Here is a 72,089-nt window from a genome sequence, read left to right on the forward strand (position 1 = left end):
AATTACTTGACATGTTGCCACCTTCTCTACGACCTTGGACAAAAAGGGTACATTGGCTACAGGACGGTAACTCTTAAGATCATTACTGTCAAGAGAACTCTTCTTAAGTACAGGAGTAATTACAGAGTGTTTAAGATTGGACGGGAATATACCAGATGAGAGGGAAGCATTAACAATCTTTGTGATAACCGGGAGAAGAGTGGATAGATTGTTTTTAACCAACCAGGATGGTAAGGTGTCCAATGAGCAAGATTTGTTTGAAAGACGCATGATAATTTGTTTAACGGCGTCACAAGTAAGCTGCTCAAATTCTGGCATACAAAAGACAGTGAAAGTCTGTTTAGGAACAATGACATTGGTATCAGGGTGTGAACTGACATTGGAGCGTATGGTATCAACCTTGTCCTTGAAAAAGGACAGAAAGTTGTCAGCAAGCTTTGTGTTAGAATCACATTCAGGTAAAACTTGAGCAGTCTTGTTAAGAAGAACATTAATTATGGCATACATATCTTTGATATTACAATTGGTACATTTATCGGAAAAGTACATAATCTTAGAATCAGTGATCAATTTGTTAACATGTTCCTTTTCAGAACGGAAGGCTTGTTCGTCAAACGCTGAGTTGCTCTTTTTCCATTTCCGTTCAAGCCGACGTCGAACACGCCTTTCAGTATGGATGGAGTTGTTGTACCATGGGAGTTTGGGTTTGACGGTACGTTCCCTGGTCACAAAGGGACAAACTTCGTCAAGGACGGTAGAAGTTATTGAACAGTAAGACTGTGAGAATGTTAGGGTTGGTACTATCCGGAAAGACTGTGAACCGGTCGTGAAGAAGCTCTGCAAAGGGCTCGTGGTCCATCTTGCCATACTCACGAAATGTAGTTGAGATCTTCAGTGGTGGAGGATTGGCACACAAGATGACACATTTCACTACGTGGTGATCAGAGTGAAGCAAGGGGTCAACTTGAACTTCGTGGATTAGATCTTCATCATCACGAGATATAACTAGGTCCAAGGTATGCCCATGCTTGTGTGTTGGGCCGTTGACGTGCTGAATAAAACCTGCATTGGAAACGATCTTGGTGAACTTATTGGAGTCCCGGTTATCAAGTGAGTCAACATGAACATTGAAATCACCTAGTATGGCAGTTTTGTAAGGAGTGACCAACTTCTCGTCGAGAAAGGTTTCAAGCTCGTCCAAAAATTCAGATGTTTTCAGCCCATTTGCACGTGACGGAGGTGGACGATATATGCCGATAAGTTGGATGGAGTTGTTGAGAGTAACGATGCAATGTTCAAAGTTAATGGATGAAAAATCGGATGGAGTAGAGCATAGTTGAAGAGATTTTTTGTACACAATGCCAATTCCTCCACCGTAGGTCTTACCGCCACGAGGAAAATTGATAAAGCTGTAACCAGGGGGTGTAAACTCACCAATTACCACCATGTCGTCATCGGATAACCAGGTTTCAGTCGGTAGCATTATATCAACATCAAACAATATAATGTGGTCCAATAAGGTGGTGGTTTTGTTGGGAACGGAGTTCGCATTCCAGAGATGTATGGATAGACTGGAAAATACCTAAGACAGTCTGATTTATCCATTCCGATTGGTCGAGAGGGCATCACGAGTTGTTGTTCTTGATAATTTATCTCAAGTTTGTCTTGGAAAAATTATAAGGTCCAGGCCTCGGCGCGGGTTTAAACCACTAGTTGAAAACCTCTTCACCACACGTAGTTTCCCTTATTAAAACCATGTCCTGTCTTTAGTACATTATCAAGACTTAAAGGATATTTCAAAATTACCCGTTTTAATTTGAAATTGTTTACGATGTATTTTGATGTTTGAAATTTTTTCTTTTAAGGCTTTGGGATAGGCATGACTTCACAGGGAAAATTAATCCCAACATCATTCGGAAGACAGTTGCTACTCTTGTAAGTATTTGCATGTATGCATGTTATGTTTTTCTTGTATGCATTGTCTGGTTTGAGTTACATTACATTTATTGTTCAGGTAGACTGCACATTTATTGCCAACGGAGGAGATCCAAAACCACTTAGTATGTTAATATGTATTCCATGTGGTGTATTGATTTTAAATGTACAAGACTATGTTGTCATCTAAGGTACTTTTTAAAAAGGGTCAAGTTTATTACCAATTGAAAATGTTGCAGAATGCAAACGGAGGATGCAGTTTAACTGTTCAAACATTAAGTAGAATTGTTTTGGTAACCTCATATACTTCTGTTGTTATCTTTTTGGATGTTTCAGCATTTATTGCTGATCAATGGAAGTTAAGATAGTTGCTATTTTGTGTTAATTTTCAGAATCAAGGTTCAAATTTACAACCATCAGAAAAGACCGGGGTCAGTCAACTTATGGGGCACTTAGAAACCACCCAAAAGAAGTACTAAACAGCCAATCAAGCCCGAGTGGAAGCAATCAAGTATAAGAGAACCATTCATCAGTTGTTGTATGAGGTAGGTGCTGCTAAAATACTGCCAAGATTTATTTTACTGTAAGTAAGGGCAGATCTTTAAAGAGGACTCTAACAAGCTTTTAAGGGGAGTCAAAGGTTTTAGGATGATTGTTGTGAAGGCGAGTTTCTGGCGTTGGTGGACCTCTTTAACCACTTTTTCACCACTGAATTGTGTTTTTATAGCAGTACAAAGAAGGCTGAGTTTCCCATGTGATATACATAATTATGATACAAGTCTAATTTCAACCTTTTTTTCACCAGAACACTCCAGGTGGATCGGCAAATGACTCAGACCCAGAGCAGGTAAGCTAATGTGGACTGGGTTTCTCGCAATAATGACCTCATAGAATACGAAGCTAGACAGGTTGTTTAAACAATTTCAATGCTTTATGTGGTTAATTTTAAATTTAAGAAAAAGCAGAGGGACTATGAAACAAGCTACTGGGCCTGCTGGTCACTGAAAAAGTTTCCTTAATACTGACGACGCACAGTGAGATCCTGGACACTATAAGACACATTCTTATACATTCTTATAGTTTTTTTCATTGTACTATGTGACACTAAAATTGTGGTTGTGTGCATGTTTGTTTGTTGTAGGAGGTACTGCTACCAGTTCCGCAAGCAGCTACTACATATCAGAGATCTTTCAGTAAACACCAGGTATGTATTCAAAAGACAATGTATTAAAAGGACGCAACATACCACAAATAAGCATGTAAGAACAATGACCAAACAGCCCCCACTCACAAGCATCATTAGAAAACGCAGATTGCAGTGGTTTGGTCGCCTCCAACGAATGGAAACAAATCGCATCACTAAACAACTCTACAAATGGTCACCAACCCATGGGAAACGCAGGCGAGGGTGCCCTAGGACATCATGGAAAAATGCAATCCAGAGGGACCTCTCCAGACTTGGCAGGGGGTGGTCTGTTGAGGACGCAGAAGTTGCAACTCAAGATCAGTCTATTTGGAAGCGTCTCACAAGTCATCATCGGTGCAGAAATGCATGATGCTAACCGATGATGATGATGATGATATGCTGAAAGACTAATAAGACGTTGACGCAGTATTGATGTTTGAAAATACCTTTTAATTTAGCTCTGTTGGTGGAGGCCCTCATACTGTACTCAACTTGAAAGTACAGGGGTTTAGATACACTCAAAAACAAAGTATAACCATAAAAGGATTTGTTTCTTACTTTATTAATGGGACATTTGAGTAATCATACACTACCGGGATATGTTTGGAGGGATTAAGAAAGGGGGCTGTCTTATACAATATGAGTGTGGGTGATTGACCCATATTTGGACTTGGCTGTACCCTGTCCACTATCGGTCTCTCACTGCTTAAGAATGTGCAAGGTGGTCATATGGCCTCACCAACACACAGCTCCATTGTTTTATTCAAAACAATGAACTGCTTATAATTGTATAATACAACACAGTATTTAAGATTAGTTTTTAATATTTTACTCGCTAATAGTACTGTGAAACTAAACATTTGTGTTGTTTTGTCATAGGAGATGTCGCAACCTGATCCTCAATCAGCTACTACATATCGGAGATCAGGCAGAAAACACCAGGTATGTTATCAAAAGACACAATCATGTTTTTCTGTTATCCCCAATTGAGTTCATAATCACAGATATAGCAAAACACATTTGTTTGGATTTCCCTATCTCAGACTTGTCTTGCATTAAACTTCTGAAACCCATCTGCTCTTCTGTTAGGTGTGCTTCATGAGGGTCTATTTCAGAGGCGGACCATTTTCAAAGCTTCATACTTAAATCTTACCTGGAAGAAGCTACTGATTTCACTAGATTCACATTCCCTGGTTGCACAAAATTATTTAGGACTCTGTGTCTGTGTACAGCACAGAAGAAAAGTCCTAATATTTAGGACTATCGTTTGCCCATTGTGAATTTTTTTTTTTTTTTTAAAGGAAATCCCAAGTGTATCAGATCGATGTGACGACTTGGCAGCTGACTCCGATGACCCAGACATACAACAGAGGGTAGGTTGAGAATAAGGTATGTTTATTTTTTAATTTTTTAAAGACATTGACCTACGCAGCCAACTTGTTTGTCTTGCCCACACCTGTACAAGTTAAGGGAGAATGCTGTGCAGTTACTTAGGATCACCCTCAGGGCAATACCAGCGTGACTGACATTACATTTTTTACTAATTTTTAATATCTAATCAGCTCTCATGTCTAAACAATGACAGCTATCTAAACCATGTTTGGCATGGGGGATACTAGGACCTGAATACACAATACAGAATTGAAACTTTTAAATTTCATGTTCAGCTTTTCCGATTAGGGGGGTCATTAACTGCCGTGACTGACATTACAAAAAGCGACGCAACCAAAAAGTGTCGATATGTTTTTAAAATTTCACTTCAAGTTAAAAGTGCTACAGATCTAAATCCATATTAACATTATAGCTCATAGGGTAACCAAAACTGCCCCTCACAGTTATCAAATGATGCTTCAAATTTCCCACAAATTGAACATGAATTCTAATTTAGTGTGGGGTAATGTTTTTTTTTCATCCCCAGAATGACCATCTGGAAAATCTCCCCTTCTGCGGATTGTTAGTGGTAAGTGTTTTGAATCATTAACCATTATTTAAATGATATCAACTGTGCTGTATGTGACTTTATCACAAAAAAAATTGTTCACAGTCTCAGTAAAGTCAACAAAGAACCAATTTAATAGCATTATGCCATCCTCACATTTACATACAACTGCACTGTAAACATTTGAAATTTACTACCAGATAATCAGAATCAGACAAAGACAAGGTGCACAGTTGGACAGTGATGTTGTATTTTATTTGGTTTTTGATGCCATTTGGAGAGTCATAATATTAAAATATATAGGATTAGAGGCATTGCATGGTGAGGTATCAATGTATATTTGGTTTGCGGTAACACCATGTGTGTATCTACTTGCCAGGTAGAGTTGTTCTTAGAGAACTGTCTTGCTTTATTCTACTGCCATGGAGTAGATAATCAGAGGTTCGGGAGACTTCTCAGTTCTGAAAAGAACTGACCTGTTTTTTTAACTTTTACCAGGGCAGATGGTATAGAAAATAGACTGGACTACTACTTTAGCTTATAGGATCGTAATTAAATGTACTGCCACAGAGTCAGTTCTGAATTGGTGTCAACGTTTTGACTAGCTTGCTCTAGTCATCGTCAGGAGACTATTTTGTACCTCAGTTTACTACTGTTAGTTAACGCTTCTGATGTCGAACTGAATCCTGGTCTACGGACCCCGAAATACCCATGCCAAATTTGCAGCCGTGCTGTAACATGGAAGCAACGGGGGGTTGCTTGTGACGACTGCCAACAATGGTACCATGCTGACTGCATGCATATGTCCACTCCAGTCTACATGTCGCTCAACAATGTCTCCTGGCACTGTGTAAACTGTGGCATGCCAAATTTTTCAACTAGCCTGTTCGAGTCATTCGTTGTTGATACTGAGAACTCATTTTCCCATCTAGATAGTGATAGTAATGTTTCAGCCACCACCGATACTTCTGTCTGTAGCGAAAGTTTAAGTCCTGGACCTCCATTGTCGTGTTCATCACCAGTAAATAAATCCCACACTCAAAGCAATAAGACTGGTAACAATATGAGAGTTTTAACTTCCAAAGTTCAAAGAACAAGCAGGAAGAAATAGCCAATTTGATTGATTCCGCTGATCCTACCATCATCATTGGTACTGAAACTTGGCTGAACAGCAGTATCCACAACACAGAAATATTCCCTTCAGCTTATGACGTCATTCGTAAGGACCGCAGTGACGGTTATGGTGGAGTTCTTCTTGCCATCAAAAAGGACTTTATCTACGACCGTGTGGAAAATGATTCTAGTGCTGAATGTGTCTTTGCGAAGTTCACCATGGCCAAAGACAAGACCCTCATTGTAGGCAGCATGTATCGACCAACCAACAATGATGTCCAGTATATGGAAACATTGTGCTCATGTGCTGAAAGAATAGCACGCAAGTTCAAGAATGCAGTGCTGTGGTTTGCTGGAGATCTGAACCTACCTGATATCAATTGGGAGAGCTTGACAATTGATGGCAGACAATATCCTGAACAGTTGAATGAGCGATTCCTTGAATTTCTTCAAAACTGTGGCTTACAACAGATGGTCACCTTTCCAACTAGAGGTGAAAACACATTGGACTTGTTTCTCACTAACCGTCCTTCCTTGGTGAATAAGTGTACTCCCCTACCAGCAATTGGAGATCATGAAATTGTTTTCACTGATTTGGGTGTCACACCCCAAAGGTGCAAGCCAGTGAAGCGAAAAATTCATTTATGGAAAAGAGCCAGTACGGAGAGCATGAAGGAGGAATGCTGCAAGTTCCAGAAAGAATTTGTTGATAAGTACGATGTTACCAGTCCAATTTCCCAGATGTGGTTTGACATCAAGTCAGCATTGCTTACCATCCTGGATAACGGTGTTCCTTCTAAAATGTCATCAACAAGGTTCAATCAACCCTGGATCACAACCTCACTGCGACGTTTAACGCGACGTAAAAAGCGGATTTTTACCAAAGCCAGGAAGACCAAAAAGCCAAAGGATTTCCAGCGCTACCAACACTTAAAGAAGGCTTCAAGGTCTGCCTGTAAACATGCGTACAGTGAGTACCTCAACAACATCATCAGCCCTGAGTCGACAACTAACCCAAAACGATTCTGGGGTTTCATCAAAAGCAAAAAATGTGACAATTCTGGCGTCTCTCCACTAAAGGCAAGAAATGGAGTTACGTACTCGGACAGTTTGACAAAAGCAAATATACTGAATGAACAGTTCTCAGTTTTCAACAAGGACGAAGACAAGGCAACCATCAAAAACAAAGGCCCAAGTCCATTTCCCTCCATGGGTTCTTTTACTGTGTCATCCGAAGGAGTTAAAAAGTTACTTGATGGTCTTAACATCCATAAAGCAGCTGGTCCAGATGGTATACCATCCAGGGTATTGAAGGAGCTGTCAAAGGAACTTGCTCCAGTGCTTGCTTTATTCTTCCAAGCTTCTATCAATCAAGGTGTCTTACCGGAGGAATGGAAGGAAGCCAACGTCACCCCCATCTTCAAAAAGGGAGAGAGGAATAAGCCAGAGAACTACAGACCTGTGTCACTGACTTCCATAACCTGTAAGATGCTGGAGCATGTGCTATGCAGCCAGATCCTGAACCACTGCGACAGAAACCACATTCTCACCAATGCTCAGTTTGGATTTAGGAAACGGCGCTCATGTGAAACACAACTACTGTTGACCATCCAAGATCTTGCTAGTTCCATTGATGCCAAAGGCCAAATAGATGTCATCCTATTAGATTTTTCAAAAGCCTTTGACAAGGTGCCGCATCAAAGGTTGCTACACAAGCTCAATTACTATGGAATTGATGGCAACATAAGTCAGTGGGTCAGCAATTTCCTAGAAAACCGCACTCAACAAGTCATCTTAGATGGAGCTACTTCAATCCCTGCACCAGTCCTATCTGGAGTGCCACAAGGAAGTGTTCTTGGACCATTGCTGTTCCTGCTGTTTATAAATGACCTTCCTGACTGTGTCTCACAGGGCACAACAGCCAGATTATTTGCAGATGACTGTATCCTGTATCGTAACATCACGACAGAGGAGGATGCATCTATATTGCAGCAGGACTAGACCACCTTCAGCAATGGGAGAGTGACTGGAAAATGGAGTTCCACCCAAAGAAGTGCCAAGGTATCCATGTCACCAACAGAAGGAAGTTCATCAAGCAAACATACACAATTCACAACCACACTCTGGAAGAAGTCGACTCTGCAAAATATCTTGGGGTGAACATTCACAAAACCCTAAGCTGGAATAATCACATCAACAGCATCACCAACAAAGCAAATTCCATAAGGGCTTTTCTCAGCGCAACATACACCAGTGTCCCAGGAAAACAAAGGAGCTGTGCTACAAGACCCTAGTGCGGCCTATTGTAGAGTACTCCAGCATCATATGGGACCCCCAAACAGCTAGCTACACCCACAAGTTAAAAATGGTGCAGCGGCGCTATGCACGCTTTGTGCTTGGAGACTACCGAACAACAAGTAGTGTAACTGCCATGATCAGCCAACTTCAGTGGACCACACTTCAAGAACGGCGTGCACAGGCCAAGGCAGTTATGATGTATAAGATTGTGAACAACCTGGTTGACGTCCCACACACATTTCTAGCTCCATGCACCGTTTCTCTGAGGGGTCATTCTTACAAATACATGATACCATTCACCAGGACAGGGGTCTACACACAGTCATTTTTTCCCCAATAGCATTAGGATATGGAACAATCTCCCGGTAGACCTGATCAACTGTACAACTCTTGCTAGTTTTAAGCAGGGTGTACAGTCAGTCCAGCTCCGCTAGGTCAGCCTGAGCTGTTTTTTAGCCGCACGTTCACTGTTCACCCACCTGCACTGTATATGTCTACACCCTCGCATGCACACAACTACCACAGTTTGCAATACATCAGATGGTGGACTGTACTTTCACGGAAGAAGAAGAAGAAGAGACTCATTAAAATAACCATAAATGTAACTGTCAATTTTAAATATTCCATGAAAACAAAAGTTTGTTTCTCCTTTCTGTTCCTAAGGACAAGGAACCACAAAGACATCGAGCAACCATCGAACCACAAAGACCTCGAACAACCAACGAACCACAAAGACCTCGAACAAAATCAACACTACAACCTCAAGTGGTAAGTGCTATCACATACCTAAAACTTAACAGCTTTTTTTCTCCCTTCGAAATGTTTGTCAGGATTAACTTGGTCAGTTTAACTGACTAGCATTGCCTAATACCCGGACATGTGTGTCTAATAATATCCACTGTTCTTCTTGCAACAACGAGACAACTAGACAATTGAATTCAGTTTCCTGGTATTCTTTTGAACAATTCTGTGCACATTATTATTTACAACTATTTATATTTACAAACATTCTTAGTATCAAATTCAGTTGAGTCTTCACAAGTGTAAGTACAATTTCAAGTCTACTTTTCAGTGAAGACTTTCATTCAATTCAGTTGATCAATACTTTCAAGTCGTCACAAATTTATGTACAATTATCACAATATAATTATTAGTTGCTACAGTAACCTTACATATATTACTTGTAAGCCATCAAAGTTATTATAACCAACTTGGTTCACCAAGTTGGGTGCTGGCTCTTCACACTGCATTTAAGTGTAGGTGAGGGTAGTCAAGGCTGCTCACTTTTCAGTGAAGACTTTCATTCACTTGCCATGCCCTTGGCTTCTTCAATCGGTTTGGTCTTTGGGAAATCGGCCTTCTCGTCTCTCTCTCTCCCTTACTCTCTCTCTCTCTCAAGTCTTTTTCAGAATGAACTTTCAGACCAGAACTCAGTTATAACTCTTAGCTCGGAACTCGGAACCATCTATAATAATTAAAACAATCAAGGACACCCGGAATAATATACAATCTTATGGCTAGAACAACTTTCATAGAACAAAATCAGGTTAGACGTAGTCTTCATTTTGATAATAAGACAAAATATCTGTGATCATCAGTAACATCATTCATAAATATTTACAAGCCAGATCTGTTAAACAACTCTTTCATTGAAAGAACTTCTCACAATATAGACAATTACAAGTCGGTAATACCTTCAACTTGAACCAAGTTTTTTTCTCCTGTCTGTTCCTAAGGACAAGGAACCCCAAAGACATCGAGCAACCATCGAACCACAAAGACATCGAGCAACCATCGAACCACAAAGACATCGAGCAACCATCGAACTACAAAGACATCGAGCAACCATCGAACCACAAAGACTTTGAGCAACCATCGAACCACAAAGACATCGAGCAACCATCGAACCACAAAGACCTCGAACAACCAACGGACCACAAAGACCTCAAACAAAATCAACACTACAACCTCAAGTGGTAAGTGCTATCACACACCTCAAACTGAATAGTTGTTTTTTGTCCCAATTTCATGCTTAAACTTTGAAAGAGTAGCAATAAGCTCTACTATACTGTAAAAGGGAAGGTATTTTGGGAACAAAGCCCCTGATGGCGTCATAGCAGCATGCTTCAGGGGGGTAATTTCAAATTTAAAAAGCTGACATACCAGTGAAATAACAAGCTACTGGTTCTTTGAGAGAGTAGCAAAGCTCTAATAAACCGTAAAAGGGAAGTAATGCATAATCACTTAACTTTGCACATTCTTATTTTCTTTTCAGACGAAGAAATTACGCAAGTTCTCAAGTAAATTGTTTAGCCATGAACAAGACATCACTTTGTTGGAAGAAGTCAACAGACTTCGTACCTTGGAGGAAGCAAAACCTGGGAAAAGTCGAAACCTAAAGGATTTGGTGCGTATTACAATAATTTTTTAGAATTTTTTAGAGCTGAAATAACTTTTCCTGGCTCATCAGCTCCACTACTCATCTTATCGCAATCATGGTGTGCATGCTGATTCCATCATCTTGCCATATTTGGAGTACCACCTCTAATAATTCCAATATCACTTCTTTTGTTCAAACTAATCCAAAACATACCCTAAGCTATAATGGTCTTTCAAAAAAAGTAGCTCAAAACCAGTTTTGCAAATATTTTTATAGTTAAATATGATACTACTAATAAGCCTCTTCTAAAATTGCAAAGTCAACGGCTGTTTTAGATCACAATGAATATTAATCTATGTGTAGACTCAAAACAGCCGTCGCATTTATCACCTGACACGCATGGCGGTCTGTCAACCAAATAGTTTAAATACATTGTTGTAGTTGTCAAACTTATGCTATATTTTCTCCTACATGAAGTCATTAAAAGGAATGTTTTGTTTTCCCTCTCAATGCAGGTAAAAAAGGAAGAAGAAAACAATAGCCCGGTACACGATGATACAAATATGTTTTTTGTTTGGGTACTAATTAATCCTCCTTCACATCATTTTGATAATATAGTTCTGTTTCAGGATGAATTCTGTACTGCATTCAACATGAACAAATGTGTCGGGTTGTTTTCATTGTTTTTCCCCATTTGCACCCACTTCTTCCTCACAGGTCAGACAAATGATGTCTGAAACGCCTGGTCTGAGTATCTACACACTTATTCAAGTATACGACCACATGCGGAGGTTGGTCAACTGTCAAGAATCATGAAGCTACTGAAGATTGGTTCACAGTAATTATGACATATCCAAGGTAAAAATTACAAGGTTAGGTTAAAAAAGGGCAGTCTACCCGCAGGTCACTAAATTTATTTTCATTTTATCTGCAAATTTTTCATCGATTTTGGTGCGTGACCTCTTTGTGAATATATAATTAGTCCAAAGGGCCTCTGGAATTCGGTCATTTTCGGCCGCTTCTGAAATGTATTGACAGAAATAATTTTGAAAAGAGAACACGACGTTATGAATTTCAGCAACAGTCCCCAATTAGTTTATATGGATAGATTATTTCATATTCTTCCCTAAAATGTTAAAAGCGAGACCGGATCGTAGCGAGTCTCATTCAGCTTAGATATAGTAGACAGGCTAGCTCTGTTGTGGATTTAAGCCATTGTTTTTTTAAGCCATTTTTTACGTACAAACTTTTCATATAAGGCTGAAAAAGACTGAATTTCAGAAGCCCTTTGGACATATATTCAAACCGAGTTCACGCATGAAAAACCACACCAAATACTGCAGATAAAATCGAGCAAAAGCTCATTAAAAACGCATGGGTTGCGGGTAGGCTGAGGTGTCTTCTTTATTTTAACTACATTTAACACTATGTTTGTTGGTTAAATTTGGTTAAAAACAAATCCTGTGTTTATGCTCGGTTAAAACATGGTACCTGAGGTGTAGAGCCAAGAGTTGCTTAAGACAACAAATTTGCTAAATAACAACAAAATTTTTTTTTATTTTATTCAGTTACTGCTCAAAATTCCATGCGATGTACATTACTTTTGACTCTAGTTTTTAGCGGCGGTTCACTTAGAAAAAAAAATCTTTTAGAGTCTTAACCGATAACAAGGGAATCAAAGTGTGTTGAATGGATTTTCAACTAGTAGTTTAATCCCAATGAGGCCTGGTTCTTGATAATTTTACCGAGACGAAGCCGAGATAATTATCAAGAACCAGGCCTCAGCGGGTTTAAACCATTAGTTGAAAACCGATTCAACACACTTTGATTCCCAGTCATAAACACCTTTTTGGTAAAAAACATCAACACTTTTTGGTCAAAAAGTAAAATAAATGCAAACATTCTAATTGTTCAATGATTTCTTTAAACACAACACCCCTCCAGCTATGAAATGGTAAAGCCCTCTGCTCCCTCGGGTAAACAACTCATTATAAGTGGGGTTTTTAAAATTACCCAAAATATTTACCCAGTGCCAACACTCTTATTTGTGACCCCAAAACACTGCACGATGGACTGAACAGGCATGGAGTCCAATTACATTATCATTGTTTGAAACCAAGACCAATACAAAGATGAACTCATGAGCCAGACTTCAGTAGATCCAATACAGGTGCCATTTTTAACCAAGCATAAAATTGGGATTTTTTACCACGATTTAGCCTTTACAACCATGAGGCTAAATTCAGTTTAAATGAAGCAAACCCCATTTTAATTTAGACCTCTTGTAATTTTAACCTAGAAGATATTCACAGTTGTGATTATAAGTTTGAAGTTGTATTGTTGAGTCTGTTCATGTTAAAACTCCAGTATTTCTTGTTGAAATAAGTACGGTTGACAATTTACCAAAATGTTACTGGTAATTTAGGACAAGCTTTTAACCTAGAAGATGTTCACAGTTGTGATTATGAGTTTGAAGTTGTATTGTTGAGTCTGTTTGTGTTAAAACTTCAGTATTTCTTGTTGCCAATTTACCGAAATTTTACTAGTAATTAAAGACAAGCCATTGCAGTTCCGTCCTAGGTTTTTAATGCGGGAACCTTTACAACACTTAAGAAAATGAGGCATAAAAATAATAACAGGTTCTTTTACAGTGCTTCACAGAGAAGCGACAAGTTCAGTGACTTGTTTAAGGCCTAGTCACCAGGGGTAATAGTATTGATGTGCTTTCAGTATGCTCATATCGGGCTGTGATTAAGTGCTATGTAATAACCCGTTGTTACTATTTGCAGTAATGAAAGGCATTGGTGGAGTCGACCTAGTGCAATGACGTCATGACGATGTCATCACCATAAACACCATCTTGTTGGTTAAAACTACAACCCAGCAGGCACAAGATGGTCATAGTAACGTTAAATCGACATCAAATCCCGACGTCGGATGACGGTCGGCTCATGGTTCTATGTGAAAGTTTGTAGGACGTCTGTTACTGACCATGATACAACGTAATTTTTCCGACCACAATTAATGACATCGTTTAGACGTCATTAGAATACCCCAAACTTGACATTACATTAACATTTTATGTTTATTATTTATTAGTTAGTTTATTTTTAATTATTTACATTATCAATTAATACAATGCACACATACAATCCGCTTGACCTCCCTTCGTCGACCTCTAGTCACCGCACCTATATACTATTCAATGGTACAGCATGTGTTTATATACCGATCGGTTTCAAGAATTTTGCATTCATGGGTGTTATAGATTGTAACTAAAACTTTGTAGTTTTAATTAATATTTTGGAGTTAAGCTGTCAAATTTAGTTCACAAAATTTGCATAATATGCAAATGATGTTGTGACGGTAAATTGCCGTCACAAGCGGACCATAATAAGACGAAATACTGATGAACATATTATGACGTCGTAACGACGTCACAGGTTGACCAAAATATAATGACGCTACTAACTGGTTATAATACAAACAATAACATGACGTTTGTTTATGGTCGGCTTGTGGTAATACAATTATGGTTACAAAGGGACATGCAAACGACGTCCATGCAACGTCTGCTCAGTGACGTTACTATCTGGTTAAAATACAAACATTAATGCGACGTCTCCTTATGGTCAGACTGTTGTAATAAAACGATGGTTAGACTATGACAATAAAATTACGTCTGAACAACGTCTGGTCAATGACGTTACTATTAGGTTATAAATCTACCTAAAATGTAACGTTCATTTTTTGTTACATTTTAGTTATCATAGTCATGACCATCTTACGACGTCCATACGACGTTATTAATTTACGTTTGATTCTTGTCACCAATCTGACGTTGTATTTTAGTCACTTTTTGGTAATCTGACGTCGCGACTGAAAATCAACCAGAATATGACGTCAGAAAGACGTCGTGTGCCTGCTGGGAAGAAATGTAATTTTAACCAAGCATTAAAACTTAATGACGATGTCATCGCCTGTCTTGTGATGTCATCTCATAAAGGTTTAGATTTTGAACAGCAATAAGAGACCTCAGAGTTTCTGATACGAAGAAACACGGTTGTTAAGACTAAAAGAAATGTAATTTTAACCATGTTGTAAAACTTAAAGGCAGTGGACACTATTGATAACTACTCAAAATAATTATTAGCATAAAACCTTACTTGGTAATAAGTAATGGGGAGAGGTTGATAGTATTAAAATAATGTGAGAAACGGCTCCCCCTGAATCAAGCATCTGAAAGCACACAACTTCCGGCTCCCCCGGAATCAAGCATCTGAAAGCACACAACTTCCGGCTCCACCCGAATCAAGCATCTGAAAGCACACAACTTTGTGTGACATAGGGTGTTTTTTCTTTCATTATAATCTTGCAACTTCAACAACCACTTGAGCTGAAATTTTCACAGGTTTGATATTTTTATGCACATGCTGAGATACACCAAGTGAGAAGACTGGTCTTTGACAATTACCAATAGTGTCCAGTGTCTTTAAAGACGATGTCATCCCCTGTCTTGTGATGTCATCCTCTGTCTTGTGATGTCATTGTATAGAATTAGATTTACTGATACTTTGGGGTTAAGTTTTTTGTCAAAATTTATAACTTTAGATGTCATCATAAAAAGGTGACACATAAGCAGAGAATAAGATCACTGAACAACTTTCCATTTAAGCAACATGGTCCAAGGGGTGGTTCTGGTATTTATTTATTTATTTATTTATTTATTTATGGTTTGATTGGGAAGAGGAACACATTCTAGAGTCATGACAGAAAACATGAATATTTAGTTAAGAAAACATTGGCAAATTTCACCAGTTGAAATTTATCGCAGACTTGTCCTTTTTGCATTTGGAGGGACATGGATATGTTTAAAGTTTGTGATACACAGCATGTATTTTAATCAACACTTCAAAGGCAGATGAAAATTAGATGTGATTTATGCTCTTTTTAGTAGCTTGGCCCATTTGTGTGGTAATTCAGCACATTGTTGTGCTAAATGCTGTTGTGCTAAATTTTAGTTTCATGGATGTTAATGACTTTAACATTTGTTTTGTTCTCCACAAGAACCTTTCACGGAAGACTTTATCCCGGAAGACTTTTTAACTCCAGTTGAACCTAGTTAACTGGGGTCAACTAGTTCAACTGGACAATGTCAAATTTCTATTTAAACCAGGTTTGAACTAGATTTTACTAGACTTAGTTGTATAAACCAACTGATTTGTGTCAAATTTCCATATTAAACCAACTGGTTTTAACTGTTCCACTAGTTTATCAACTGTTTTCAGTTAAGCCCGGTTTAACTAGGTTCATCTGGGATTTACCATTGGGATTGTTGATATCTTGATAATTGTAGTTATGAAATAAGTTGTACGTGGGGGAAAAACAATACATGTACTTGTATATGGAATGTTTTTAATTTATAGTAAATTACACATTATAATATTCATCCTTTTCACTTGATGAAATGGACATGGTGTAGAAGCTCATTCACGAAATTGGCTAAAATTATAAATAATTGATAAAGTATGCAATATCTGGCTTGAATATACACAACTAGAACATTTGTTATCCCACTAAATTTAGTGGCATAGCAATTTTGTCAGAAAACATTTTTGTTTTTTTAAATTCAACTGTTCCTTTAATTTCTTATTGTATTTTATTTATTTATTGAAAAAAATGAGCACTCCTGTCGATTAAAAGGTGTTCAGATGGCAGTTTTTAAACAGATTATCTACATATATATTATATTATCATAAATTATATTACATTATATATTTTATCATTGTTCAAATTATGCTATTGTGTTTGAATTTTTTATGTTTTGTTTATTTTATTTGAGGACCACTTTCAAATTATTACAAACATCAAAGTAGTATACTTTAAAGAAATAAATGAATTTGATGAATTGAAACTAAATGTGATTAAGAAATTTACTAAAAAGTGGACAAAATCATTAGAACAAAAATAAGGTTACCAGGCAACATAACATCTCGGTGTACCTTCTGTGACTTTGTGCTTAGCAAATGGTTTTTCTCCTTGTGTTGCATTTGGAAATTTGGACAAAATCTGTGAAATGAACTTCATTACTATTTGGAATATATAGATGAACTTATTGTGAAGCATGTAAATATTTGTTGCACCATTTTTAAAATTTTTAACATTTTAAACATTTTTAACCAAATTAAATTATTATTATTGAACATTTAATGGTTTAAACTTCATTACTATTTGGAATATATAGATGAACTTATTGTGCAGCATGTCAATATTTGTTGCACCATTTTTAACATTTTTACCCAAATTAAAATATTGTTATTGAAATTTTAATGGTTGAATGGTTGTTTTAACCATTATTTTTGGCTGTGTCTTTACTGAATATTGAATATAGAAATAAAAAAAGTTGTTATCGCTGAATATGAATCTTTGTCTCATCCCTAAAGCTTTCTATTCATTTGTTAGTGTACTGCATCTTCTAATGAATAGTTGTCAAAAGTAGAGAATTCTTAAATATATAGACAGATAAGAACTTTATTATCCCACACTGGGGAAATTAAAATTAAAAATACCTCGGCAGTTTATGCACTTTGACTGATGGAGAACCTATCATGTGGGGTGTTAAAAAGACACGACCAAGAGTGTTTATAGCCAGTTGGCCAAAGCGCATTCGACACTCATAGTCCAACGCAAAAGTGTCGGCGCGCAACGCAACCAATTCCCACAAGGATTAATGTAAACAGCGCCTGTGCGCAAAAATTGACAATAGGCCTACAAACAATTTTACACATTTGATTTTCAGTGATTTTCCTGTTTACCTACACCTATTTTGCTTTTTACCACAAAAGAGCATTTACGAATGGGAATAAAGGAGTGACTCAGAGGTCTTAATCTTAAATGGCCATTTAAAACCTTGCAGGGTCATGGCCATTTGTTAAAGGACTGAGCTAAAGGATTTAAATAGCCGTTTAAGACCTCGTTGCTACTCCTTCATTCCCTTAAAAATTATAAATTAAAATTTTTAGTCCTAGTCCTACCTGTCCTATGCAAACATAGGTTTGTGGGACCCGAATGCAGTTAAAGGTGGACGTTATAATGAATTAAGAGGACACGGCTTGTAGGTTTCAAATTTTGTTTATTCTGAAAACTAGAACTTATGCAATTAGGAACAAACAAAATAGAAGATTACGGGAAGGGGGGTATTCTTTGTACTAGTCACATCTATAGTAATAATAATAATAACTAGAGATTGAGAGTTTGTGAACAAACTCAAGGTGTTCGGTTTCCGGGAGTAAAAGCCTGGATTAAAAAAAAAATATTACACCTTGCTTTGTTCTCAAGATTTGTAATAAATGATTCAAATTGCAAAAACTGTCAAAACAACATGATTACTCTAGTAAAAGTGTATGTTTGGTGACGTCATCGGTAATATTTGTTTTAATCAGACCTTTGCCAGACTTGTATGCTGTGATGGTAAAGCATCAAAGGATGTATATTTCAACCTAAAAGGCAATAAACAACGCCCTTTCAAATCATTTCACAGTCACTTCCGGTTTAAACAGGTCAAAAGGTCAACGAAAGTTCACCAACATATCCATTTCTGTAAAGTACGTAAAGCCCTTTCATATGATGTATAGATTGTCAAAATAGCTTATGTAGTTTAGGAAATATGAACTTAGGAAATATTGACGACTATAAGGGGCATGTATGTTTTAACCGCCTTGAACGATTATGTTGTATGTCAATACAAAAACTATCAGATAATGTTACCAAAATATAGGCAGTTTTGCTTTAAAACTTTGTTGCATATAAATATAAAACATATAAAACACATAATTAGAGAGTTGTTTTTTTCTAAACTCTGTTGCACTTGTAAATAAATAAAAATAAGTGTACATGATTTTAGTATGAGCAAATGAGGCAGTTCTTTGTTCTGAGAAAATAAGTATGGTTAAGGGTAAACCTTCATTAAACAAGAGGTTTTTTCTCCACATGTTGTATGTCAATACAAAAAGTATCAGATAATGTTATCAAAGTATAGGCAGTTTTGCTTCAAAACTTTGTTGCTTAGAAATATAAAACATATAAAACATATAATTAGAGAATAATTTTTCTTCTAAACTCTGTTGCACTTGTAAATAAATAAAAATAAATGTACATGATTTTAGTATGAGCAAATGAGGCAGTTCTTTGTTTTGAGTTTAGTTAATTTTTTTTTTTTTAACTGTGTTGTATGTCAATAAAAAAAAACATTAAAAAGGAAACAGATATCATAAAAATGAAGGCAGTTTTGGTTCTGAACATAATTGTTGTTTTAAAACTCTGTTGCATATAAAATATAAAGCATAAAACCATATCAGTTGAGAGTTGTTCGTTCTTCACTCTGTTGTACATAAATAAAAACAAAACATGTATATTTGCATATATTATATTAGCAAACGAGGCAGTTTTTTGTTTTGAAAAAAACCAAAACAGTATGGATAAGGGTGGAGTTTGTTCTGTCCACAAATTATGTCCCATATCAATAAAGAAAAAGGCATACAGATGATTTTATCATTAAATCTTTCTTCAACAAGAGTTTGTTCTTTTTCCAAACTCTGTTGTATGTCAATAACAAAATGGTTTTAAAAAAGAAACAGTTATCATAATAATGAAGGCAGTTTTGGTTCTGAACAGAATTGCATATAAAATATAAACCATAAAAAAAATATCAGTTAAGAGTTGCTTGTTCTTCACTCTGTTGTACATAAATAATAGAAAAAACATGTATATTTGCATACATTATTAGCAAATGAGGCAGTTTTTTGTTTTGAAAAACAACAGCAGCAGTATGGATAAGGGTGGAGTTTGTTCTGTCCACAAATTCTGTCCCATATCAATAAAGAAAAAGGCATACAGATGATGTTATCATTAAATCTTTCTTCAACAAGTTTGTTCTTTTTCAAACTCTGTTGTATGTCAATAACAAAAATATTTAAAAAAAGGAAACAAATAATGTTATCATAATAATGAAGGCAGTTTTGGTTCTGAACAGAATTGTTGTTTTAAAACTTTGTTGCATATAAAATATAAACCATAAACAAAATATCAGTTGAGAGTTGCTTGTTCTTCACTCTGTTGTACATAAATAATAGAAAAACATGTATATTTGCATATATTATTAGCAAATGAGGCAGTTTTTTGTTTTGAAAAACAACAACAGCAGTATGGATAAGGGTGGAGTTTGTTCTGTCCACAAATTCTGTCCCATATCAATAAAGAAAAAGGCATACAGATGATGTTATCATTTAATCTTTCTTCAACAAGTTTGTTCTTTTTCAAACTCTGTTGTATGTCAATAACAAAAATATTTAAAAAAAGGAAACAGATAATGTTATCATAATAATGAAGGCAGTTTTGGTTCTGAACAGAATTGTTGTTTTAAAACTTTGTTGCATATAAAATATAAACCATAAACAAAATATCAGTTGAGAGTTGCTTGTTCTTCACTCTGTTGTACATAAATAATAGAAAAACATGTATATTTGCATATATTATTAGCAAATGAGGCAGTTTTTTGTTTTGAAAAACAACAACAGCAGTATGGATAAGGGTGGAGTTTTTTCTGTCCACAAATTCTGTCCCATATCAATAAAGAAAAAGGCATACAGATGATTTTATCATTAAATCTTTCTTCAATAAGTTTGTTCTTTTTCAAACTCTGTTGTATGTCAATAACAAAAATATTTGAAACTAGAATACAATTGTCTAATTAACTCAACCATACTTGTCATAACATGTTGAAAAATAGTAAAAGTACAAAAACTGAACATAAAAATATATGGGTGTACTTACTGAACACTTTAAAGAAAAGTTTCTATTTCATGGGCTTTGATACTATCTCTGTGCACCCCAACAACCACCGTTGCGTTTGTACTTTCCACTGCACCAGATAAAGTAATGCATAGAATTGTAGTGATTGTGATATATATGCATCCATATTTTGAGAGTCTAGGCTGGCAAGAATTGTGTTATGTTAGCCCTGTTTGTATGTTTATGTTGGTTTACTAGTATTACACAACCAGAGTAAAGGACAACACGCTTTCATCATTCTTCTTGAGGGTACATTTGAAAGGGGTCTTCAACCTCAATGTTTTCTCAACATCATTGCTAAGTACAAAATTGCTAATTGCTAAACCGTGTAATCCAACCACTCCAGGTGTATTTTTTCAACAATGGAAACATTATCATAAATAAAACAAAATAAGAAAATAAAGTTACACAAAATGGATATATATCATGACACAGTAGCTTTTTAATATGTGCTTGCTGCACAAAACAAATAATGCAACCTTCTATAATATTTGTAACTTTTTTAAAAACAATTTGACATATTGTTCTTTATTTTGTTCATGTATATGTGCATTTGTGTTGGCAAAAATGCATCCTAAAACATGGAGTGGAAGAGATAAAATTGTGACATTACAGGCATTATAAACAAATTATTTAAATCTAATAAATACATGTACATGTTCAAAACAGCATCATATCCATTGATTGATTTTTACTTACTTTCACTTGACTTGTTCGGGTAGTGCTGACATAGCTCTCCTCTTGGAATCTGGATGTCAAAGCATTAGTGACTTCAATTACATCTCCCACTCTCAGTGAAGTAGATGAAATGTCATTCCATAAAGCTACTCGGCATCTACAATCTTCTTCTTTTACAAAGATGTTCTTGACCTGTAATTCCCTTCCTTTATGTTGCACTGTCTTTGGAATGTCCTCCTGTAAAAATAATTGTATTTTATATAACCAACCATCAACTACATACAGTCTGTTCCACTATTAATCATTCCTAGTGTCACAAGAAATATTTAAAGATGGACAAATTTAACAATCACACTACATTAATTATAAATTATCACAGTATTTGATTTATGTGTTTGAGAGTGTATGTTGTTATTCACTGTTCAAACAAAATATTAACTAAATAATATAGCCTTTTCATATTCATGTACTTAAGATGCATGTGTACTGTGTTTATTGATCTATTATTACAGGCTCTCCAATTACGTTTGGTTATTGTGGATGAGACCTATATAGTTTAAACTGATATGCTATCTTATGTTTGGAATCAAAACAGGTAGTGATTATAATAATGCATTATTTTAACCAAAACACCAAATCAACTTCAACATTAAATTCAGCAACTTACACTGACAATTTTTTCTCTTACTGATACCAGTTTCTGCAGTGGTGAAGTTGGTATTGCAGACAATTTGACAAAATCAGCTGCATCTGGATTCAGCATAGCCTGTCCTTGCTTTAGTATTTCCTCAGGCACAGCAACCTCACTTCTAAGGATAACTTTTGTATTATTACGAATTTCCAAACATGCCTTCTTGTGACTGAATTTCCGTACATAACTATTAATTATCACCACGTTGCCATCTACTGTAAATTTGTGTAGCAGTTTATCATTATACACAATACACTCAACAACTTCATTGCCATCACTTAAAATGAATCTTCGGGCATCTTGTGCATCACTACAAATGACACGTACATCCAATGGTTGACTGTACGGCTTGTCATTCTTCAAAGCTTCGGCAAGATTCGGCATTCTATGAAAAAAACAGATTACAATACAAAATTTCAATACATGATATTTACTTTAATTTAAATAAGAACATTTCCCTTAAACAGCCAAAAAAGGATGATCTCAATATTTCAACTACCTTTTTATGGCCAAATAGACATCGTAGATACCGGTTTATAGTAGGCCTGGGCGAATTATTCGAATATCCGGTTAATGGCGAATAGGTTTTCCTATCCGTAACCGCGAATGCCTTTTTTTTCTTAACCGGATATCCGCATAGGGCGCGAATAGCTATTTATAAACCGGATAGTTCTGTAATTACAACCAAGTAACCGGATATTCTTTAATATCCGAATATCCGCGGACGTCGGGCGACAACTGACATGAATGTTTTGTCTGAATTCTAATGAAACTTCTATTAAGACAGTATAAAACAGCATAAATTAAGTATATAACTATGCTCACCTCCGTGAAGAGTTAAAACAATGACATTTCTGACGTAATTTGTTCAAAGATTACAAAAGTTTCCCTTCACGTAGAGTCATCCACGATCAAAAGAAAAAGCAAATCGCCATCTTTAAATTAGATCTGGTCTTTTTTATGAATGAACCGAGTGACACTGTCTAAAACTAATATCAATCCGCCCAGAAGATCTCATTCACAAACAAACAGCGCCCTCTAGCGACCAAAAAAAAAGATTTTTTTTTAATATTTTTATTTTTTATTTTTTTTAATAGCGCCCTCTAGCGGCGAAAAAATATTCGAATATCCGGTTAATTTCGGATAGTTGGCCAGCGGTATCCGAATAACAAAATTTCACTATTCGCCCAGCACTAGTTTATAGCCATTTCACTCTCAAAATTTGCATTTAGTAATAAATAACTCGAGTCAAAAATGCACCTGGCCGCGTGTTTTTTTCAGCTGAGATTCAAAAATGGCTTATCTATTACAATGACCCCTTGACGCCAGTGATGATTTTCCCCATAATTGGGTTTGAACACAGTTCTCCAGCTTTGGCAAACCGGGAAACTGAAGGTGCTATTTTCCACATCAAATAGCTGCCACTGATTACACGATTCCTTTGTCGCGCGAGTTTGTTTGACCCTGTGTTTTTTAGAATTTTGGCTTGGAGCGTCCTGGAGAAAAATCCATTTTTACCATGTTTTATTATGTGAGGAAGAGACTCGTTTTATTTGTTTTATGTTCCTATGGACTGCAGCTAATTAGAAAACTGTAATATCTATATATTTAAGATCATCCTTTATCATGTTTATTGGCTGTTTACTTTAAAAGGCTGAAGACTCTATTAATATTATAATCCCATTCATCATTTCATTTGATTCCACATTTGATAATTGCTACAACTACGCATGCAACAAACCATTCTATAACATGCTATAAAGTGGTAAAGTTTAAGCAACTGCACAACAGTGGATTTTTACGCAGTGTTCATTACATTACAAAATTCATATAGTGTTATTAAATCAACGTTCGCTGTATTCTGGCATTTAAATATTTCATCACAGGACACAAAGTTTTTCTACACAATTAATTAACTAGCCCTCTTTCAACGTTATTGGTGTCCTTTTCAACATCATCTTTACAATAATCTTCAAAAATTACTTACATGTACGATGTAGTAACCACACGAAAAAAGATGACTGCAATTGCAAACATAACATTAACAATCACAAGAGCAAGTTCTTGCATGTTCTGAACAAACCTTGTATTGTAGATGGCGCGCATAGACGTCAGAAAATATATTTTTAAAAAGATTGAGTTTGTTGGAAAAACTTTTGATAAAAACAACGAATGTAGAAAATGTTTCAAGTAGACAAAATGCACTTGACTACTTCTATGTTTGTTTTTAATAAAATTTACACTGTTTTAATTTTTTTTTTTTTGGGGGGTACACTTTTTTTTGACATTTAGTTTTGTTTTGATGGCTTGTCATACTTTTTCATACTTTTGTCAACTACGTAGTCCGAACGAACATAAAGAGGCAGATGCCTGTCTTTATCCTGTATAAAGACAAGGGACCAGTCTATCACTGACGTTGCAAAAAGTTGTGTGGTTTGAATAGACTGGCAAGAAATTGAACTTCCGGGACCATTGTGGTCCCAACGTTATGGAGTTTTACGTTGGGGAGATTTTGTTTTGTCAATAATTTTAGTTTAACATAAGTTATGACTGTAAAAAGTCAATATGTTCTTGGGAATGTTCAAAATCAGAAAACTAAAATCAATTAAAACAAAATTAACGAAGAAAAGTAAAGAAAAAGATTTGACCTCCAGTTTGCGGTTTACTCTAAACAATTAAGAATGTTACCCAATTGACGTTCCCGATATCGTTGAATCTATGTGATGATTGCACCAATTGGACGTGATTCACAAACGGGGTTTATTAGAAAAACCAATGTTGGGCATCTTGTATTGCATGTAGTCTAGAATCGTCGATGTCGAACAGTGATCCTCGTTCCGATAAATGTACATTTTTTTAAGTTAATTTAAACAAAACAATTATGATGTACACGAATTAAAATAATAGTTATACAAACAATTAGTTAAAAATAATAATCTTTAAGAATAAAAAAAAAAATATAATTTGGTTTTATAAATATATATATTTTTTCGAATTAGGTTCTTGTTTTCGATACGTGACTTGCACAGTCTAATCAGGTGGGTGTGGATGTGTGACTTGTTTCACTACAAATATTTTTAGGTATACAAACATATTTAAGCAATAGTAAACTAAATAATTGTTGAATAGATTATATTTGCAGTGTTGTAGATTTATGCAAGTTTATAATGAATCAATTGGCAAAAACAGGTAAAATTTGTAATAAACAAGAATGTACAGGCTGAGATCATGGAGCTATTCTTTTTATACTATATATATACTATAGCTTCATGGTGAAATTAAGGGATAACTTTCCGTATGGCGTCACCACTTTTTCACTAATTTTTACAAAAAGGGATATCTCATTGAGGTAAATTAGATACTATATTATTTCATATCGAATGAAAAAGTGGTGGCGCCATACGGAAACTTTTCCAATTGAAATAAAAAGTTGTCAAAGACACTATTACTTTTAGACAGCAGAGGTAGTCTTTTGTATTGACACAGAGTTGGGCTAAATTGTAACCTTCAAAGGCATTTAAGATGTTGCGATGTCATGATTTAGAAATAGAATAGATGTGCACTTTAAAAAAAATTGTGTTCAGCAGAAATTTGGAACTAGTTAGAAGTGTTAAGACGGTGGATGCTTTATAAACATGCATAGTGATGTACTTGGTGTCAATTGTTTTCAAGGATATGTAATAGTCACTGACACTTTATTAAGTCTGTTTCTAGTGTTGTGAATGCTGGACCATGTGAAATTGACATTTGAATTTTAGTTTAAAGAAAAAGTCTTTGAAAGCAGTGCTCAATTTAGACACTAGCCAATAAAAAATAAACCATATGACTGATGACTCCTATTATGACTACCCAGTTAGTTTTCCCTGTGTTGCAAATGGTCAGGCTATTGAACATTTCTGAGGGCTAGTCAAAATTACAGCTGACTAGTTGGGAATAAAAGTAAGCGCAAGTCCTGGGAAGTAGCAAATCAGAAGAATTTGTAGTGTGAAACATTTAGATTTTGGTATTAGTTTGTTTTTTTGTTGGTGGGGGGGGGGATGAAATGGAATTTTTATGTGAATTTGCAGTATGCTGTTTTGTTTGCCCAATAGCTGTGTTTGTAATCGAGTGGCAATGGTCAATAGGTAGAAATTGGCTTTGATGGAAAGTTGTTTTCTGCATGGTTTGGCTTATGTGTGTGTCACAGAGGGGGCTTTATAATCTGTTGGTGTGATTTTATTGTAAAAATGGTATAATAGTTGCTGGCAATACCTTTTCAAATTTTAAAGAAAGGCAGTTGTAATGAACCAATTGAAGAGAAGGTTTATGGTAAAATGTTAAAGGTAAGGGTAGTGGGGCACTACGTGTAAGTTATACCAACATTAAGTCAGTGCTATTTTTAGGGGGGTTAATTTAAAAAATGAACACTCTCAGTGGTGTGTAACCACTTTTGTTTAAAAAGTATGATAGAACTGTATATAGTGTGTTAATTATTTTATTACAACAGGGATCATGGTAGTCATAGACTGGCTTAAAAACACTTCATGTATTATAAAGCTGATTATGTATTGATACAGTAGTGTACACACGGGTTATGGGCAAATGAAGTGTTTGGTCTGTGTTGCCTAAAAACAAATTATAAAAAAAAAATGTTAAAGAAAATTATGTTGAGATTAATCAAGTACTGTATGTGTATACATGTTCAGTACATGAATATATTTATAAAAATGAGTAGATTTTGGTTTTCTTTCTTTATTTCAGCCAGTAGAAGATCAAGATAATGGAGTGTATTCAGAGTCGTACCTTACATGGGGAGAGCCACGTGCAGAACTTACATGGGGAGAGTCATGTGCAGAATTTACATGGGGAGAGCCATGTGCAGAATTTACATGGGGAGAGCCATGTGCAGAACCTACATGGGGAGAGCCATGTGCAGAACTTACATGGGGAGAGCCATGTGCAGAACTCACATGGGGAGAGCCATGTGCACAACTTACATGGGGAGAGCCATGTGCAGAATTTACATGGGGAGAGCCATGTGCAGAATTTACATGGGGAGAGCCATGTGCAGAATTTACATGGGGAGAGCCATGTGCAGAATTTACATGGGGAGAGCCATGTGCAGAATTTACATGGGGAGAGCCATGTGCAGAACCTACATGGGGAGAGCCATGTGCAGAACTTACATGGGGAGAGCCATGTGCAGAACTCACATGGGGAGAGCCATGTGCAGAATTTACATGGGGAGAGCCATGTGCAGAACTTACATGGGGAGAGCCATGTGCAGAATTTACATGGGGAGAGCCATGTGCAGAATTTACATGGGGAGAGCCATGTGCAGAACTCACATGGGGAGAGCCATGTGCACAACTTACATGGGGAGAGCCATGTGCACAATTTACATGGGGTGAGCCATGTGCAGAGCTTGCAGAACAAAGGTAACACAACTGAATATGAACAGAGCTATGTAAACAGATACAACTGTAGATGATGAGAATGTTGGAATTCTGTTGAGTGGAATGGATTCTCAGTGGATTGAGCTTCTAGAGAGTTTGAATGAAATGATTGGCTATAAAAAGGCCATGAGTGTTTCTTGGAATGTAATATCTAGAAATTGTAAGAGAATTTGTGCAATTATGAGTAAAAGCAATGTATTCAAGAAGAAGAGTGTGTGCACATGTAAGAGTAAGAGGACAACACTGAAACCCCAACAGAAAAATGTGGCAATGAATTTCAAAGCAAAGAGGCAAGATCAAAGCAAGTTTTATACAAAGTGTTTTGTGTCCAAAGTGATCAAAGTGAAGAACAATGTTGTGAGAACTATGAGTACACTGAGAAGAAAGATGATGTTGTGGCATTTAAGAGTTAGTAACGTCAAAAGGTTAAGATGGCTTAGTTAGTGTAAGTGGACACAGCATTGTGGACGTGGAAAGGTTTTGGACTGTACAGAAGAAGTCATTGAAAGAAGAGGGAGAAAGAAAGTATCGAGAAGTTGTAGAAGGAAACAAAGAAGAGAAGCATTCAGAAAGAGTCATAATATGAAGAAAGGTGGTAAGGTTGTAGAATGCTGTATGAGCAAAGAAGAAAGGAGACTGCATGAAAAGTCACAGAATTCATTTTCTCCCATACTAAGAGAATTCTTAATTTTCTTGTGAAGAAAATGAAAGACGTAGAGACGATGAATGATGTAAAGACAGTGAAAAATGGCAAAAAGGCCAATGAAAATCAGTGTGTGAAAATTGAAGAACCTGTGCTACACAATCAAGTACAAAAAGCTACTGTTTGCGAAAGGCCAAGGCAAAACAGAAAAAATTGTGCACAAAAACGGACTCTTGAATCGGATATTACAAGTGTTAATGTAAATCAGTGTTGGCTTTGTGATAAGATGATTGCAACATTAGATGCCAAGGTACAGTGTGAATGTAGTAAGTGGTATTGTGTTGAATGCATGGGAGTTACACAGGGAAATTACATTTTGAGAAATAAGTCATGTGTATGGATATGTTGTAAGTGCAGGGAAAGTAACTACTGTGATTCCCTTTTCTGTGATTATGGAATTCCAACTGATGTGAATATGTACGAAATTACAATGTGTACCCATAATGAAGACAATGTGAACCAGGCATGTGATCTTAGTATGTCTACTCACAAAGATAATGAACAGGTTTACAACAATGATAGTCATTCTTATGACAGCTGTGTACAATATAGATTAGAAGTTAACTGTTCCATGGAAACAAATAAATCCAATGTGACAAAGACTAAAGTACCAATAATGAAACAAAGTGGAGGATACTTTTTAAGAAGTAAAGCAACAAAACCAGCAAAGACTGAAAAAGACAGTACTAAGGAAACAGAGCGTACTTGGTATATGAGAAAAAAAATAGAATGTGTTAACAGTGTTCAACAACATTCCCCCCAACTGCACAGAACAGAAAAAAGGTCAGTGTCTCCACATGAAGACTTGAAAGAGAAGAAATTGAAGAAAGAAGTGATAATGAAAGAGATCAACACTTTTGCTCTACAAGGACATTTCCATCAAGGTAATTCAAAATTTGGTGGAAACAGTGGGAAACAGTGTGTTGCAAACAGCTTGTGTGCTATGATGTACAGTCATGTTAAAGATCTGAAACAATGAACTAGCAATGACATGGATTTAATTTTAAATACTGGCAATGAACTATATGGTCATTTATCAAACAGTTCCACAACGCACAATGATTATTTGTTAATTAATGAATTGCCCAATCAGTTAATTGTATTCAACAAAAGCTTTACTATGATTTATCATGAATCAGTGAGTGGTATGTTTAATGATGATGGACATTTGTCAGAATTCAACATGATGGAGCTGGATAGAGCTGTTGAGCAAACATTGCAGAAATATAACAGGTGTTTCGTATGCTTTAATGGAAACACATTTTGTGTTATTTCACACACTATGATGTATTATATCTTTGATTCTCATTCTAGAAACAGTAATGGCCATCTAACAAGTGAAGGAGCAAGTATCATAAAATGTGCACCGACATGGCAACATGTTCACAGGTATTGTACTGAATTGGCCAATTCAATGAATTTAAATAACCATGAACAAGTTGAAGTTACAGGAGTGACTGTTTGTCTTGATGATGGTACACATGATTTTGTTATTGGTGCTGCTGAAGACATTGAACAAGCACAAGAGATAACTGAGCTGAAAGATTCAGAAATAAGTTGTGTTGTTCATGACACCTCAAGTGAAGTTCCAATTCAAGAAAGTACATGTACTAATGTCAGTGATTCTGATGATCAATTTTCTGGAGTTACTGTAGACAGCTTGAAAAATGATACAGCGAACGTTGAAGATAGTGATGACATTGAACTAGTAGTAATATCTGAGGAAGTAGTATTTAGGTTTAATGCATTGTCATCTGATCATAAGCAGTCTTTGTGCAAGTCAGTTGGAATTAATAGAGTCTATTCACAAAGTGTAGTATCAGAAGAAGGTGACAGAATGGGACATCCAAATAAGTTAAGACATATCCAGGGTGATGGAAACTGTCCTTAACGTAATTCAAAAATAATTTACAAACCTTTACGTTACTCATCCTAGTAAATGAGAGGTAGACTTCCTGGTCCCACTCACTGGTAATACCTCTATTTAGTCCCCTACACTTACTGGGGAATGTGCAACATCACGCCAAAGAGCAACTCTACATCTGGATGATTTTTCTTTGATTGTGACATTCTTTACTGCTATGTCCACACCTCTTGATTTCACACTTTTAATCATTTCTTCCTATACAAAATAAACACAATTTTAACAAAAATTTAGTGAAATCATAAAAAATACTGTAAACATTTAATTACAAACATTGTCATGATTGATAGTTACTGCAACACACATGTAACATATGTTCAAACTTCCTTTGTCCATCATCTCAACAATCTTTGTTCATTTTTTATTGAAATTGTTGATAATCATTAACTGTATAATACCATCCTGGCATTTGAAAGACTTTCACATCTGAAGTTTTCTCCATTGTGTAAACCACCTCAACCATGTCAACATTAATCACTTGTAACTAAACATCAATCCAAAAATGTAACAACTTCATTATTCACTACAATACAGTGCACAAAACCTACTGACTGTTTACTCACCCCAACGATCTGCCCTTTCACTGAAACTAATTTCTTCAGCGGAGATGTGCTTACGACGTCAAGCTTAATAAAGGCAGCAGGTGCTGGATTAATCAACTCTTCAGCTTGTTGCCTCACACTATCTGGTACATCCACAGTCCCTGTGTTGGTTACTCGGGATCCACTAGTTACTTGCAGGTACTTCCGTAGATACTGCTTCACACTTGCATTTATGATAACAACAGACGCGCCAACGGCCATCTTGCCTACTACATCTTCATCGCAGCCAATCAGCTCGCACTCAGCAGCCGTCTTGCCATCAGATACACCGTATCGCAAACGGTTACCATCTTTACCTTTACAAACCACTTTCACATTAATTCTGCCAACATATGGCTTCCTTTGTCTCAATACTTCTTCCAATGACGGCATTTTCGATTTCTACAACTAAACAGTTCCACTCTTGCAACGGCGGACGGTCAACGTATCTTAGGACCAAAGATCGTGTAGCACGCCATCTATATGATCTTTGCTTTGGACTAACTGCAGTCAGTATAAATACTGCACAAACTTTACTAAACGACATTCGAAGCAAGCACGCCCGGGCCCGCGCCTGGTTTCGGCCCGATGACGTCACTGTATGCAATACCCACGCTGTGTATGTGAGGTCAAACAGCACAGTTTCATAAAGATGCTTAAGCAGAAAATATTGCTCAACAATTTTCTGCTAAGCAGTAGTGAGCAGAATACAAGTCACAAATTGTACATGTAAGATAGTTGTTTGACTGGTAATTCAATTATTCAATTAAATTACTCAATTCAATTATTCTATTCAATTAACCTTACTCTGGTAAGCATAATTTTGTTTTGCTTAGCTACTTTTTGTGCTTAGTAGCTCTGTGAAATTGGGCCCCGGACCAAATTCATAAAACATGTAAGCAACCGTTTTGTGCTTACAGAACGTCCCTTAGCAGAATTTCTATTTCATAAAGCTTTCCATAAGCAAGGGTTAATGCTGGCTTACCCGCGGTTAGTACAGGAGTGGTGTAACATTACAAATCCATAGTTTAAACGTGCATGTGCGCCGAGAAATTTTCTGCTAACTTCAGAAATCATGGTGAATTATCTTTAAATCCTCTTGTAATCATCTACAAAAAATGTTGTGCACAAGTTGACCTCATTTGACCTTTACTTCCAGTTGAAACCGGAAGTTCAAAACTCAAAAAATTCATGTCTCAACAACTGCTAGTCATATTTCCAATATTTACATGTCGGTATAGAACATCCTTTAGCGTGCTCAAACTTTTGCAATGATACACGATACCAGTTTGATTGTCTTCTGGTCGTAAAAGCGTGCGTTTGTGTTGACCTCCATTAATAGCACAACAAGAACATAAATAGTGCATTATGCTGTCGTGTGCGTATCAAACATGCCCTGTTAAAAGTAAAGCACTCCCTCATTGTTGGAATGGGACTAGTGTGTCCCACCGCCGACGCGACAAAGTGTAGTGCGGCCGAGGTTGGTTTCACTGTTTGCACTTTCATTGAACGATATTAAGAAATGAGACACTTTATGGACTGAGGAATGTGAATGCTACCTTTCTGTACAAAAATTAAATGCAGCAGCGTCACTCTTTATTACATCTGTCCTTCAAAAATTGCTTTTGACACTAACTATAGCATCAAACAATACAATATCATTTTATAACAATCTCTTGTAATAGTCCATCAACAAATGGCTCGTTACAAGAACTTTGGTTGAATCAGCTTTTGACATATTAAAGGAGGTAATAATAGCATTTACATGTATAGACTTATTTCACACTTTGTTTAGGAAACAGTCAAAAACATAATTCCTTTAAAGAGGGCTCCCCATTATTTTGTTTTATGTACATGTATAGTACCAACACAACACTTGAACTAACCAAAGAGCTATATCCGTTCAAGCCGCATGCAACAAAATATTCACAAGGCTTGGATACTGTGAAATTGAATGCGAGCGTCTTAAGTTTAATACTTAAAAAAATCATATCCCCTCGACAACACGGTTACCGCTCGATAGTCCGAAGGTTCGATGGTCCGAAGGTTCAATAGTTCGAAGGTCCGTCAGTCCGAAGGTTCGTTAGTCCGCAGGTTCAATAGTTCGAAGGTCCGACAGTCCGAAGGTTCGATAGTCTGAATGGCCTGTTAGTCCGAAAATAGGATAAGGTTAAATATTCCGAAGGTTCGGTAGTCCAAATTGACAATCAGGTTCGATAGTCCGAATTGACAATAAGGTTCGATAGTCCGAATCGACAATAAGGTTCGACAGTCCGAATTGACAATAAGGTTCGACAGTCCGAATTGACAATAAGGTTCGATAGTCCGAATCGACAATAAGGTTCATTATTCCGAATCGACAATAAGGTTCGATAGTCCGAATCGACAGTACACACGCGCCATTGCCTGTGTAGAATTTATTTTGGTTCGCCATGGACGCGGTAACTATTTCACGTTCGAAAGCCGACGCGCAGAAAATGCACACGGGAGATAGGCTTTGGACGCGCTAAATGTCACGTGCCGACGGCAACAAGTCACGTGACCACAGCATCGCACAGAAAGTGAACAGGGGAGATAGGCCAATGGCGGACCCATGCCAGAACCCGTGTATGTACGCGCGGCCGATCTAGTTATTTCAGTTATTTTAATTTATATCTATGAACAAAACGAACTTCTTATTTAAATTTCCCTACGGTGTGCGTCTTTCGAACCTTAATCGAACCTTATTATCGATTCGGACTATCGAACCTTATTGTCAGTTCGGACTATCGAACCTTATTGTAAATTCGGACTATCGAACCTTTTTGTCAATTCGGACTATCGAACCTTATCGTCGATTCGGACTACCGAACCTTATCGTCGATTCGGACTATCGAACCTTATCGTCGATTCGGAATAATGAACCTTCGGACTGTTGAACCTCGTTTTTGTTTCGGACTATCGAACCTTCGGACCAACTAACCTTTTTTAAATTCGGACTACCGAACCTTCGGACCAGTAAACCTTCGGATCGATGAACCTTCGGACTAATAAACCTTCGGACTATGGCATCATATGTTCGGATTAACGAACCCTATTACATTTTCGGACTAATGAACCCCCTCTTATGGAAAATTTGCGCGTTCGGACTATCGAACCTTCGGACTTTTGCACCTTCGGACTAACGGACCTTCGGACTATCGGGCGGACCCCGACAACACAAGCTGTTTTTACACTTAATACTTCGAATAAAAACTGTTCAAAAGTTCATTTGGTTACCTTGGTTGACCCCTTTTCCCGTCCAAACGGAAGTTCCAGTGATAAGCTTTATTTCATAGCTCTTTACGCTGAATTTTAACGACCTATTTGCTCCACTACTTATTACATTTATTTGTACCTTACACAATTTGTTAGTAAGAAAAACACATTTTGTTTATCATGACGTCATCGGGTATCAAGTTACAGTATTTCAAACTTAATTACTTAAAAAAATCATTTCTTCTGAACCGCATATCCTATTGTTGTATTGTTTGTTTTGTCTTGTAGCTTACAACACGTGACACTTTGTTTTTATCGATTACCCAACTTTGATCTTTACTTCCGGTCCAAACAGGAAACTCAAAAATTCAAATAATCATATCTCCTGAACCATGTTATAAAGTCGTAACATTTGTGCTGTCTTGTAGCTAACAACACTCGTGACAATTTGTTCAGATGCATGACCCCACTTTGACATTTCCTTCTGGTCCAAACAGGAAGTTTAAATATTAAAAATCATATTTCCTTAACCACATGTCATGAAGTCGTAATCTTTGTGCTGCTTGCTAGCTTAATACACATTTTGAGATTTTATTCGAAGCGTGACCCCACTCTGACCTTCCCTTTTGGTCCAAATAGGAAGTTTAAAGTATACAAATCATATATCCTGAACTAAATGTCATAAATTCATACGAACACCTCGAATTTGTTATCAAACAAATTCTCATATTTAGGTGTTCGGAGCGAAACACCTCTTGTTTTTGTTCGTTTTTTTTTTTTTTTTAGGTGTTCTGGCCAACAGCCCGGAACACCTCTTATTTTTGTTCGTTTTTTTCTCCTTCTTCATACTTCTTCTTCTTCTTCTCAGCGTCCCTTGTCCGCTAACAAAAGCACCTTTTCCAAACTCGTATGAATTTGAAACTTCGCACATAGTTAGATATTCATTAGGAGAGAAAACCGTTTGAGTTACGTCATGATGACGTCACCCATTCTTGACTTATAAAAAATGAAAAGTTTATTATTTCAAAAAATCATACATGAGAGATTTTTACAATCAATACATCATCGGAATGGCCATCAAAAACTGCGTGAACGCTTCACAGACATGACCCCATTTTGATATTGTCTTCTGGTTCAAATCGGAAGTTGTAAAGAACGACGTATTTCCCCCATTGCAATCGTGCATAAAGAGTTTATACGTTCAACACGTGTGGTGTCACATGCAGTGCAGAGTCACGCTCTAGTGCTCATCCCTAGAGCGCCCCATGTATCTTCGTGTACAGTCTTTGTTCAAGGAGTTTTCAACATACATTTTCCTTTCGGTTAGTCTCGTCTACAGTCGTCATTATTTCATAAGTTCATATTTCCTCAACCACATAATCTATTTTGACAATCTAAACATCATATGAAAGGGCTTTACGTACTTAACAAAAACATGGATATGTTGGTGACCTTTTTTTAAACTTGTGACTTGTCTGAAAGCAGAAGGGCCTGTAAAATGCTTTGGAAAGGCGTTATTTAATGGCATTTAAAAGCATCGTACACGTTTGGTAATTATTCAAAACAAATGTTAGCTTAAAAACTTCCTTGGTAACGAGCAACGGAGAGCTGTTGATAATATAAAACATTGTATAAAACGACTCCCTCTGAAGTAACGTAGTTTTTTAAAAAAATAAGTAATTTCTCACTCAAATAATAAAAGACTTCTAGCTAGAAGTATTTATTCCTATCTGAAAGCACACAAATTTGTCCAACAAGGGTGTTTTTTCTTTCATAATTTTCTTCCAACATCGACCACCAATTGAGCCCAAATTTTCACATGCATATGTTGGGATACACCAAGTGAGAATACTGGTCTTTGACAATTACCAAACGTGCACAGTGCTTTTAATTGTAGTTATTTATCTAATAATTTTGTTGTGTCCATGGTTGAGATTTTCCATGAAATATTTTGTTCAGATTACATTTTACACAAACCTTGAGTGTTTTGGATTATTTTTTGTTTGTGTAGTGCAACGTAAGTAAATGCATGCAATCCCTATTGTATGATTTTAAGAAAAAATACTTTATAAGGACCATGCAATGATATTATTTTATAACAAGTTTATGTGGTGCATATTTGGTGTCATGCTTTGAGAACTAAAATGTACATGTACATGTAAATACATTTACGTACATGTTTGTGGTAAATTTGAAGTGCATTGTTCAAAACTGAAGTTTTTGTGGTACATATTTGGTGCCATTCTTTGAGAGCTAAAAGTACGTGGTGCCATGCTTTGAGAACTAACAGTTTGTGGTGCCAATTTGGTGCCATGCTCTGAGAGCAAACAGTTTGTGATGCACATTTGGTGACATTGCTTTGAGAACAAACAGTTTGTGGTGTACTTTTGGTGTATGTACCACTATGGCAAAGATTTTGTGTTGTATGTTTGGTGTAGTCACTTCATTTGCATAAGCGTGGTGCTCAATTGGTGTACACCAAATGTGCACCAAGACTACACCAATCATTGGGGTGTACACCCCAATTCGGTGAGGGTTACTAGCCAAGTTCCTGTTAACCCATAAAGTGTCCCCTTCCTCCATTCTCAAATTGATAGGTTTCCACCGGATAATAATCAAAGCCATTGGACCCTTTCGGTAAACAGTATTGTCCAAGGCCCACACTTCGTGTATCACAACTTCTATATCAAATAACAAACCTGTGAAAATTTGGGCTTAATCGGTCATCGCAGTCGGGAGAAAACAACGGGAAAACCCACCCTTGTATCCGCGCATTTCGCCGTGTCATGACGTGTGTTTAAAATAAATCCGTAATTCTCGTTAATGATAATTGATATTGTTTAACTGTTTCTCAATAAAAGCATTTCATGGAACAATATTTCAAGAGAAGTCTTTCACCACTACCTTCTGTACACCCTGTAAGTTATTTGTAAGTCTGTGATTTTTTTTCTTCTTGTACAGAAAGGGTTCAGTTGCTTTAAACTGATGTAATAAAAGTTAAAACTCATTGATGAAAGTATCCATCGATGGCCATCGTCTCATAGCGCTCTTAAAATACCTTTGAATTCCAAATAAACCATACACCTCCACATTTGTTAAATCGAGGGATGGTGAAACCAAACTGAATATGCCATACTAAGGATATTTTATTTACTCTCTGAATTCAAAATGCTAAGACGGACGATTTTTTTTGTCGTTTCTGTTACTGTTTATAAGTACTGAATTAAGGTGTCTCATTTGTTTCCTTCAAAGTGTTGAGATTTAGCTTTTCAATAAAATGAAGAAGTATCACAACCATAGACTGTTGATGAAAACAAAACACAATCAATTCCTATTATTATTCTCGACTGCTACTTTTTTAATCTTTCTTATGATTGCTGTCTTCTTTACAGTTGCAGACACACATTAAAAAGAATTGATTGGCAATCAGAGTAAATAGATGAAAGTCTAATTGTAGTAATATATGATATGACTATAAAAGGAGTATACAAATTTAATAAGAAAGAAAATAATATCATTTGTATTATTGGTAATATTGCTCTGTTTTGTTTTACTTTTTCATTGTATATTGACATGCGCATTAATGATCAGCACTGTCTGGAATTATCGCATTACAAATTATCCAATGTTCGATGCCAAGACAGCTTGTAAGTTAAAACATTTTGTGTAGTATTTACCAAACGTGTACCTTCCTTTTCAAAGCTGAAAAGAAACCCCAGTCGGGTGATTTTTTGCATAATCGGTCCAAACTTTAATGAAAGATTGAAGAATGTCTTCTCTTGTCTGCTTTTGAGGGAAAACAAATAGCAAGAATAGTCAGGGCATTCCCCAAGATCTTTTTCCACGTGTGACGGTATTGTCTCTAGGTTTACCAGGTCGTTAGGGCAGTGAGTTCAAGGTCAGTCATGTAGTGCTGAGGTTGTGTTGGCCATTCCTTCGGCAGCAGCACGATACCGCGATTCTTCCGAATTTCTCCAACCGATTTGACAGCACTCGCTGGGTGTGTGGAACAAAAAAACACAGTTCACATCCAAGCACCTTACAAGTGAGAATTCTCTGGGTCGCTTGTTAACTTGCTTAAGAGCAAATAACATTTCCTCATAAATGTCCGCGTTTTCAATAATTTGGCTTTCGAGCCCGATGACACTATTGGGTGGAATGGCTCGGGTGGGTGAGTGCAGGGAAGGTGGGAAGAGGAGATTAAAAAACCAAATGTATGACCATCCCAGAATGCCTTGAGGTCTACCATGGCGTTGTCGAACAAGGTCGCTTCTTTGATCCTCTTCTCATGCGCTGTTTGAGTGTTTCGCGAAGTTGGGGGCAGGTTTTCTTCATCAAGGGTGCTCTTCAGTTTGACAGATGTAAGCATCTTGCTTAGCGGGGACCATCCATGCTCGATCGGGTTTAGCACAGAGTTTTTCGACGCATACTTGGTCATACAGATTAAGTCCAGGTTCAACTTCCGAAGTAACCGAGAGAGGAGGAGAAGCACTGTCCAGGATGCATCACTCAAGTCTGGACCGCCATCCACAATCAGAACGATGCCCGTTTGACCGAGTGCGATACAATCACTTTCAAAGATTGGCAGCAAATCATTGATGTGTTCCTGGATTGTCACTTTATGGAATTTTGGGGCACGGTTGACTACTTGTTATGGTCCAGTCCTTGGGGTGTATAGGTGGTTTCAGCCAAGCTCGTCTTTGACTTCTGAAGTTGACCCACATTTGAGTGTCATGTAACCGCAAGGTGTTATGAGATATCCGTCTCCTACAGGAAAGTCGTGGTCTGGATAGTAAGGGGCGCCTTGTATCATGTGAAACCGCGAGATTTGGTGGTACAAGTATTGTGCTTATTTTTAAACATTCTTTCTTTCGTAAAAGTTAATACTTGTACACAGAATGAATTCGTTTTATAAATACAAGTTCTGGACGCTTGCAAACCAAGCTTCAACGGTCGAGTTATGCTTCAGCCAGTTTTTCCAAGGAGGATAAATGGTACATTTTTGGAGAACGATGTTGGAAAAGTCTGGGTCGGCCAGTATCCAACGACTTCTTCCTACAACATTTAAAGCATTTAAATGCAAGTTCTTTATGTGGGATTTTGTTGACCAACGAGGTTGCTGTCCAATTCCAAGATTCGGCCAAACATTCACCTTATTCGGGTAAATTTCTTTTCTGTACGGAGGATTGAGTTGCGAACCGTGTAATTTTCATCAAGTAGACACCAATATGTATCTTTATTCAAGGCTTGGTCAGTGGATGACTTAACTAAAGCAGTCAACAATGGCTTTACTAGAAATCTGAGGATCCATATTCAACTTGATCTCAGAATTCCTCAGGCATTGTGAAGGTTATCTTCTCCAAAGTGATCTACGTCTTCAAGAGCCGCAACAAAGTAAACAGGAATTCCCTTGTTGAAGACACGCTCCATCACTAGCTCATTCTCATTGGAAGTCTTCCTGGCTTGGGATCCATCACCAAGAACAATAATAATGACCACGAAACACGGCATTTCTACGTCTACACATTCAAAGGCGCCGGTCCATGTCAAAAGAAGAAATCTCAGTTGTGTTCAAAGGCCAGTCTGAAAAAGATGTGTTTTAAGGGAGTTTTGGAAATGAGAAATGTCATGTGTATCTCTTAGACTTTAAGCCAGAGAGAGTTATGCATATCGGTGTTAGAGACTTGTTTCGCTAGAGTCATGAATTGATCAAATGACACTCCAAGATTGAGGGCATCAGAGCTGTGTTTGACAATAGCATCGTTAGCCTGCACGTCTTGGATGCGTTTGTTATTGAGCTTTGGAGACGATATGACAAGAAATTTGGTTATGTCAGGATTGAACTTTAGGAAGTTGGCCGACATCCAGTTCTGGATATCGGTCAGGCAGCTATCACCTGTGGTAGTGGGGCTAAATGATGTTTAACATTGGGATTCGTCAGCATGGAAGTGATATTGTAAGCTATGTCGACCCGCTATGGGACCCGGGGGTGAAGTGTAAAGTGTGAACAGAATTGGATCGATGACACAGCTCTGTGGTTCTCGAAAGGAATCTTAGCTGGAATTGAAGACTCCCCTAGTATGCTAACAACCTGGAGGAGGCGATCAGTAAGGTAAGACTTATTCCATCTAAGAGCAGTGCCTTGGATACAAAAATGGTTACTTTATCTACAGAGAAGAACCAAGATGGCCGCCAAGATGGCCGCCATAAAGAGTCGATATTTAAAAATGTCATATTTTTGCAAAATGACAATAAATATACAAATTAATATGTTAGTCATATGTTGTATTCCTCAACAGTTCCATTCCTGGTAAAAATGATATTGTACTTCAAATTCAATATAGCAGGCCACTTTCTTTTTTTCCCTGGAGGGGGAAATTTATTCAAGTTTCTTCAATGTACAAAGCTACACAAACTACTGGTAAAACTAACTACTCATACAACGATACTAAGAGAGAAATGGCAAATTGCAAAAACAGGAAGTTTGATGACAAAATTTGCCGAAATAAGCAAAGATTGCGATACAGACATTAGTAACCTAATGTTGCTTTAAGCCTCTAGTACTTTGTTTTGCTGCCTTTGATCAAGTCCAGACAGCCGAGTATTGTCAGTCACATTGGCTACCAAAACGGTCATCAAAGAGGCCGCCAATATGGCTTCGAAATTGTGGAAAAGGTCAAAAGATGACCATTAATTACTTCATCAGCTTCAGGTAACCCTTCATCTTTGCTGCATCAGCTGGGATGTTTTTGCACTTTCCTGTGGGCTGCTCTTCAAATTGTGTGGCAATACTGTGGTAGTAGCAAGACATGTGAGGGCCTTTCTCCTGTGGTCAATCCACCCAGTTTCCTGTGATTCTGAAGGCTTGAGCATATGCTCCTTCAAAATACCGGCTACAGTTTTCAGCTGCTTCCATTATTTCGGAGATCTCCGATACAGGTAGTACAACCTCATCATCATCTGCTCATCAATTTGTTCGAAGTACGTTTCCTTGAATGCATCCTTTACGGATAGTTCAAGTCTGTGAGCTACAAATGCATCATCACAAGCCATGGAACTCCGGCAGACTGCCATTGAGTTAAAACGCCATTAACTCTCCCACAATTCACCGCTGACGATCTTTGCACAACTTTGTGATAGCCTCATGTACCCCATTAGCATCGTTTCGACTAGGCTCAGCGATTCCAAGGAGTTTTATCTTGGGGACACCATCCTCTATCAACTTCTTTCTCGGGTTGCGATTTATCTGAACTACCATCAAACAGAAGTGAGCAGTAGAATGTGTCAGCGTCATCTTTCAAGACTTTCTGTAACATGCCCAATAAATGCCCGACATGCTTTTTGAGTTGATATATGTAGAGCCAAGGTCAACACCATGTTTCTTCTCAACAGCTGCAAGAGTCTGGTACAGTGTTAATGGCTGCTCACAAGATGCCACTGTGTAGGCAGTGTCAAAAACAATTACACATTTTTGCTTCTATTATTGGTTTCATCGCCTGTATGTGTTGAACAATGACTGGATTCTTGTTGAGATTCATCTCGGATGTCACATTTGTCAAGTGGGCTTTGGATGTGCTATGTGACACGACTGTATCTTTCTTCATGTTGTTTGTGCCATGAGTCACATAGTTGTTTCTGCCCTGAGTGAATGCTTTTGATGTTTTGGGAGTTGTCTGGTTTAGGTCGACAGAAGCTGCACCACATTTTGGTGACGTATCCATCGTTTCTTTTGTACTCTAACCAGTCAAACCCCCACCCATCAACTGTCGCACACTTTGTCTTGCAGTGTACCAGCTGTGATGACTTTTTAGTATGAGAATCTTGCACGTGATCTGTAGATTTTGAAGGTTTGGTTGAAGCAGGGTTCGTGTTAAAACACACAAATAAAATAAATTATATAAATACATGATTATAGTTTAAATACAGCAAAAAAGGGTACGCGGTATTCCTGTTTTTTGAAGAAGAAAAAAAGACAAAAAGATTAAGGATAACGCTTTCTCTAATTTTTTAAAAACAATGTTCTTGTTTACTTTAAAATAAGTTATGTTTTACTAGTGCTTTTCATTTAGATGCTATAATAATGTAGCTCGAGAAAATTCCCAGTTAACAAAAAAATGACCAGGGGGACCCCTACGGGTGGTAAACCCAATTAAACAGTTCATATGAATAAGGATATTGATAATAAAATTTCAATAAGGATATTGAGAAATCATATCTTATTCAGGAGCAAACTGTACCAATTAGTTTTAAAACAATATTTGTAGTATTTAAAAATAAAAAATATTTACCCCCCCCCCCTAAAAAAAAAAGAAATTAAGAAACCAGCAACAAAATTGACCAGTTTACAGTAAGAAGGATGATAAGTCATACTTTATTCATCATAAGCAAACTTGACCTGATTGGCATTACATTGAATTGGTTTACTTTTATTTTAGGCCTATTAAGAAAATAAAAAATAAATCTTTACTTACCCCAAAAAGAAGTCAAGTTTCTTGCATTTTGCAGCAGAGCGTTCGTACATCCCTTTCAGAACGCTTCAGACGATCTTTTTGCGGCATTATTATACTATAAAGTTATATGTTTGACCTGAAAGGTTTTTGTAAGCAATAGTAACTAAAAAGGTTGTTGAGATCACGCGGTGCAACAATGCCAGCAGAGGGCGGTCGAAAAACAACAGCGCCCGCTGTCGTTCAATGATTCATGTAATTGATGGGTCACCTGTGAAAATGGGAAGTCAGATGTTCGGGCTAATCGCTCGACATGTGCACAGGTTCGCAACAGATGTCACGATTGGAAAAACAAGTTGCGCTACTCGTTGTTTGTACGATGATGTATCTTGACCTCATTGCATTGGATTATATTTTTTTTACACTTCACAAGCGAAGTTTCGTTGGACGAATACTAAACACGTAAACATTTGGGGTGTTTTATGAAAATAAAGGCTCGACGGCCCTTTTTTAAGACGAAAAAAAAGGGCACGACGGCCAAAAGGAAAAAAGGGCACGGCAATTCTGGCCGTGAAAAGCGGAAATTTGTGAAGGGCATCACGGCCAGTTGGAGGGGCATAGACGGCCATGGCCGCCGTGTACTTTCAAGCCCGGTTATACCTGTAGTGCATGTACATTTCATTTTCTGAGGTGGGATTCAAGGATTTTCGATCAGGAAGAAGATGAAATCTGATCGGAATCAAGGACAAACACTCATGACTTGGCAACGTACTCTGGGCAGCAAGCCTTCTAAAAAAAAAAATGAATTACTTCTTGCAGCAGATACACCGAGAAGAACCATATGCACTTGGAAGAATAGCAGGAAGGACATCCCCGAAAATTTCGCCCGTCCCAGGAACACTAAAAGATATGTGGTCACACACTAACAATAACATGATATGAAGTACATTTTTAACAGTATTATCATCCCTATTAAATTATTTTGTCCCAGGTTGTTCCGGTTCCCCTTGATTGACTTTATAGTTAAACATACAAATTAAACCCATACATGCCCAATTGAAATGCAGCACACCCATCAACCTTTTATTCTGAAAAGTTATTTTTACATCATTAAACGCAGTGGACACTACTTGGCAATGAGATGCAGGACCAGCCCCCGATTTCACGAAACTGATCGCAAGTAGCGACGCATCGTAGGGTTTGCAATGCGTCGCAGACCTATACATGTAAGACACGTCGCAGCTGCGACGTGTTCGCAACTTACGACGTGTAACCGGTCGAAACTTGCACTTGCGACGCGTCGCAGCGCTTCATGAAATCGGGGGCAGGGTGGGAACAAATATGTCTCTCCATCTTAAAATCAACAGGTTAAAGGTAGCGGTTGCCATAGCAATACTTGACTGTCGCTAGTGTAGTGTTCTTTGCAAAGGGGGGGGGGGCGGGTGGAGCACTGCAAACACTATCCACTGCACAGAAGGACAAAGAAGACAATGGTCGTGAAATCAACTTGCTCCATTGTTGAACAGTAGTTGTATTGTCAAGGCAACAGTAGCTATATAGTTGTGTACAGGGGTTGAGTAAGCAAGCTGTAATGGATCCCACACACGCGATAACACATGCACAGCGCGCACAGCCGAGTAAAACCGGTTTATTGTCGGTCTCGCGATGGACATCTTGACGCGCGATCACTTTTTAGGGGATTTATACACTCGGCCCTCACACTGGCGTCGTCATTGTAGAGTTCAAGTATTTGAACTCTGACAGCATCGCTGACCTCGTTTGTTTCAGCGGACAAATAGAATTGCCCGATCGGCAAAAAGTGATGAATACGCAAATTCAACATCCTAGCGATATGAAACGAAATGGAGGACCGTATTTTTTTTGAGCGGTTGCTTTCTGAAGTACAGAATTTTCCGTGTATTTTCGCAATCGGAAAGGCTGATTACAAAGACGTCGGCAAAAAAGATAACTGGGTCTATTCTGTACTTTGGCATGAGTGTTCATCCGACGTTGCAAACGAAGCACACCGTATATAAATTATTAAAAAAAGGATTGCTCTTGATGTTGTCCACTAAGGCCACATCCAAACCAAAATAAAATAGCCCTAGCCGGAAGGCCTGGCTAGCAAGTAGTAAAAGGTACCTACTTATAATAATCAAAATTAATGTTGACGTTTTTATTCATTCCCGAGAGCTGTAGTCCGGCAGCCAAATGCCACTTTTTACCTGCACCTTGCAGCAGAGGGTATATAACAGGTTTTCATTGATCCATGTTCAGTAGACCTTGTACAAACAGAATCTGCATGATGACACCCTGTAAAGTTTGGGCAATTCCAGATGAAGGCGAAATTTTCCTCAAACTTTTTGCCCCAGAAAAATAATGTTTATCGGCTTAACTTTTACAATTTTTTGGTGGCGCTGGTTGCTTTTATGTAAACGTAAAACAAACTGAATAATTTTTAATAAAATATTAATACTTGCCAGACTTTAAGTCATGCAAATAAAATGAAAACATACACTTACTATTTTAACATTTGCAAATATGGTTACAAACTGTCTTTTAAAAAAAATAATACTTGATAAAGTCTGGGTTTACGCCGATGTAAACAAATGACATGTGGTTGCTACATGACTTGTGCCGGGGTGCCTCGATGGACATTTTGTTTACGGTAAATATTGACTCTCTAGAATTTTAAAGACAAATATTTACATAAATAAATAATAGGTTTTGTTGCATTGATTTACAAAGGTTATTTGAAATTAGTTTTGATAATATAAAAATGACCGGTGAGATCGACCGTAATCATTTATTTCAATCTTGATCATGACAACACAAATGTGTCAGTGTGTTGTGGGGGTTAGCTGCCGCTGATGAAGGACTTTTCTGCTTGTCTGCCTGCTTGAAGATTGTTAGTTTAAATAACCATCACAGGGATCAGGATACATTTGTATCTTTATTGCTGCTGGCATGCATGATCCAGTATTATTAATTTAAAGTAAATTAAGTAATGCACTGTTTTTATTGTCCGATTTACTGCAGCTAATTTTGTTTTATACAATCTTAATACTGTATTTAATCTGAATCATAGCAACAGACGTGACAGAAAAATGTACTTTCAGATGAGAACTGCCCCCATGGTTCAAACAACTTATCGAGTTATTAAAATTATTAGCTGCAGTAAAGAATATAATAACAATTTTAAAGCCAACTCCAAGCACAACTTGATGAAGACGAACATCTAATCGTTCGCTACCACAGAAATTTTGTTTCTACCTATACAACCAAACTGCAAAGGTATAACGATGCCAATGGTGTCCACAACTCGACCAATATGTGCTGAAATTGATTAAGTGTTCGTGTGTGAGTGATACGCCCTGCAAGTTGATAAGATGTGGATGCCATAAAGCCAAGTTTGCCATGCACCGAATTCTGATGCTGCCAAGGAGAATACAATTGCTACACTACAACAGCAAAATATATGACCATAGATGGGATTGATGATGATATCAATAATATCTGATCAAAACAGTCCACATGATCATCGTGTATCAAATCGTCATTTAAAGGAACCTTACATAATTGGTTTTGCTAACAAAGCAGTTGCTGGCAGTGCATGCAGTTTATGTAGTCCACCATCTACATAAGAAAATTGTAAGCTCAGTATGCCAAGTTATTACATTCTTAATTGGTGCGTTTTGGGTCAACAGAGGGCGATATTCTAGAGTCAGTGAACTTTATTTGCTTCAGTCACATGTATTGGTCGCCATTTTACTTGTCATCTTTGTCGGTGTTGATAAATTCTTTTGACGGAAGCCCAATGTCGTAAGTAGATTCTAATTCATAATATAATAATCATTTAATAGTATAAGATTTTCAGTCATTATGTAAGGGCATTCTGGATCAGATTAGTGTATTTTTGTTGTCAATAATTGTCACGAATCAACAAAGAATAATTTGGATGGGTTTAATTTTGCTGTCTTTATTATGCATTTATGCGATTTACACATTGCATTCTCTGTAGTAGAAGACCCATTTCCATTGTGAATTCAGTACTGTTGTCAAATGTTATTGTACGCTTACAATCAGTGTTTGTTATTTCTTTGTGTTTGTAGATTAAACCGTGTTCATGGAGTTTTAAGAAAGTCAACCAAGTGTCAAGAATTAGTCAGACTTTAAAAAATTAAGACTATTTAGTTATTAATCGTCACCCGCTACAAAGATAGTGAAAAACAGATACACATTTTGAAATGACATTGATGCAAACTAAAATAAACAAAATTAACTCCGAACGCGAAGTTAAAATTATTTATTTCTCATGAAATATGGCATTTCAGTGATGTTTTCTACTGTCATCTCCTTTCAGGGGATGTTTTCTACTTTCGACATTTTCTACTGTCATCACTACTGTCATCATTGGTACTGATGTGATAGCGTGGTTAAAGGCTCTGGTCGCAAATAGAAATGCCATTGCAAAAAAAAAGTCCGCCAAATTAGTAGCAGTGAAATAAAGTGGTCAAAATTATTTTTTGGTCGGGATCCCGACAATATATCACGTGACCAATTCTTATGTGTTTTATAAGAAACGTGTTAAATTGTTGTTATGGTTCCTGACCATTAAAAGTAAAAGTTAAACTTTATTTCGTTAGAGCGGGTGATTAGCTTTGAAATACCATTCACTAAATTTTCAACAACAGAATCTCACCATCAAATAATGCCATACAAAGATACTAAACAGATAGAAAGATTCAAACAGCATGCAAAATGCTTCTAATGGCGTAGAGATGTGAGCATTCACCACCTCAATTTGTCATTGCAAGCATGAAGTTTGTTGATGTTAGTGCTCATGTACCTGGTAAACAGTAGTAGAAAGAAAAAAATTCATTAGATTGTGTGCGTTTCTAATAGGACTGAAGAAGCTTTGTGGTTTTTTTTATATATTATTTTAAAGGGACACACCGGCCGAATTGGGCTACAAAATAGACTAAGATATGACTTCAACGGTCTTCCAGAAATGAAGAACAGTCCTTAAAAAAAATCATCAAATTTAGCCGTTTTCGAGCATTTTAAGACAAAAACGCAGGTCGCGTGATTGTTCTAACCAAAAAGTGGTACAAACAATCACGTAACTCTGGGCTAGTTTTACTTACAGCCGTCTAAAAGTAACTTACTTAACCAAATTTAAATCTTTTTTTTTACAAAATTATTTACGAATAATTGACGAAAAATATCATGTATTCAAATTATCGCTACAAAATGTAAACAATGGTTAAAAATCTAACGTAAGATGCACACTTAAGAGTTCGTGTAACGGAAGCTTGTTATGATTTTGATGATTTTTTTTTACATCAACCATCTATGAAAACACTATTTATGGTTCTACATCCCTAAATTGCGTGAACAGTGAGCCGGTGTGTCCCTTCAAGTCCATGTTATGTAACGCATTTTGTTTTTAATCAGTATTAGCAATAAATTGCCCATGTTAATCAACTCTTTCAACCTTTGATAGTTTCATTGTATCAACATACGAAAGCAAATTGTACATGTTTAGTACTAGTATTAGTAACACCAAAGAGTAGCTCCTTTCTTGAGTATGTTAAAACTTCAACTTAAGTTTAAGTCGAGAAAAAGAAGAAAAAGGGACAAAAATCCGCATGTTGTAAGGTGTAAATGGTGTGTCGTGTCCAGAGCAACGCACTCAAGTTCAAGTGGCTAAGTCAGGTCAGTGGGTTCGAATCCCTGTCATGACAGTGCCCCCGAGCAAGACACTAATAAATAATATTTATTTATCTTCATCCAGTGGGTAAATAGGTACCTGTCTAGGTACCTGTCGGATTAAGTTTAAACAACGCTAACGCACATTCATAACACACCAAGATGTGCAACCTAAAACCTCACAGGTAAAACTTCATTGAATCATAGTTTATGGATGTAAATTTCTCACCTGGGGTCACACATCAGGACACTTATTTCCTAAAGAACTTGATTCAAGACCTCTATGAGCTGTATCTTCAGCTTTTTGATGAGCACTTAAGATTGTATTGCAGTATATTTATACGGGCCGCGGGGTCCGTTGCGTCCGTGTCACCTTCAAACGTTTTTGGAAAGATAACGTCCGAGTATTGCTTCTGTTGACACTTCGTTATGAGGTTTTTTTAACCGTACCCGGTCGCTTTTTTTTTACACAAAGAGCACATATTCAGCTTTAACCTCGTCCCCATATTTTTTGGACGCGACATCACAAAGTTTGGAAAAAAAAAAGAGTTCGATCTTGATCTTCAAAACCGTTGATGAGTTACAAAAAAGGTAAGTGTATCGCTTATTAAACCTCAAGAAGTGATTTATGTACTTGATTTTTACCTTTTGGCAAAATTTGAAGGAGATTGAGTTTTAAGCAGTCACCTTTCGGAGATTTACAAACGCCGATGTCATCCCGAGAATTGTAACGTGAAAGGACAATATATGGAATTTTTAGTCCGATAAATAATCTGTTTAAAACCAATAAACATCGACAAAATACACAAATTTAAGGTTTAGTTTTATGTGTCAACAAGTCATTTTTCACACTATATTTGCGAACTTAGCTTTGATAATGCTGATGATTGACGGTTTAAAAGCCTACCCTGCTCACCACACTTATGAATGAAACTGTGTATGCAAGTCAAATGACTGGTATGAAGCGCTCTGATTGGCTGATGCTCAGTGTTTACAGAACAAAGCTATCGTTGTTTAAGGCCCTTTGTTAAAGGTTACCAGTCCAGTATCAGTGATTAACTTCTTTAATATTATTTTGACTTGATCCAGGGAAATATTTTCCTGTAGACCCGAGAGTAAAAAAAAAAAAAAAAAAATCATTTGATTTGGGAAAGTTTAACATATTATTTATTGGTTTATCAAAAGGGTAGGATGTGTTACACACATTTAAAAAAAATTGTGATAAGATATATAATAGCCATCCGTGATTCCTCTGGTTTAAAATGGGATTTCATGCCGGGTTTTTTTGCCCTAAAAAAAGAAACTCTATTTTTGTTTTATGACAACACCCAATTTTGTACGTCTTTCTTTCCTTTTTGGAAAACATTCTGAACATTCTGAAAGTAATGGAGTTAACCATATTGCTCATTCAGTCCTAAAAGACATCCTCATAGGAACCATCGTTGGGTGTAAGATTAGCCACTCCTAGTTCGATATGAACACACAACTTCAAAGACCACCTACTACGGGAAAGTGGAAAGCTGAAAACAAGAAAGGAAAATGGTTATCATTACAGGATTGGGTACTGGTCAGTAGATGAAACATGAGGATGCAACAGATTACGACGTCACTAAGTTTGCTCTGGCTGCAGACTTTTTTTGTGAAGACTTGATTATCTGCTAAGAAACTGACCTGAGGATTGTGTTGATTATTTTTGTACATGTAGTAAGCTCTTATGTCCTTGTTTTCCATTACTTGCACTCTAAGGGATTATGAATGAGGATACTTTTGTAATGCATTGAATTTTGTACACATGGAAACCGTTTTTTTTCCCTGTCTGAAAACAAACATATATACTCCCCACACTGCCCCAAATTAAAAAAAGGGGTCTTGGCCTTTTTAAGCATTGTTTTAGCTTTACAATGACACAAAGTTGGTTGAAAAGAACCCCAAAATATGCAAGCTACGGACTTTGGACTTCGGCTTGAAAATGGGTCTGCGCAGTCACAGCTCAAATTCTATGCCCTATATAGACAATGGCGGCAACTTAAATGGCCATAACTTTTGTTTGTCACAGAGCGAAGTTCTTTGCATCATTGGAAAAGTATTGGTAAGGGCTTTCCAGTGATACTAAACTTATAAGCTTCTTTTGCAACTTCAATTTTTTTTGTCACATACCTACTTAAGAGCAGGAAGAAAACATCAAACTCCCACCCGACGCAGTAGTCAACAAAACCCGACATCTATCCCTGGTAGGTGAAGCAAGAACGGTCGCTGCAAAGTATGCCAAACTCTTCCATCTGTTTGGCACTTGTCACCGGACGTACAACAGGTCATCGGTCCTGTATGACCCAGCTGTAGATGCATTAGGCCAGGATATTAAGAACTACCTGTCTTACTTTGGGGCCATTTTTCCATCTTACATAACTTTTTCATGATGTGTAAATAATGTATTTGAAAATGTACCTTAATCTTTGATATACGAGCCGCAGTACTTATTAAGGGTAAAAATCAATTAAATTCGCGGCCTATATGCCTAAGATTGTGGTACAAGAAACATGTATAAGTATTTCTCCTTTTGATAAAATGTACGAAAAATCATAGGAATATATGTGTAAATTTTAAATATGTACATAGTTCTTCATCTATGGTGTACGAGCCGCAATATTTTTGAGTGTCAAAATCAATTTAATCCGTGGCTTGCATGCCTAGTAACAGCAGCACAGGTTGGAAAAGAAAAGAAGGGAGACCTGCTATCAATGGGCAGTGAAAATCCGGGAAAACGTGTGGCGAGCCGTAAGATAGCTACGCAATTGAATGCATCGGCCTTACTAATGAGGTATTCGCCAAGTAAGTGTTTATTGGGGAATAATATTGTCAAACATTCAGAATGATGAACAGAAAACATCCAGATGACTTCCCGTGCTGTAAACTGTAGTAGTGCTGTTATGCTATTCCGTGGTGTTTGTTCAGTTATTAATATGAATAAAAGTAAATCTCCTAAAATGATGCATTTTGTTGACTTGGAACATTAACAACAATAGTACGCTAGTTTTGACAGGGTACAATTAATTAAGAGACCATGTCTGAGCTTAGAGAACACGTACAATTACTATAACATACCAACAATCAAAAATGATTCAGGCATAGCAAACAAAATCATTGTGTGTTCATTTAGCCTTACTTAAGCTAATTTTTGACATAATGCATAATGCAGTCAAGCGGCCATATATTCGTCAAAAAATTGCCGAGACTGAGTCTGCTCCCAACAATGCCGAGATTGAGTTCGCTTCTCACTAAACCGCAGTTCCAGGGGAGCTTGCGGAGGAGTATTTTTCAGACATTGAAAGTACGTAATAAAACTTAATTCCAAAAGAAGGAAATGTTTCATCATAAAGAATTACCATGCCATGGCAGCTTTGTAACTAGTCCTGGAGAATTTCTTTCTTTTATTGTGTTTTAAAACAGTAAAATTTGTTTAAATATTATGTTGTGTTTTCTTACAATGGCATCATTATTCAAGAAAGCCGAGGAGCACTGAGGGTGAGGGCATTGGGAACGAGACAGTTCATGACCGCAATAAGAAAAAGAAAAGATTCATCATACAATCTTAGTAAGTATGGTATCCTTTACACACACATAAAGGAATGGTAAACCTAAGATCTTTAATCATATATCTACTAAACAGGCTTAATGTAAACAAATCAATTTAACTTACAACTGGTTTTCTAATAAGAAATTACATGAATTGTACATTCATAATCAAACCATTAATAACAAAAATGTAAGAAACTACTTTTTTAAGTTCGCCTTAAACAAACCCATATCGGACCATTCAAAGAGTAGCAAATTTATCTTGTGGCAGAAACAATCATTGGGTTTATGAGCAAGGACAGCGGCACAAGTGTAATTTGAAATCATGTCTTTACTTGCTCTGCACTTACTCGAAAACAAGTAATGTGACATTCTTCAGGAAGTTGCAGTCAGGTCGCTGAATAAGTGTGTAGGCGCATCACAGTGCTACTTCTTGTATGTAAGCTAATTAATTAGCCAATTGGAACGGTGGCGAATATAAGGATTGTTACAAAATAATAATAATAATAATAATGAACATTTCTAGTGCGCCATGTCTGTCAATGATGACACTCCTGGCGCAAAAAAAAACAAGAACTCTGCTAATACCCAATGACACTTTTTAACATTTGTTGTGCAAAAAACTTCCCCTCTGAAGTTGTTTTGCAACCTTTGGTCACCTGCTCTTACGGCAATAAGATTTATAAGTAAACTTTTCCCCTTGTCATATGAACCTTGGCATCTAGAATCATCTTAAAGGTTTCGAAGTCGTTGTTCTCGTTCGCCAAACTCACCGTCCAGGACTCCCGTTCTTCTGATAAAACTCAGCGTAACACTCGTGAATGTAAATAAACTTATAATAATCACACATTCTCACTCTGCTGCTGAACTTTTGAACACTCCCTCTTAATGTCCAAACAAATTCTTGTTTTGTTACTTTTTAAGAAAAAAAACAAAAATTGAAAATATAAAATTCCTAAACAGTAGATTGTGGTTTATTTCTTGCAAGTTTTAGAATTAAAAATACCTTTTATGATTATTTTACTATTATCATGAAGGAACATTACGGTGTCTTCAGCGAAGAAGCGGAGAAAATCTACCGGCAGCGACTACATAACTTGGTTGCACAAATACATAACTGTAAGGGAATGCCCCCCTATGTAACGGCAAGGCTGAGTCACCACGTTACCAGATTCTACAAACTCAGTGACAAAAAGAAAAGGATAACACATTCTACATTGCAAGGAAATGGTAACTTAAAAGAAAATCCATCAACAATTTCATTTTAGCCTTAATGATGAATGCTGTTGGGCCAATTCAGTGCACCACTTTGCGAGTGTTCACACTTCACTGACAACATTTCATCCATTAATTGTTTCGAAGTGTTTCCTGCACAGCGCTGGAAAAGACATGCAAACTGACCACATCTTTAGTTGTTTTGCTGCAGCAATACACCTGGCCGATATTAATGGTAAAATACAAGCAAACACCCTTTCTCGAAATGTACAGACTCATGATTAGGAATTGAATGTACATGCACGTACGTGTGTTCGATGGATTCACTCCACAACTTTATTTGTTCATTTAAACATAATAATATAAACAAAAAATAAATAAAAAATCCATTACTTAAAACAAAAAAAACTTTTTTTTAGTAGACACATATACTATTAATGTTTGAAGAAAAACAGTTATATTTCCAGGTGACTTTAACTTTACTTTTTTTAATAACCAACAAAATGTATTCAACAGCGATACAGGACGGTAGTTACATCCTGGGTCTCCTTTTTTTACGGGTGCCACTTTGGCCGAAGTATATGTTTCAATATGATATGCTTCATACTTTAGTTAGTAAACAATGATTTTAGGTGCACAAGATTGTAGACACGAGTCACTGGTTTAAGCTAACATCCGGGAACGTTTAATGCAACACACGAAAGGTCAAAGGTCAATAAACAACTTTATGCATATTGCAACATCCTCCTCTTTTTGAGGAAGGAGCATTTTTTGAAAGCCACAACAATTTAACTCCAACTTGAACACTGGGAAAAACAAATTATTTTAGACATGCATTAAATCATGTTTTCTCCAAAGAAGAAAAAAAAAAAAAAAACAGGTGGAAAAATAGAGAAACAATTTGTTTTCTCTAGTCAAACAAAATGAGGAATTTCTCCTAACTTTTTTTTTTTTTTTTTTTTTTTTTTTTTTAGTGAGAAACCAAAATACCCTCTCAACTGCTTAAAACGCTTTTTTTGGTTTGAACAAAAACAATTTTTTTTAGAATATAAACTCAAGCAACTGTTGTCAATTTGCGAACAGCATCTTGTTTTGCTTTGAACTCAGTTCTCAGTATTTAACATAGTCCTTTAGTCTGCTAGGTTCTTTGATCATTCTACCAGATCTGGTTTTTGGCAAGTCTTTCAGTTCAATTGTCTCTTGTTGAGGGTTTGGGTCAATTGTTTGATGCATTCCTGGGGGGTGTTCCATTTCAGGGATGCGTGTGGGTTGTTTCCGTGTGGGTTGTTTCGGTGTTCCAGATCCATCAGATACATGTGGGTCTGGGTGACTCTGTGGGGGTAGGATGGTTTCCTTTGTAATGCATTGGTCAGTGGGTGTCGGGGCATGCAAGTGTCTCATGTTTGTGTGACCATGCATTACTGGTGGTTCTTCATGCGTTTTCTTCAGGTCAACACGATTGCGTCTCAAGGTCTGTCCTTGTTGGGTTTCGATTTCGTAGGATCTCTCGTCCAGTCTCTTGCTTACAACAGCCCGTGGCCATTGTTTTTCTCCAGAGCGGAATGGTTTTAGTCGTACAACATCTCCTTCTGCCAACGATGGCAAGTTTTTTGCATGTTTGTTGTAGTTGTCCGACTGTTTTCTCTGTAGATGTTTCATTTTGGCTCGCTCACTTTCCATGATGTCTCTTCCTCTTGGTACTAACAGGCTGTTAGATGTGGGTAGAAGGGTTCTGGTTCTTCGGCTATGCAGTCTTTGTGCAGGACTGCTGCTGATTCCTTGAGTTGGAGTATTTCTCAGTTCAAGAAGTGCCATGTATGGGTCAGAGTTGGCTTTCTTGCACTTTTTCAGTAGTCTTTTTGCAGCCTTCACTGCAGACTCCACTTTACCATTAGATTGGCTATGTTTGGGGGAGATAGTGAAATGTTCAAAATCCCAAACTTTGGAGAATTTCTTGAACTCATCGGACGTGAACTGACCACCATTGTCGCTGATTACCGAGTTTGGTATGCCATATCTTGCGAAGTGAGACTTCAACTTTTTTATGACAGTTTTTGAGGTCAGGTCGTGGAGTCTGTCTATTTCCCAGAAGTTGGACAAATAGTCAACAGTGATTAGGTAGTCCTTACCATCATACTCTAGAAGATCGGCTCCAATTTTCTCCCAGGGGCGGTTTGGTAGATCATGAGGCATGAGTGTTTCCTTCTGGTTTTTTGTCTCATATGATCTACAAGCATCACACTTTGATACAAACTGCTTTATCTCAGCAGACATGCCTGGCCAGAATAGACATTCACGAGCTCTCCTGAGGGAACTTTCAACACCAAGATGAGAGTTGTGAACTGTCTTTATCATTTCTTTCCTGAGTGAGCTTGGTATTACGATGCGCTCCCCTCGGAACACAAGACCATCAGAAAGGGAGAGTTCGTCACGAACGTTGAAGTAAGGTAGTGTTTGGGATGGAAGGAAGTCTTTCTCATCGGGCCACCCTTGTTGGATCACCACTTTCAGTAGTTGCAGTGATTCATCTTTGTCCGTTTCTTCTTTTATTTGTCGTAGTCTGTCTGGCCCCATGCTAAGGCTATCAACCAGGTTGACCTGAGCAAAGTCATCTGATCCATCAGTGTACGGTAGGTATGATCTGGACAGCATATCTGCAAGATGCATTTCCGTGCCTTTCTTCCAAACAATTTCTATGTCGTAGTTCAACATTCTCATCAGCATGCCTTGGAGACGTCTTGGGGCACGATGAAGTGGTTTCTTGACAATTGTCTCGAGCGGCTTATGGTCACTTTCAACTAGAATTTTTTGACCAAAGGTGTACTGGTGGAATCGTTCAAGTGCGAACACGATTGCAAGAGCCTCTTTCTCAATCTGGGCATATCTCTGTTCAGTTGGGGTCAATGCCCTACTTGCATAAGCAATTGGTTTTCCTTCTTGTAGGATAGCCGCACCGAGACCTGTTTTACTGGCATCACATTGTATGGTTACATCTCTCTTTGGATTGTAGTAGGCCAGTATTGGTGCAGTTGTAACCAGTGTTTTTACATCAGACATTGCTCTGTTGTGTTCTTCAGTCCACTGCCATTCTGCACCTTTTCTTGTGAGTCTTCTGATTGGTTCAAATACCTCGGATAATCTTGGGAGGAATTTGGCCAAGTATGTGACACTTCCTTGGAGTCGTTGTACTTCTACGGGGTTGGTTGGATTACTCATTTTGGTGATGGCTTCAACCTTTTTTGCATCAATTTTTAGACCTTCACTGGTGACAACGTGTCCTAGGAAGGTGATGCTTTGAGATTTGATCTCAGACTTTTCTCCATTGAGTTTGATGCCTTTTTCTCTGCATCTCTGGAGGAGTTGTTTTAGCCTTGCATTGTGGCTCTGTTCTGCCTCATCGGTTGTATCGCCAACACCAAAAACAATGATGTCATCGGCAACGCATTCAATGCCGTCAAGGTCAGCAATCGCTTGGTGGAGGCGTTTCTGAAATATTTCAGAGCTGACTTTCAGACCAAATGGGAGTCTTTTCCATCTGTATCTACCAAACGGTGTCATCATGGTAGTGAGCAGACTACTCTGGTCGTCAAGCACACAATGTAGATATCCAGATCGGAGGTCCAGTTTAGAGAAAATTTTAGCTCTGGAAAGTTCTGGTAAGATGTCTTCCATAACGGGCAAATCGTACAACTCTCTTTGAAGTACTTTGTTCAGTGGACGGGGATCGATACAGTATCGCAGATCATTCGAGGTTTTCTTTGCTGTCACTGCCATGCGACTACACCATTCAGTAGGTTCATCAACTGGTGCAAGAATGTCATCTTTAACCAGTTGTGCTAGTCCTGTCTTGACTTTGTGTTTTAGTGACACTGGTACTTTCTTAGGTGAGCATTGCACTGGTCTTGCGTCTTCTGCAATGTGGAGGTGGACTAGTCCTGGTAGAGAACCTGGAAGTTTGCCTTTGAATACATCATCATATTCTGCAAGAATGCCTTCAGTGGATGTGACGTTTACTGAGTGCAGTAGTCTGAAGTTGTCATAGTTGACTGTGATCAGTGACATGCGTTCAGCAGCATTGCGGCTGAGGAGGGGAGTGAAGAAGTTTGGTTCAATCACCACAAATTCAACCCTGTATTTCTTCTTATTTTGGGGGTTGCGCAAGATGACTTTTGTCTTGCCAACAGCTTTTAGCGTGGACTGGTTGTACATCTTAAGTGTGAGGTTGTGTGGTTGAATTGTGGATTCAGTCACATATTTCCTTGGCAAAACATTGACGGTAGCTCCTGAGTCTATTTGAAACTTCATTGATTTGCCATCAAGCATCATTTCAGCAAAGAGAGCACCTTTGGTGTTTTCGACAGCATTGACAGTAATCTCTACACAGTTGATGGATTCAGTGCCACTAGAGTCTAATGATTCATTAGAGCCATACACGTGGGCGTCATCTAGTGCGTGAACTTTGCGTGTCTCTTTGTTGAACTTGCAGCATTGCTTGAAGTGGTTGTCTCGTTTGCATAAGCTACAGGTTTTTCCCCATGCAGGACAGAGTTCTTTTTTTCTCAGATGTTTGCGAGCACAGAATTTGCATGTGATGGTGGGGAGTTTCCCTGTGTGTTTAGCTGATGTATCCTTCTTAGTTTTCCAGTCACTAACTTTGTGGACAGCCTCAGTTTCGGTTTCACCAAAAGATTTCAGCTGAAATGTGGTTGCTTCAGCTGACTTGCAGATGTCAAGAGCCATCTTTAGAGTGAGTTTGCGTTTCTGTAGCAGCAGTTTACGTGTGTGTGAGTCACGGATCCCGAGAACAATTCGGTCACGAAGTAGGCTGTCTTGTAAACAATCACAAAAGTTGCATGTTTTGGCAAGTTCACGGAGAGCTGATAGATAAGCCTCTATAGATTCTGATGCTTCTTGGTCCCTTTTATTGAACATATATCGCTCATATGTTTCATTTACTTCACCAATGATGTATTGATCAAGTTTCTGTGTGATGAGGGTGATATCATCTTTATCATCATCTTCAGAGAAGGTCAGGCTGTTGAAGATCTTTACCCCAGCAGGGCCCATAGAGTGAAGGAATACTGCCTTTTGATATGCCTTGTCATGTTTGCTCAGTTCAGTTATAATGCAGTAGTTGGAGTACATCTGTTTAAACATTTTCCACTCTTCGATTGCATTTTCTTTGAGCTTTAGTTGAGGTGGGGGAGACACATGGGTGAGGGGTTTAGCACAAGCCATTTTTTATATTTATTTGTTATGCCAAAACAGCAACGTAGATACGAGCACTAGTCAGTTGCGTAGATGTCAGTGAGCGGTACAGATGTAGTTTACAATGTTCATGAAGGGAGCCCTATCTCACGAGTCGAGAGTGTGTTATTTTTAGCATGGCGAGTGAAAGTACTGAGTAGGTATGCATTTATCATCAGTTCAGTGAGATTCAGATTGCATATTTCTTGTACGTTTTCCTACTATTTTAAGTACAATCACTTTCCCGTCACTTTTATTGGTTTTGGTGACTATCAACATTGCTAAACATCAACACGGTTTAAGAGTTTAAACTACAACTTACGGGCGACGTACACATCCACGGACGAGTGTAGTGTAGTGCAGAACGGTGGTTCACGGACGCATGTAGATAGATCATAGATCTGTAGATGGGCTCACGGACTGATCGGTTGTCTTTTTTTGCTTTTCTCCTGGACGGGTTCTCTTTCAGTTTTTCATTATAGAGAAGCGTAACTTAGAGTTCTATGATGAATACTTCACCGCTGCCACCATGTTTCAATATGATATGCTTCATACTTTAGTTAGTAAACAATGATTTTAGGTGCACAAGATTGTAGACACGAGTCACTGGTTTAAGCTAACATCCGGGAACGTTTAATGCAACACACGAAAGGTCAAAGGTCAATAAACAACTTTATGCATATTGCAACAGTATACACATCATGAAAAATACCTCGTTTAGGGAACTGAACTAGGTTTATAGATATAAGCAATTATTAATGATTTAGACATTTGCATTTTCGTACAATTTTAAACAAAATAAGAGTTGGGAGCAGAAACCCGGCGTTATAATCACACTGAACATCATGCGTTTGCGTTCCCACATCACCAAGACTAAGATAAATCAATATTGGACTATCTCCGATTATCGCTCTTCTTTCTTCAATTCAATGATAAGTACTAAGAGGCAGTTTCTGCCAAGAAAAAGGGCAGAGGTCAAATTCGAAATCTATGAATTTGAGGCAGAGACGGAAGTTCTGTACCCAAACACGATGCTGCCGAGTACTTCAACTTATATTTCATGGTCCTATTAAAGACACCATACACTATTGGTATTATTATGTCTTCTCAACATATGCATACGAAAACAAACCTGTGAAGATTCGAGCTCAATCGGTCATCGACGTTGCGAGATAATAATGAACGAACGAATACCCTTGTGAGGTCTCGAGATCAAATTCGAGGAAAAATACTTCTCAAAAACCATGTTACTTTAGAGTATGCCGTTTCTCACACTGTTTTATTTTGTCAACAACTCCCCATTACCAAGTAAGGTTTTGTTCTAACAATTATTTTGAGTAGTAATTGTTAATTTACTTACTGTGCTAACACAAAAATAAACAATCGACAGTGAAAACATTGGGAGTTGTGGTCTGATCATTTTATTTTAATATCTCTATCTTTATCATTGTTTCTTCCATATGGACAACTGTTACAGAGAAAACAAAAACCACTGCTTTGCTTTGGATGCAGGTCTAGTCGAACTGGGTATATTATAGCGAGCGTCTGACCGTGCCAGTACACACGCACAATTTTGTATTTTTTTGTCACCGTTTTATATTGTGTAAACACGTTTGATGGATATTGATAAATCTTGATTCAAACTTCGTGTATGACATCATTGTTAAGGTCATCAGTGACTTGGCATGCAAACTTAGAAAAATAAATAAACTGCAAGTCGTGTCGTTCACGAGTGTGCCATGTTATCAAAGTGCTACAACAAACTTGGAGACATGGAATCATTTGTTTTGTTACACACATATACAAAAGCATGTTTTGTGGAATATTGTACACCGACGACACCCAGGTCACTAATGACCAAGATCGCCCAACTACCATCTCGCAGCTAGAACACTGCCTTCACGACGTACGATCATGGTCTGTTGCTAAGAAACTAAAATTAATGAAGAACTGACTAAGGTCTTTCACAATACATCTTGTTTTAGAAACTCTACCACACTTTTAACTATCTCGATTGGCAGTTTTCCAATAGAACCAATTCAGAGTGTACGAGAGCTCGGAGTCAGGTTTCAGAACGATCTTCGACAGACCATCCACGTGAATAATATCTGCAGATCTTTGTACCTTGCACTGCACAAAATTGCACAAAATCGCAATCTTCGACAAATCCAGCACTGAAAAACTGGTTCACGCCTTCATTACACACAAATGCAATGAACCTGAATGTATTGAAATTCCTAAAAAATGTATTCCATGACTTCTGTGCTGCGACAAACGCATGTTGCAACACTTCCTAATATGACATTTGAGTTGCAATAAGTTAACTTGTGTACCAATCAGTTATAACCCTGAAAAATCTGCATTTCATGTACTTTGTGTGTGAATGTTTGTATAATTATCCTGACATCACCTACTTTATTTGCAAGCCATTTTTTCACAAAGGATGCCAGTTGAAGCGAATGGTGACGTAATTTTTCAGATAAATTGATCAAAACACAAAGGCGAGTCTGCATTAATAACTGCAAAGTAAAGTTGCAATAAGTTAACTTGTGTACCAATCAGTTATAACCCTGAAAAATCTGCATTTCATGTACTTTGTGTGTGAATGTTTGTATAATTATCCTGACATCACCTACTTTATTTGCAAGCCATTTTTTCACAAAGGATGCCAGTTGAAGCGAATGGTGACGTAATTTTTCAGATAAATTGATCAAAACACAAAGGCGAGTCTGCATTAATAACTGCAAAGTAAAGTTGCAATAAGTTAACTTGTGTACCAATCAGTTATAACCCTGAAAAATCTGCATTTCATGTACTTTGTGTGTGAATGTTTGTATAATTATCCTGACATCACCTACTTTATTTGCAAGCCATCTTTTCACAAAGGATGCCAGTTGAAGTGAATGGTGACGTATTTTTTTCAGATAAATTGATCAAAACACAAAGGCGAGTCTGCATTTAATAAATGCAAAGTAAAGTCATGTTTCGATCACCTAACCAAGCAATTTCCGCTTTCATATTCTATTAATTTGTCTATGGTTATCTTTTGACAGATGGTGCATGACTGGCTCAGCCAAGGAACACTTTGTTCATTGTCTGGTATGCATTGTTGAAGAGCAGAGCAGTTTCTGTTTTAAAGTCAAAGGGACAAAATATATCAAGTTTAGCTGTTCAATTTTGTCTCTGGGAGATGATTTATGTAGCGCTTCAAAAAGTTGGTGACCTTGGTCTTGAGGAGACTTTCCAATTGCATCCAAAACAAGTTCATCTTAACACCACATGAGGTCGATCATCTTGACCATGATGTTTATTCACCAAGATTGCCCAGAGGTAAAGCCTACACAAACAATAGCTTTAAAGAAGGTAGCACTTCAAACAAACATTTCCAACAAAAGCGTAGTATGATTGTAGTCACTTACTAAACTTTTTGTACTGGCTAAAAAATTGCGACTGTTTAAAAGTTATCCAACATTTTTATCCTGAGGGAAAATGTTGTAGATGTCTACTACATCTAGGCATGACTCCGCTTTACATTTGGTCAAGTTATGTTGCTAAACTTTCATCAATATCAAACCAAACTCGAACAAGATATACAACCTGTCTTTGAAAACACAGGCCCTAGCAGCTTGTGATGTGACGGGGTCTACAGTATTGTCTAAAATGTAAAGATTGGTTTGACCAGAAATAAAACCAATGTGTTTCGTGCTGTAATTACAAGTTTGTGATGGCTCATATTGCAGTTAACTTGAAACTTGAAATAACTTAATGTTTTAAACCAAAATGAAACTCATTAAACAAAGACTAATTTAATTTGTTAGTTAAATTTAAATATAGAAAAGTTGCGGTGGAACATTGTTTTGAGGGGTTACTATTTAGCCCAAGAGACTACCAAGGAAATGTGAACTATGCCCCGGAAATGAGTTTGTATTTACTCATTATTAAAGGAGATTCCACACAAATCTGGACAGTCAAAAAGGATAAAATTACTTGGCAAATGTAGAAAAGAGTAAGCACATGGTCTAAAAGTGGATCTTCTTACATCTCAGTTTTTACACTAGCCGAGCTTATTACTGTATAAATTTATTTCAAAGCATAGGAAAAGGTATTCCAGTGCTAATTGTGGTACAATAATGGTGAATTATAGTCCATTGTCTTGCTGACCTGTGAAATGTGCAATAAATATGCAAATCAGCAAGAGTTCTTGTATAGATAGCAAAACAACATTGTAACTTAATTTTGATGTGATTGTTTAGTCTAATTGTTTCAATATTTTTTAGCGTGATCAAAGTTAGCGTTCCAAAAGAACAAAAAAGGAAGGATACAAACAAGCAAGTGCCCGAACAGTAAATTGCGCTCGTTTGTGTAAAAGGACATTGTTTGCACAATTTGTAATCGTGTAATGAAAGTTATACCAACACATTACAAGGCACATGGCTATTATTGTTACAAATGGAGGTGCATGATCATCTGAATTTATTTTATTGAAAACATATTTTTTTTCAATTGAGTGCCGATATCAAAGCCCCAAAAGTCCGGAGTTTAGCAGCATAGGAGAAGAATGGCCGAGTGCCTGGGTGCTACGGTAAAGGCTTCAAGCGAGTCCAAACACATCTTTGGTACAAACAAAAGCTAGATGCAAGTCTAAGTGCCCCACATCACCATCACTGGTTACTAGTCCTACGAAAAGAAACCCTACAAACACCCCCCCCCCCACCACACATGCCAGTCAATTTAAATCATCTGGACCTCCAGTTGCTCCTGAAAGGCGAACAATTCCATAAACCAACGATATAATCACACAAACTCTACGTAATTAACTAACGCAGTTTCAATAATTCGTTACTTTTATATTTATTTATTCATGTATTTACAGGTGTTGCCAGAACAGATCAAGAACATTCAAGTAGAAGTATTTACAAATGAAGGTACTAATGAAGATACCCTCATGATGCTGGTGTGCCAATATGTTGATGCAATCTCCACGCTTCACATGCGAAAAGAACTTGCTCAAGAGTTAAAGACCATGCAAAATACCCCCTTCAGCTTTCGCTATTTAAAAGATCATGTATTAATAAGTACCCTACAATTTTCCTAGATTTTTACACTCATCTTGTATTTGTGAAAAAAACGAAATTCGCGGCGAAAAATTACCCCGCAACATCCGGGCTTCCCCAAACACGAGCGCCTTTCACCGATGGTGGCAGCAAACATTTTGCCAAAAATAGTGACGTAGCTGGACGTGTGGATCTTTCTGCCTGTGTAAGCGCCCCCCGCATAGCAACGGTCTGGTTGCGGACTCACACTTAGCACGGCTGACTGAACTTCTAGTTCCCGTCGTGCGTACATAGTTGTACTGAACTTTTCAATGCACACGCACAATACTCTTTGTTATTACGTTTCGCTGTGGTTATGTGCTAGTGGTTGAAAGTTAGTCGCTCTTTTGTTATTTATTTTAAAGCTTTCTTCCATTATCAATATGCCAATATTTTGTGTTGTTGGTGGCTGCAATAGAAATCAGAGGGATGATTCCGAGTTGGGTTTTTACAGATTTCCCAAAGATAATGTTATCCGCCGTCAATGGGTGAAGTTTGTAGACCTTACAAGATCAGACTTCATACTTTCTAAATATTCAAGGATTTGCAAAGCCCACTTCTTGGACGATGTATTTGATGATACGTGTATCATGAAAAAGAAATTGGGAATACCTGTTCGAATGGTTCTCACACCAACTGCCATTCCTACAGAAAAGAACCCATCTATGGCTGCCGTCGATACTGCTAGTAGTAGTAGTAGTATTCCTGCCAAACGTATTCGACGAAGCAATACATGGGTACGAAAGCGGGTAAGGACTCCTCGTATTACTTTTAAATGTACTGTAGACACATCACGCTAAAACTTTGACAACATCATTTACTTTTATTTTTTGACTCAACCGTTTATAATAGAGTAAGATTGACTACAGATCAACCTCAACCCAAGACTTTGCACACTCGTCAGCTAATGATACAATCTCCTTATCTCCTTTTAGTGCTTGGGTTTCTTTTTTGCCATTAATTCTTACACAACACGGAAACAAACCAAAGTGACCTTGCATTGCTCATCATTATTGAGGACTGCATCGCCCATTTCCAAGTAGGTGTCCTTGGAAGGGGTGCCCCGGCTTGATGGTCATTTTCAGTATCATGCTTTCACAGGTCACTGGATAATAATAGTCTTAGGCCACTGTACAGTGCCGGCTTAGTCCTTCGTTTTTTTTTTTTTATAGTGTATTTAATTAGTTCCCGACGTTATGCAACGATTGGGGGTGCAGGGTCAATCTATCTAAATCAAAAATTAAAAAGGTAGGCTTACATCCAAAAAATAAACAAGATGAATTAATGACCCTACATTTTGGTTAAGGGTTATGTTATAAATACGTTCCAGACAAAATAATGAAATGTAAGGGGGGGGGCTATATATCACCTCCATGATACCATAGAACACAAGAGAACAAACTTCAAATTCGAAACTAAATCACACGTTTCTGTTCATGTGTAAAGGAATTGGATGAACTTCTTAGCCCCTCATCAAGCTGCTCTAATGCAGGGAGCCATTTACCGGTTTCTAAAGCGCCACATCCGGTCCACACTAAAGGACAACTTCAAGCTAACCCCGCTGTGATTTGCAAGGTATAAAATGGGAGCTGAGAAAGATTAAAGGGATGTTTATTGGCCCAATGACCAGGGGACTAATGTAAAGCGCATTGATACGGTTTATTGTGAAATGCGCTATATAAGAAATTATTATTATTATTAAATGTTTGCACCTCTATTATGTTTGGTGGGCGTGTGTGTGTGTGTGTGTGTGGGGGGGGGGTGTATCATTGTTCTATACTAAAACATCACACAGAGACAATCCTTGTATATATGTTTTTATTTATTTTTTTATATTTTTTATAATGCAATAATAATAATAATTTACGTGTTCGTGATCCGATACAAACAGGTAGATGGAGGAATTCAGGTCGACATTAAAACGGCCGACTCAGATAAAAGCTGTCAAACATCCATTGAACGCAGGGTAGTCAAGAAACGATCCAAGAGTGTGCAAGTTAAGATTCGAAATCCAAGAATTAGCAGAGGTTTGTGCATCATGGACAAAATTTAAGCTATACACAGTTGTTTTAACTACTATAATTATTTTTATTTTATCTTTGTTGCAAATGAAATTGTTTAATTATTTCTTTCCTTATATTTTTCAAGGTGTTCAGTGGTCCCCTAAACGAAAAGACATTTCAATACAATGTGAGTTGATCAGTGCTCCGAAGCTGGAGCTTAGACCCATTTCTATTGCTCCTGACGACCAGATAAAAGCACATGAAGATATGAACCATGGTGATTGTGAAATGGACAGTGACACTAGCGACAGTGATTACTGCGAGTATGAGAGTGATGATGACTACCAACCATCAAGCGATGACGGCAGTAACGAATGTGCCCTGTAAGTTCATGCTTGTTGGAAAAATGCCATTGCAGTGTAGTAAAACGCCCCTCCCCCACAAAACAAAAATAAAAACTTTTATCGGCTTGCAAACTTATTTATTTTATTTTATTGTCATTGAAATGTTGATTTAAAGTTGTAATTATGATTTAAATATTTTAAATATGTTCATTAAATAAGTTATTTATTTTAAAGTTTTTTTAATAATTAGTATTAATAATAATACTGATAACGAAAACTTGTCAAGTGCACAAATCCATCAAAGTGCCAATGGCGCTAAATACAATTAATTGTGGTCTCTTTGCAGTGACTCAGGCCCTGATGAGGACGCCCCTTTGCACCTCGAGCCAAAGTACACCGTATTCAGGTCGAAACTTCTTGTGCTCTTCCGAAGGTGCATGAGTTGTGCCTCCCTTGCTGAAGGGAAAGTTGATCGGACAGTTGGTACAATGGTTGTTGTAGTGCAAACATGTACCAACTGCACATCCGTCACCAAGTGGGAGAGCCAGCCCTATGTGCGGGACACACCGGCAGGGAATATTCTGCTTTCGACGGCAATACTGACTTCTGGGGCATCTGTTAGAAAAGTATTGCGAGTGTTGAACCAGTTTAGATTGGCATGCACGACGGAAAATACCTACTTCAACCACCAACGGTACTATATCCAGCCTGCTATTGTGAAGGTATACGTTTCTTCATCGATGTTTGTACACTAAAACAAAGAAAATATTGATTTAATTAAAATAATAATCAATATACATAAAATTGACTCTATATTTTTTTTTATCAACTTGGTAAAATATTCAAGTATTCGATATAATGTACTCCAGGTGTGGCAAACGGAACAAACGAAGCTAGTTAGAAACCAGCGAGGACAGAAAATTATAATTGGCGGAGACGGAAGATGTGATAGTATGGGTCACTGCGCTAAATTTGGATCATATAGTGTTATGGATCTTGGAGCCAACAAAGTATTGGATGTACAACTTGTACAGGTAAACTTTATATTTAACGTATCCCTTTTTTTTATTTCTAGCACTTGGTTAAAATTTTATTTTGTCTACTCGCCTATCTATTTTAGTACCAAAACAAATACTAATAATCGATATTTTGTTATTCACTACTTGAGTTTGCTATACACTGTAAAACTCTTACTTCACTCAGAAGACCAGCCGCCTTGCGCGGCGCCTTTGTTCTTTGCTGAACTCCCTGGTTTTGTGTGACGGAACATTTTTGGCGTTGGCTTCCATAAGTGCTCTCCAAAATTTGGCCTGCATGCTTCAAGGCCAACTTGGACAATTATTTGTCATAACCTGCCACCACTTTTTCATTTGTTCTGGGATAAATGAGTTTCGAATTTAATCGAATGAATATTCCATGGTAAAATCATGGTAAAATTTGGTGAAAAGGTGTTGACCCACGTTGTGAAAACGCTACGCTTGTTTTGAGAAATACGTTTTTGATTGTAGATTAGCCGGCACCTCCTGGCTTAAACCTTGCATCAATTGTAACATTCATGTGCGTTATCGTGTGCTTTTTATATACTCGATTTCAGAGCAATGAGGTGAAAAACTCAAACGCCATGGAACTTGAAGGTCTAAAACGTTCCGTCAAATGGATGGCATCAAAGAACGTGGAAATAGACACCATCGTGACAGACAGACACCTACAGGTCGCCAAGTGGATTCGGGAGAACCTTTGTGAAAATGGGGTGTCACACTACTTCGATGTTTGGCACATCGCTAAAGGTAATCCTATTACTTCTGTTTATTGGGTTCGTTTGCAGAGATGCCACGTCCAGAGGCCAGCTTTGCGTGAGATTTTTCAAAGCTCACCACCACCCCTCCACCCCCCCCCCCCCCCCCACCCCCGGAAAAAATCGTCAGATTTAGAAGGCCTTTCGAAATCGCCGCCGGATTTTTTTTTTTTTTTTTATAAAATAAAAAAAATAAATAAAAAAATGCAGAAACTTGGGCATCATGGCACAGGTGTTCACTTGTTGTCAGTTCAACAAGTTTCATGAATGTTTCAAGTGTTTCAGGAGACAACAATCATTATAAAGGATTCACATAATGTTGTTCACAGGAATAAAAAAGAAGATGGTTGCTTGTGGCCGACAGAAGGACTGTGGCATCATTGTGGACTGGATTAAAGCCATTGTGAGCCAAGTAAGTTAATTATTCGACAACTTGCTCTTTACTAATGAACTTATTAATTTTATTGTGAATGCATAGGGCATGCATGCATCACAAGCTTATATAAATAATTAAATGTGATTCCTTTGGCAGGTGAGAAATGTTCAGATTTCATGAATTAAGAATTATTTTCCAATGGTATTGTAAATTGCGTTACACTCCTTTCCCACCCAGTCAGCATGGGGAAAACCACGTGGAGTCTGTTAAAATGGGATTTAATTAAGTTCAATCAAATTTGACTATTTTTAACAGATATACTGGATAGCTTCATCCACTTCATCCGGGGACGGAGAACTGATGGCAGCTAAATTCAAATCCACAAGCCGTCACATCATAAATGTGCACGAAGGACATGACGAGCCCTACCCGGTCTGTGCACATGGGCCACTAACTGGACAACGAAAAAAAAAATGGTTTTCAGCCAGGTAATTTAGATGTGGTACTCTTGAATTAGTCAGGGGGTAGTCATGGGGGGAGTAGGTGATTAAAAACCTCAAACAACCAGGGATGTAGATGAATGTATAAATGCATTTTGTTTATTTTATGTAAAAACCTTAATTAAATATTTTGTTTTTTAATACACAGGTTCCAAACCATATGAATTGTTGGTTACCAAAATATTCGACAATACGAGAATGCAGAAAGCCATCTACAAGCTCTCCCCCTACATGCAGACGTCGGGAATTGAGGGATTCCATTCACTGATAAACCAGTTCGCCCCCAAAATGGTTGCCTTTTCATATGAAGGAATGACATGCAGGTAATCTTTCGTGAACAATAGTCTTATTTACTGTATTTCAATTACCTTTTTATAAAATCAGACAATATCTTAGAAGGTTTTCCCCTTATACATTCAAGGTTATATTTGTCTGCTCTTCACTACAACGAAAACGCTGGGAGGGTTCAGGCAAAGAGCAAAGACGGAAAACTACAGTATGGAATACAATATCCTCGAGCAAAGAGTGGAGGCCACACTGTCGTGAAAGTTCTTCAAGGTGAAACATTTAGTAAGTATTTTGTTATGCAAGCTTGTTTCACACTAGAGATAAACAAAAACTGTGTTGGAATGCATACGAGTTAATGCACAAATACATTATGCAACATTATGTTTAAATATTTTCTTTCTTTTCAGATTATGCCGATCAGGTCACAGTTTTAGCATTAGAAAACTGTTCAGGCGGTGACAAAACACTACGGCAGAGAACACCAATATTGGCAAAGAAACCACTACCCGTCTGTTCAAAATACCAGAAGCCCACCAAGGAAGATGCCATTAGCAACTTAACATCCCGTTTTAATACAAACAACTGAATCAAGTTGTACACAGTTTTCAGACAAAGTTGGTGTATAAGATGTACATTATGATTATGAAAACACATGTGTGCGCTTTGAGAATCCTATAGGACAGGGAAGCAGGGCTCAGTATCATGGCTCTGTTTAATTCGGCCCATATCACTTCCAAAAAGCAGAAACTAGTTAATAATTGATAATAAGGCAGTAATAATGATTGCAAGAGTAATAACCATGGCCATAAAGAAAACAAAACTTAAAAAACATTACTGGCCTCATTATGGCAAACTTTGAAATTACAATCAAAAATATTATGAACAGTGCCTCTGACAGGGTGAAATTGTTCCAGGAGTGAAGTTTACAGTATTTACAAGTTTATTTACAAAAGTAAGCATATTTCTAACACAACATTCTGCCATTATATGTTTTCCAGTAAGCAGTATGTTACTCTGAATTCTAATAATCATCTAAGGGCGGAAATCTAAAACCTTTATAGGTGCTGTTGACATCAGGATGGGTGGCTCTGATTTTCAACATCACACACGATGGTAGCGGTACCCGGTTGTGACGGCCGAGGAATCCCCAGCACCACCGAACTACTTGGCGATATGCCACATGGCGATATTTGCTGTAGAGTATTAAGAAAAATGGAACAAATATTAAGTTAATATGACCGGGTTTTGAGGTTAATGATTATTTTAAAATGGGTAGGGGCAAAGCATTTGTCCCCCAAAATGTATTAAATAAATAGCATTGTGTTTTTACCTGGCCAAATCACCAAGAACTGGGTTATTGTATTGTTGACGATATTGTAAGTATGCTGTCTGTAAAACGGCAGTGTTCAAACAAACAGCATCGAAAAATGGGTGGGTTGTAAAACACACGCCTGGGTCCAGTGTTTGGTCAATTTCCTGGAACTTCTTTTCCATCTTCTCCTCCTCTCTGCAGCATCGGTGGTTCTGGATGTTGTCCATTATTGCGCATTCGCCACAGGTACACCTTCAACGAAAATAAACCCATAGAGGAAATTTTGAGTTAAAAAAAAGAGTTAAACGCCTCAGGGACAAACCAAATAAAAAATAATATGTTTTACTGTACTGGATGCCTATTTCAAACTTGTTTTGTCATGTGTATTTATTCTGAAGTGAAAATATTATAAATAAATAACAAAACGTGAAAGAAAAGTTCAGTTGTTATAAATTATTAGCTCGAAAAGGTGTGTAAAAATAAAAGTACAGGGACGAGTAGTAATATGTGTCAATGTAAAAAAAAAATGCATTCCACATTGTTATTATTGTTATTGTGTCACGCAACTGTTGAAAACATCATGTAACAAGAAGTTGTCGAAAACTGTTTTTTCTTATTGTAAACAATTAAATGATGATTAACGCATGGCAAGTAATTTGCAATAAGGTCAAAAGATTCAAAAAACATTAAACATAAAATTCAAGACAGACAACAGGAAACGGGTTTAAATACAAGCCGACTATTTTAAATCACGAATAGCCTTCATGTTAGTGCAAGGTTCTCATACACAGACAACGTGTACATAAAGTACATGATGTACATGTATAGTGTACATACACACTGCACGTTGTGCGTGTGGTACATACATGTAGTCTGGTGTCACACACAAGGCGAAGGTCGCCACAACTGTACTGTTTATGCGAAACAAAAAACAAAGATATTTTCCTAGACACTACCATGAGAAATTCACTATAGACAAACACTTACACTTCATGAAACTTGTGAGTCAAGTTTGCAAATATTCATGGTGACCGTTGTGCGTGTTTTGTCGTAAAAATTTCAGAAAAAGAAAAGGTAAATGTGCCTACCAATCTGTGTTGTTCCGCCGGTGTTCAAGATCGTCGGCATCCGCATCGTCTTCGGGGTCCTCAGGTTCATCATCGGGCAATTCGGGTTCGAATTGGTATGGTTCAATCCCCTGAATTTCATTTTGTTCCAGATCAGAATCCTCTTCATCGAATGAAGAAGATGAACAATATAACTGTTCACCACTTGCACTCGATACTTCTTCAAAATCGAGTTCGCTTTCAGACGACGACATGCTTCAGTTGGTTTTACTTTCGCTGTTATTATAGTGTTGTGTGTGTTGCATGCTTGCGTGTGCGACGTGTATTACATGGCATCTGTCCCCGGCGCAGTAAACAGTCGTTTGCTTATCTCCCACGTCCAGTGACATCACCGTTTGGGCCTTTCTCAAAATGCACCCGACGGCTTTTGTTTGAGTTTTGGCTGCGCGCAGGCAGACGCAAAGCACTTTTTCATATTTTTTTTCCGGGAAATTAAAAATTGTTACACATAATCATTTGGGTCATTTGTACTAGTAAATATACAATGTTTAAAATGGTGAAATTTATTGTTACCATTTTGTACGGTCTTTAATGGCACTCAACAACTTCATCAGAGATTACCACTGCACTTGAACAAAACGAAGAGTATGCATTTGTTGTACAGGCTAGAAACAGCATTCGCCTTAGTGTCGCACCCTAAAACCAAGGCCTGCCACTTCCACTTCTAAGGCTTCAACAAAAAAGTCCTCAAAACCCTCAACTTAAGGTTATCATACCATTTCTTTGTTTTCCCTTTCACTTAGTTTCTACTTGTGTGTAAGCAAAACCGTTTCCGTACAAATTGTGTACAACCAAACTTTGCAAGTGTCAAACAGTATAGTTTCATTTACACTCATTTGCTTTTCAATCACAACACATTTCATGTGATTTGAGAGTATCTCTACAACTTTTCAACAAAGCTATAAGTTTGTTCTACTCATAAACTTACAAGAAGACTATGTTTGATGGGACATGGACTAGCCGAAGAGAGAAAACGGACCGTGATTGTTTATTCCCAATGCAATGTTAGTTTCTATTGTGGACATGAAAACATATTTTTTTCAATTGAGTGCCGATATCAAAGCCCCAGAAGTCGAAAGTTTAGCATCATATGAGAAGAACAGCCGAG

At 37.5% G+C, this 72,089-nt stretch overlaps 5 protein-coding genes across 5 annotated transcripts; 2 read left to right on the forward strand and 3 right to left on the reverse strand.

The window, feature by feature from the left end:
- Positions 1-20,311: 20,311 nt before the first annotated feature.
- On the reverse strand, positions 20,312-22,453 carry LOC139942609 (uncharacterized). Its single transcript, XM_071939459.1, has 3 exons — positions 22,067-22,453; positions 21,400-21,615; positions 20,312-20,338 (listed from the first exon to the last, which is right to left on the reverse strand). Exons 1-3 carry the CDS (start codon positions 22,451-22,453, stop codon positions 20,312-20,314), a joined length of 630 nt encoding a protein of 209 aa, XP_071795560.1.
- Positions 22,454-30,191: 7,738 nt separating this feature from the next.
- Positions 30,192-31,105, reverse strand: LOC139942610 (uncharacterized). The gene is made up of 2 exons (XM_071939460.1): positions 30,695-31,105; positions 30,192-30,329 (listed from the first exon to the last, which is right to left on the reverse strand). The coding sequence occupies exons 1-2, from the start codon at positions 31,103-31,105 to the stop codon at positions 30,192-30,194; spliced, it is 549 nt and encodes a 182-aa protein (XP_071795561.1).
- Positions 31,106-62,701: 31,596 nt separating this feature from the next.
- LOC139942611 (uncharacterized) lies at positions 62,702-68,418 on the forward strand. Its single transcript, XM_071939462.1, has 12 exons — positions 62,702-62,725; positions 63,017-63,208; positions 63,602-63,985; positions 64,683-64,811; positions 65,128-65,263; positions 65,385-65,622; positions 65,930-66,305; positions 66,453-66,617; positions 67,178-67,370; positions 67,708-67,790; positions 68,070-68,242; positions 68,403-68,418. The coding sequence occupies exons 1-12, from the start codon at positions 62,702-62,704 to the stop codon at positions 68,416-68,418; spliced, it is 2,109 nt and encodes a 702-aa protein (XP_071795563.1).
- On the forward strand, positions 68,355-69,183 carry LOC139943056 (uncharacterized). The gene is made up of 3 exons (XM_071939867.1): positions 68,355-68,577; positions 68,676-68,824; positions 68,950-69,183. Exons 1-3 carry the CDS (start codon positions 68,453-68,455, stop codon positions 69,126-69,128), a joined length of 453 nt encoding a protein of 150 aa, XP_071795968.1. The 5' UTR covers positions 68,355-68,452; the 3' UTR covers positions 69,129-69,183.
- LOC139943055 (P2X purinoceptor 7-like) lies at positions 69,178-71,240 on the reverse strand. The gene is made up of 3 exons (XM_071939866.1): positions 70,943-71,240; positions 69,873-70,106; positions 69,178-69,735 (listed from the first exon to the last, which is right to left on the reverse strand). Exons 1-3 carry the CDS (start codon positions 71,173-71,175, stop codon positions 69,564-69,566), a joined length of 639 nt encoding a protein of 212 aa, XP_071795967.1. The 5' UTR covers positions 71,176-71,240; the 3' UTR covers positions 69,178-69,563.
- Between the last annotated feature and the right edge of the window lie 849 nt (positions 71,241-72,089).

The sequence above is a fragment of the Asterias amurensis genome, chromosome 10 (genome assembly GCF_032118995.1).
Source record: "Asterias amurensis chromosome 10, ASM3211899v1".
Taxonomy (NCBI): Eukaryota; Metazoa; Echinodermata; class Asteroidea; order Forcipulatida; family Asteriidae; genus Asterias; species Asterias amurensis.

Coding starts and splice junctions, on each gene's coding strand:
- LOC139942610 (XM_071939460.1), bottom strand. CDS start 31,105: ATGCCGTCATTGGAAGAAGTATTGAGACAAAGGAAGCCATATGTTGGC. Junction 30,330..30,694: donor TGAAAGGGCAGATCGTTGGG/GTGAGTAAACAG, acceptor TATTTTGTATAG/GAAGAAATGATTAAAAGTGT.
- LOC139942609 (XM_071939459.1), bottom strand. CDS start 22,453: ATGCCGAATCTTGCCGAAGCTTTGAAGAATGACAAGCCGTACAGTCAA. Junction 21,616..22,066: donor CACTGCAGAAACTGGTATCA/GTAAGAGAAAAA, acceptor TTATTTTTACAG/GAGGACATTCCAAAGACAGT. Junction 20,339..21,399: donor CCCGAACAAGTCAAGTGAAA/GTAAGTAAAAAT, acceptor TATGTACAACAG/AGTGAAGAACAAGCAACTCT.
- LOC139942611 (XM_071939462.1), top strand. CDS start 62,702: ATGGCCGAGTGCCTGGGTGCTACG. Junction 64,812..65,127: donor ACCCCGCTGTGATTTGCAAG/GTATAAAATGGG, acceptor CGATACAAACAG/GTAGATGGAGGAATTCAGGT. Junction 65,264..65,384: donor AAATCCAAGAATTAGCAGAG/GTTTGTGCATCA, acceptor ATATTTTTCAAG/GTGTTCAGTGGTCCCCTAAA.
- LOC139943055 (XM_071939866.1), bottom strand. CDS start 71,175: ATGTCGTCGTCTGAAAGCGAACTCGATTTTGAAGAAGTATCGAGTGCA. Junction 70,107..70,942: donor CGGCGGAACAACACAGATTG/GTAGGCACATTT, acceptor TTTTCGTTGAAG/GTGTACCTGTGGCGAATGCG. Junction 69,736..69,872: donor GTTCTTGGTGATTTGGCCAG/GTAAAAACACAA, acceptor AATACTCTACAG/CAAATATCGCCATGTGGCAT.
- LOC139943056 (XM_071939867.1), top strand. CDS start 68,453: ATGCAGAAAGCCATCTACAAGCTCTCCCCCTACATGCAGACGTCGGGA. Junction 68,578..68,675: donor TATGAAGGAATGACATGCAG/GTAATCTTTCGT, acceptor TATACATTCAAG/GTTATATTTGTCTGCTCTTC. Junction 68,825..68,949: donor TCTTCAAGGTGAAACATTTA/GTAAGTATTTTG, acceptor CTTTCTTTTCAG/ATTATGCCGATCAGGTCACA.